The 68,965-nt window shown below is 39.6% G+C and overlaps 5 protein-coding genes and 1 pseudogene across 5 annotated transcripts; all 6 read right to left on the bottom strand.

The window, feature by feature from the left end:
- Positions 1-14,031: 14,031 nt before the first annotated feature.
- Positions 14,032-18,906, bottom strand: LOC141009057 (solute carrier family 22 member 7-like). The gene is made up of 10 exons (XM_073481466.1): positions 18,526-18,906; positions 18,210-18,313; positions 17,798-17,952; positions 17,191-17,359; positions 16,196-16,319; positions 15,728-15,837; positions 15,393-15,607; positions 15,107-15,215; positions 14,764-14,970; positions 14,032-14,113 (listed from the first exon to the last, which is right to left on the bottom strand). Exons 1-10 carry the CDS (start codon positions 18,904-18,906, stop codon positions 14,032-14,034), a joined length of 1,656 nt encoding a protein of 551 aa, XP_073337567.1.
- A 5,154-nt stretch (positions 18,907-24,060) lies between these two features.
- LOC141009056 (uncharacterized) lies at positions 24,061-25,410 on the bottom strand. Its single transcript, XM_073481465.1, has 3 exons — positions 25,288-25,410; positions 24,656-24,843; positions 24,061-24,568 (listed from the first exon to the last, which is right to left on the bottom strand). The coding sequence occupies exons 1-3, from the start codon at positions 25,408-25,410 to the stop codon at positions 24,061-24,063; spliced, it is 819 nt and encodes a 272-aa protein (XP_073337566.1).
- Positions 25,411-28,320: 2,910 nt separating this feature from the next.
- Positions 28,321-31,467, bottom strand: LOC141009055 (G-protein coupled receptor 4-like). Its single transcript, XM_073481464.1, has 3 exons — positions 31,390-31,467; positions 28,955-29,142; positions 28,321-28,849 (listed from the first exon to the last, which is right to left on the bottom strand). The coding sequence occupies exons 1-3, from the start codon at positions 31,465-31,467 to the stop codon at positions 28,321-28,323; spliced, it is 795 nt and encodes a 264-aa protein (XP_073337565.1).
- A 2,587-nt stretch (positions 31,468-34,054) lies between these two features.
- Positions 34,055-36,752, bottom strand: LOC141009054 (uncharacterized). Its single transcript, XM_073481463.1, has 4 exons — positions 36,540-36,752; positions 36,090-36,274; positions 35,463-35,979; positions 34,055-34,201 (listed from the first exon to the last, which is right to left on the bottom strand). Exons 1-4 carry the CDS (start codon positions 36,750-36,752, stop codon positions 34,055-34,057), a joined length of 1,062 nt encoding a protein of 353 aa, XP_073337564.1.
- Positions 36,753-42,594: 5,842 nt separating this feature from the next.
- On the bottom strand, positions 42,595-44,025 carry LOC141009796 (P2Y purinoceptor 8-like). Its single transcript, XM_073482502.1, has 3 exons — positions 43,984-44,025; positions 43,377-43,558; positions 42,595-43,301 (listed from the first exon to the last, which is right to left on the bottom strand). The coding sequence occupies exons 1-3, from the start codon at positions 44,008-44,010 to the stop codon at positions 42,773-42,775; spliced, it is 738 nt and encodes a 245-aa protein (XP_073338603.1). The 5' UTR covers positions 44,011-44,025; the 3' UTR covers positions 42,595-42,772.
- A 4,456-nt stretch (positions 44,026-48,481) lies between these two features.
- Positions 48,482-55,657, bottom strand: LOC141009835 (uncharacterized; annotated as a pseudogene).
- Positions 55,658-68,965: the final 13,308 nt, after the last annotated feature.

Below are 68,965 nucleotides of genomic sequence, written 5' to 3'. Positions count from 1 at the left end.
TCCAGCCATAGTCATGTAATATGTTCACATTTCTGTCAGGGCCACAGCCAGGATTGTAAGAATACAATGCATTTCCTTTTCAATGATGCCATGTTTTGGTGCATTTATGGTATTAAAGAAAAGCCTACAATAAATAGAAATACAGTAGCAATACAGAACTATATATGCCGGCCTACTTAAAGAATAAAAACGAAAATAAAAAGTAGCCTCTTTTGAATCAGAATCAGTTTTATTGGCCAAGTATGTGAACACAAACAAGGAGTTGGACTCCGGTTAAGTTTGCTCTCAGTGTACAGGGAATCGTTCATTAACATTAATCTAAAAACAAAATAATAATTGAAAAATTAAGACTAATATGTACAGGATGGTGCACTTGTAAGGAGAGCAGTATTTACATAAAAAAAACAGTAAAAGTCCACTTCAGTGTGAGTTACTTCTTCTTTTTATCCTCAGCCACATACAGCAATCATTCCTCTGGCCCGAGCATAAAAACACGATATTAGCTCAGGAACTTTATTCATTTCCATGTAAAATGTCAAAGCCACAGGGAGCCAATGCAGAGGGACATAAAGAGCCACAGGTTGCTTCCCCCTGCTTTATACAGTAGAGTTCTCATTTCTAGTGGCAGGGTCCACCATTCCCAAGCTGGATTCAATTTGGCTGCCAGAGGCATTGAGGGATTCACAGGAAGTATGCAATACAGCTTTACTGTTTTTCATTAAATCTCATTGATGTCAGCCTCTGATGTCACACGACATTTCTTACTGCAGCGGTTTCACATAAAATTGCATTCGACTTGTGAAGTGGGTGGTGGTTTGGGGGGAGGTATGTGGGTGGGTGCATCAGAGGTCACAGTGTGGGGCAAATAGTGGAAAAGAAAATGTAACTTATACAAGGCTATGTTTGGTGCGCTATATATATATATAAATAAAGTTAAATTTATATATTACGTTACAATATTACTCTCTGCATAGAGTAATAAATCACCTATTACACTACTCTTTAGTTACTTTCAACAATTAAATAGCCTGGTTGTTTTTTTAAATAAAGGAAATGTCCTTAGACACACAGGGATGAGCAGGCAGGGTCACAGTCTGATAGGAGATAGGAATAAATACTTTTTATGTAGGCTCAGTCATATGAAACACAATAGACTTATACCTTCTATGATGTAGCCTATAATGACATCACATGACAAGGATATAATACGGCTTTACAGTGTATTATATCCTAAAGGGCTTAAGAGACAAGCATATAAGCTCCTGTAGAGGCTGTGACCAGCTCCTATCACGGCTGCCACTTTGATACTTCCGGGTCATTTCACTCAGTTAGGAACGGCATCCTAAAGCAAAACAGATTATTTGACCGCAGCACAAGGTCAGAGCTGAAATATGACCCCGGCTCCCTGCACACCACCGCCCCCGTTATCAGGTGACCAAACTTCTAAGATGTCACACGAGGACAATCGAGCAGCTTCCGTCCACTAATGAGGTGCAGTCGAGAGCTTCAGGGGGGAAAAAAGAAAAGGTAGGTAAGACTTTTTTTGTTATTTATTTTTTGTCAGAGCAATAAAACTAGATTAGATCTGTAACTGGGGCTACCGTAGACTCATACACTGTAACTATATAAAGAAAAACTCCCACCCAGGTTACATAAGAAGAAGAAAAGTTAAACTCACAAACCACAAGTAAATAAAAAAGGAAAAACTCCAAGGGATTTTGAGGTGAGACTGAGCATGACTAAAATACAGGGCCATGAGGTTAATACATGAATGGAGTGGGAAGAAAAAGGGAGAAAAATAAGAGCCAGTCCTTTTGTCCGATGATGCTGCCAACCCATTTTTAGGCATTCGTGGCCCCTATTTAACAACTTAAAGTAACATGACCTCCATAAGTTCTGAAATCCCGGCTGTGTTCCTGGTTATAAATCTTACAAACCTGCCCACATTCATCTCTGTCCAATGAAAACCATGAAGTCACATGCTCTTTCATGTGTCAGTAAATTTCTCTCATAAAACCCTTTCATACCCAGACTTATTGGCACCAAACTTAAAGCGAGACTGTTGTAATTCATTTTCAGCACGCAGGTCGACCACCTCAGACTGAGGAGACTGACCCGATCCAAACCCGATCTGAAATGTATTTTCAATCACATCATGAGGGCTGGTGTAAGTCTTTAATATTCAGTCCATAATCAGAACATATTAGTGCCTAATGACCATGTAAAGACTTAATGTGATTGTTTCTCTGTGGTTGGAAATAAACATATTATTCCTGGGCGTATTCGCCTCCTGTGAGAATTAAACAGTCTTGGATTCAGAAATCAGGATGTGAGAGGAGGGGAGATGCTCTTCGCCTTAGGTTTGGGGAGATGTCAGGATTAGAGCAGGTCAAGTATTCATATGAGGGGCGAATCTCTTTGTCTGAGGTATTAACAAAAAGTTGGATAGGCGGAGAGTTATTGTCCAGTAAAACAACAAACGGTCATTTTCCTGGAGAAGGCACGGTTAACAACATTCATGAGGTTGTAATAACTTATTCTTTTTCTTCTGTTATATTTCTGGAACCACTTTCTGAATGTAGGCCTACAAAAACAAAAGAAGTTACATCCTGAATAAATGCTTTGAGGCATGTAAATTGTAATCCTGATGATTTTTAGACCTGAACCTCTAAAAAAAACTTTATTTCTGCATATCTTTGACCTGATTTATATTTAGTTCTCCCTCTAAACCATTCTCCAAATTCACTCCACAAATTGAAGCACACATACCCTTCAGAGTGGAATAAACACAAACTTCTTTTTATATTATTTTATTGAATTTCCTCTTAAGTTTTTAACCCCCCGAACTCTGTCCGAGAACATTTTTAGTACGTTGCCAGGAAGTGAATTATTTATAGCTTTGTGCAGTCTTTAAAAATTCAGATCCATGAACTTCAAAACCTGATTTTGCAAACAGCATGTTAGTGTTTTCTCAGTACTGTGTTTACTGTCCTCCAGGCTCTAATTTTGCAGTATGAGCGTATGGTGCTTGTGTACTTACACAGTAATTAAGATATGGTTATACAAGTGAGCAACAAAAAGTATATAAGACTTTACGTTCCAGACTGCCTTGTTTATTTCCAGAACTGTTGTGCTCCTTGCCAACTTTGCTCGCTGATGTGGAAAAACCTTGCGCTTCTTATACAACTTCACTTTGAAGAGTAGAGGAATAAACTCAAAGCTTCAAGGTTTCCTTATCAGAATATATGAGTTAATTACAAACGCAGATGTTTCAACAGAGAAGATTTTGGTACAGCATGTACACATTGGAACAGCCACACCAAAAAGTAACATTAAATTGGATCAGCTTTATGCAGTATGTCACATGTCGTCACAAGTGTGATTACCTCTTGGTCAATGTTATCTCTTAGCTCATTATTATTTAGGGAGTCCTGGACTGTGTGAAAGACAGTGGGTAACCATATCAAACACAAAATAAAACATTGTTATGAGATAATCAAACATGATCACAAAAAAATTGTCATTAAATTTCCAAACAGTATGAACTTGGTTTTGTTCAGTCTTCAGTCTCATGTGTTTTCCCCAGACGTACGTGGAGGCTCTTGTTTGCAAGCGATACATCATTTTTGAATTAAAAGACAAAGACAAATATTGTGTCTGAGCATCTCATTGATCTTGATCTCACCCTAACAAAGTGTTCTTTGCCACAACACCATGTACAAGGGCTTTTAATTTTGAGGAAGGAGGAAGAAGGAGCCGGGAGAAGGTGAGTTAAAGGGCTTCAATTGAATAAAAAAGCATATATTTATTTTACAAATACTTTGTCAAATGTTCTGTGCATACTATAATAACACTATAATAACACAAGACAAGCTACACATCATTTTGAGAAATTGTGTCATTGATTTTTGTTGTGTCCTCATCACCTTCAGTCGTTTAGCAGAATGCAGCAGCTCTGTTTTGCTGTGAAGCTCCAGAAATGTTTTGCGGACTACGAAACTTCACCTGACTTTCCATCAGCATGAGGGCGAGTAGATAATGAATGATTTGTTATATTTGGGCGAACTGTTCCTTTAATATAAAAACAATATTGGCTAACATAAGACAATGAACACAAGATAAATAAACATTACAGGACACAGAATCTGCAAGACTCATTTAGTCGGCAGGGTTATTCAAACAGCACCACCACCAACATCATGCTGCTTTTCCCATGATGCAAAGCAACATGTCTGGGCTCTTTTTCCAGAGAAACAATAGCTCTGTTCACAGTATCTCTGAGCATCCTGCTGATCACAGGTCAACTGTAACAAGACCTGAACAGATCGTCTGTAAAGACACACTGAAAAGAGCAGAGGGGGGTTCAACGTATCTCCGAGTTCCTGCGGCTCAACAAGTGAACTATAAAGTAGAAGGACAAAGCTTTGATGTGTCTTCACATGTCAGAAGACCTGAATGGTTGGCAGGGTGAGCAGCATCAGATGTCCTCACTTCCCTATCAGAGCAGATTTATTGTTTTGGTTGATTATATTCATTATTCACAAGGACACATGAGACTAATGTTGGGTTTTCATTAAAAATCACATGGCAGAAAGTCAATCCACGTCCACTTGTATTTTTCCTGATTGTGGTTACAGACAACAGAGAGGTCTGGAAATGTTCCTTTGATTATTTAATATATTAAATTATTTTCTATTCATGCCTTAAAAAGAAGCTTCATGTAGACAAAAAAATGTATTGTTTATGACATCAGTCGGGATTCTCAAAAAGATTTTTACTTTGTGCTAAAATGAGGATTGATTGTTTGGTCACTGTCTGAGACAGCGTCTCTCTCAGTATACTTAAACTAGAGCAGGTAGCAGTAGCAACCTTATTAACACACATTATCTAGTCTGTAAGTAATTATTCATGACACTACTGTTTACCCTCTATTGTGTTCTTTTAGAGCTTCTTCTACCAATATGTAGAGCTAACTAATAATTGCCATTCATCATGGCTTCTAACAATAAAGCAAGAAATCTCTGTCTGTCTGTATGTATGATTTTCATATATCTCATGAGCCCCTTATCTGATTCACTGCACACTTGGCTAGTTTGCTGCTGAGGACCCAGTGAACTGCAGCCTTAATTTGGTGCAATTTGGACATACGATACATTAAATATTAATAAATTTTGACTTAACAGCAAACACCGCTCTGTGCAGCAACGGGGGCGTGGCTTCAACACTGCAGACTGAAGCTGGCCTCGCACGTGATCCCTCTCACATGATCTCACGGGGAAGCAGACATAAGCAAAATGGAGATTAGCGTGGAGCAACAACTTGCTGAAGTAATGTGTTACAGTGAGAAAAAGAAGGTAAGAAGGTGAGAAGGTTAAACAAGTCTGGATTAGTGGGGATGTGCGGTCAACGCAGGTTTTCTATTCTTCAGTGTGAACTGGGGCTGAGATTTCAGGTTTCTGTCGGCAGTGGTATATTAGCTATCATTAGCCTTGAGGGCTTCAATATGTACCATATGCTGCTGGACGCCTCTCTCATTGATTGTTGTGGTCCGGCTCGGAAAGTACCAATGTAAACATCTAGATTTTTAATTTGTAAATATCAAACATGTTGGATGTTATCAAAGAAATCTCGATGAGTCTGTGAGCAGTTCAAGAGGCTTCAGACGGGATTTGTAAACCCCTCACATTACCAGATAATCTGTGCCGGACTGCATGTTTTGGTCGGGCACTGCGCTAGTAATGATTAATTGCTGCTTGTATATTTGCAGATACTGTATATAGCCTGCTATGTACACTATGTTTTCCTTCCGCTGTTTATGAGGACGCTCCATGCATGTCAGTGGCCATGAAATGTTCATGTGTCTGAGCGACACTGTCAACAAGACTGACAGCTGTTTATTTATTGTCTGTGGTTGTTAAGATCAGCCTGTGGGGCCGACTATGGCTTCGTCTGTATTATTCAGTGGCTGTGCCACCACAGGAAACAGTGCTCAGTGATCCAGTTGTCAAACACTGAAGCTGACACCTCCAGTACTCAACCAGTGGGTCGCCACACTCAGTTCACTATCACATTCTTCAGATTACAAAGTACTTCAGATTACAAACCATCATCCCAGTGGCACAGACAGTTTGAAATGTTTCCAAGTTTTTTTTTTAATGTTACCATTGGTTCAGGGGCCTCACTCAACCCCCTAGTGGCCATAGATGAAAATGTAGGGATTATCTCTTTTTTTTATAATAACGCAGAACTAAGACTGCATTGTAATGTCTTGCTCTGTAACAATAAATGTATCTTTAAAGGTTTGATGCATCTTAAGAAAAATCATACAAAATAAAAGGTAGAAAGTCGCCCTCCAGTTAAACAAGTGTATTCTTCTTCTTGTTCCCACAGTTGAATGTTTGAGCTTCACTGTGTAAAATGAAGTATAAGCAGAGTTTGACACTATATAGAAGGCCATTTCACATTTATTGCTGAAAGTGTAGATTTTCTCTCTGCTCATTGAAAATCTGATTTTAAGAGTCAGGCCTACCAGCATATTAGACATTACGACTAGTTTGGAAGCCAGTCCTGGTCCAGTATTCAGCATACGCAAGTGTGATGTGGAAACTTGAAGCCTCTAGTGCACACGCACACACACACACACACACACACACACACACTGAGGATGGACTTTACAGTGAAGCTGGAGACATCTTGTGTCCAGCAGTTAAACTTGAGAAATGAAAAAATATTTGAATATGTATATATTCTGAAATTTTTAACGAGGGAGAAGGAGTAGGTGCCATTTTGAGCATTTCAATGTGCTATTTATTTTTCTTCCTGCAGCGACCATGTCTGACACACAGACAGAACATTTTTATGGAGGTATAACACATGTGGAAGGTGCTCTGTGGTGTTTCTGTGAGTGCTGAGGGTTTTTTATCAGACCCAAAATGCACAGACTGGAGACAGATCAGTCCAAAAGGTGATTTATATAAACAGACAAATTGAGAAGTAAGCGAGGAGGGCAGGCAGGCAGGATGGATCGGTCTGGTGGCAACGAGGAACGATTCCAGGTGAACAGACTAAGCTGTGAACCGAGCAGCGCAGGCTCAAACATGACAACACACCCAGGGAAGGAGCAGAGGGAGAAAACAACTGGAAAAATTCACACCGAAACGCAATACGTGTGTCCTCGAGAGTCGACAAAATGCATCGTAATACATGTGAAAAGCTGATTTGAAAATCTTTTGGATTGTGAATTGTTTACATCCATGTTTGCTGGCTTTCAGTTTTATGTAAGTGAGTTTACTTAAATAACACAACACAGCTCAGGCATGACGAACTGTCAAGGCTTGCTCATTTTATTTTGATTGACCTGAATGATGATTGGCCAGCTCCACATCTAAAGGAAACACGTGGACAGCATGACATATATGCCCAGGTGGCAACTAATCACGTTGGCACCTGGAGAGGACACATGGGGGATGGAAAAACACTTTGCACCTGCCTGGGAAGTACCACCACTGAACACTATTGTTCACGTGCACTACCAGTCCATTTTAAAAGATCACATGATTCCCACTTCGCTAAAAAACAGATATAAAAAAAAGAGACATCACCTCCAACAGTTTCATATGATTTCAAACATGCTATCCTTGCTTTAGTAACACATATTGTAACACGTACACAATGGAGAATTTCAGAACTTGATAAATGAAAATGAATAGATGTGCTTGTGTGTGTTTGAGTTAACACAGTAATTCAGAAGGTTAGCATTGCACTTCAATCAAACTGGATCACTCATAAGAGACGGATACATTTAAATGGTCCTGACTTTTACTCAGTAGTAGGCTATAGGTGGAGCTCAAAGACTTCTGGAACCTACACTTCCCATAATGCAACTCAGTCGTGTCTTTTGTCGAGCCTTCTCCCCGTGTCTCTCAGACTCAGCAGTTTGTAACACCTACTTTCTGTTAAAAACTCTCTTTAACAACCATGATGACATCACCATGACATCCTCAGTACCCGCTTTGTGTCGAGCCACACAAACATACAGACAGTTAAGATGAAGGCAGTTGCAATGTATTGACATCAATTGTTCATGCAAATATTCACTCCCTGCATTATCAGCAACACACAGAATGAGCCGTGTAAACCAGCGGAGAATATTCACCACATCCAGGCTTCATTCAAAGCAGCCGGCTGAGCTCAGTGGAGATAAGGAAGGCTCAGCGCTGCAGCAATAAATTGTTTTCCAAGCAGACCTGATGCAAATAAGCACAAACCTGCACTTAAATATTCAGACGGACAAATTATCTCTCAGTCTGTTTGTGGGAACTGAAATATTTGGACAGTATTCTGCACTAATCTTGAACCATTTCATGTTTTTTCTGCGATTAAGTCTTAACTTAGGGATTTTTCATGGATTAAAGTTGACTCAGCATTTATCACAGGTAAGATAATGGTTCAAGATGACGTATTTGGAAATTTGAAACACCACAAAACCTGAGCTAGTTATGCTGAATTTTTACATAATACGTAAATAGAGAAAGGAAGATGGAGTATGTGGCTTTAACTGTAATGTCGATAGGAACATTAAACCTGCATTGATCAGTATTTTTGATATTAATACAAATTTAATGTAGAGCTGAGAATTCTCACCAGCGTGTTTTAACCTCTTTTTGGCTCATAGTTTTGTTGTTATGGCACATTTTATCGTTGCACTTATCTCCATGTTTCCGGCAGCAGCTCGCTCTGATAAATCCACTGGAAGCCGCCGGCCCAGCACCAGACAGCTGACAGACAAGGTGAGAGACTAGCTGGTGAAGAAAGTGAAACCTTTAGCAGCCCAAGAGACAGATATTTTTGTCAAGAAGTGGAGGAGACCAAACCAGAGCTAAAAGGAGAGGAAGTCTTGGAAATTAAGATCTGTGTGTCTATTAGCTTGTTTTGATGTCCCACTGTCCCCTAGTGACAAAACTCTTCAGCTTTAAAGGACCAGTGTGTGGGATTCAGTGGCATCTAGATGTTAGGTTAACAAACCAAATACCGCTCGTCTGACTGTCCTCTATGTTGGGCGTCTGAAACATGAGCAATTTGTGTAATGCGAAAACACTAAAGGTTTTGGGCTGCTGTAGAAACATGGCAGTGCAGTATGACACTGTGATTATGATTCTTACTTTTAGATTATACACTAATGTTAACTCTAACTAATTTATGATAACTATATTCAATTTATGCGAATATTTCCCCCCTAAATTAAATGCACTGGACATTTAACGTGATACTCAAACAAAAATCTTTTATTTTCACTGTGTATAAAATATGGAAACTCACCGACCCCTGCAGAAGAGTTGACTCCTCTGCTGCCTGTCTGCACACAGTATGTTCCACAACTGAAAGTAGTCTAAATCCAATAACATGGATTTTATGTTATTAGATAAAAGAACATTAGTCCTGCTGCCAAACAATGAGGACAGTCCAGAGGTGGCAGATTAAGATCTGAGGCGTAGCGCTCAGTATGGACCGACACATCAATACAAAAGGCTTTGTTGGCATTTTACATTTTTGTTGACAAGGCATGACATTAACAAATACAGTGTAAATAACAATATATGAAATAGATAATGTTGTCTGGCCTCACATATGTGCCTTCAAAACAAAAATACACTCGAACTGTTGCTAAAAACAACTGTTCAGTTCTTAGTTCCTTTCCCTCTGGACGGAGGTTTATACTGTAGTCCCAAGGTGTGGAACAAAGTGGTATAAAAATAGCTTTTTTCCAGGAGCTATCAGTCGGATGAATAAGTCGAAGAGACATCTGCACAGACGCTTTAGAAGAAATGTCTACTTATTTTAATTTGTATAATGGAATAATCATGTTTTATCAAGTTTGTCAGTGTAATTATATATATATAATACAATGTGTGTGGAGACGGAAGCCTTGTATTTCTACTGCAAACTAAGTCTACCTGCAGGTACAAATAATGTAACCTGAGCCTGTACCCTATTATGTTCTTACAAAACACCTTTGTTTTGACTCAAACCAGACTGAGTTGGTGTTCGTCACGACACACTGAATCCACAACAGCAACTGAGCGACACACTCTGAGGATCCCGATGCTAATCTGAACAGCTGAACACATAAATAGCCTCTGTGTGGCCTCTTATGGCTGACAGCAACACAGTGACAACAACTGTCCCCGTCCTCATCAACGTCACTGGCAACCTCACCACGCCCACCGCTGTCCAGGTAGCCAAAGTGGTCAGCTGGTTGACGTTCAGCATTGGGTTGCCCGCCATCGCCCTGGCTATTTACACCCTCAAGAATCTGTCCAAAGGTTCGTACCTGCTCTGCTCTTTTTAATACATTAACGTATACAACTTTACAAACTAAGCCACCAATCGTCCACACACATCCAGGCCAGCTGTTAGGAATTATGGACAGGAAGACAACAGTTTCCAGATGGAGTCTCAAGTGTTTCCAAAGTCAGTGTTACAAACACATCCAGACCACCCTTTGACTTGAATACCCAATATGATTATAAAGCGCACGAGAGGAAGCCTGTTATTTCAAATTAGACTGTGACAGTTATATTCCTCCTTTTTACCTTAAAACAAAACGAGGAGAGAAAAAAAGCTCTGATGATAAGTGAGATTCAAAGTCAAACATTGATTGATCAAATCATGGTTTAACAGATGAAATTATACTTCATCTATCAAAATCTCTGAGGGCTACATCCATCAAAGTGCTGCTCACATTGTGTGCAGAACTTAATTACTATGTGAACATCAACTGCAATGATGATAATAATAACATAGCCAGAGGCCGCTCGTCTCTCGCTCAGCGGACCTGCTTTGAGGATCCTCAGCTCTCACTCAGGTGATATCATGGGAACAGCCTGATCACTTTCTTGCTGACTTTTGGCCAAACAATTTGCTAAATGCAAGCATTTATCAGCGGGTTGGAGTACAGCCTCAAAAGGGCAGTGCGGCAGTATTTTTTAATCTACTTATGCAATATGCTAACGGTACTTAAAGGTTAAGCTGGCTACAGTTGTATTGTCTGCCTACCTCCTCATTTTTGCCACGTTCAGCCTCGCCTGTCATATCTGCTGCGTCTTCCCACTTTTTCTCGGGGGGGGGGGAGGAGGCAGAATTTTAGACGTTGTCTGCAAAAGCAAAGTGAACAGCTTGTTTTAGTTCGTAATCCTGGCAACCAGGTAACGGTTCAGATAACTTGCTATTTTCAGCATGTAGGTTGCTAAATCTAGGCTGAAATAGGCGACCGATAGAGCCTTTTCACTGCAGACATGTTGACTTGTCCAAGCAGGAAAAGCACAGGGGTGTCCAACAATGATGGCTCCATTCTATTACAGTAAGTATCCAAGGAGGCCATGTCAGTGAGCGAGCAAGCACAATACCAGAGCCCTGGAACCAGCTCAGCTAAATGGAATGCAGCCATCATTAATGTAATCAATTCTGCCTGTGCGTTTCCTGCCTCAAGTCAAAATGGCTGCTGTGAAAAGGATCTATAGCAGGCTATTACTCACAGTCAGCATCTGGTGAGTCAGACTAGACTGTGCTCAGTCAGTTTGGCTTCACATTAGTGGCACACGTGTGTTCTGCACATCTGACTCAGCGGAAGTGTTTTGACCAAACTGTTATACAATAACAGCAGGGGGTGGGGGTTGGGGCATCAGATGACACGTTGAAATGTGTTTTGACTTTAACAATAGATGTATTCATCAAGTAAATACACTGAAGTAATATAGGTCAGGAAGCTGTGTTGTACTTGATCGAATTTAAGGGTCAATTATAGATTTGCATCTTTACCCTTCATACATCTGAGAATCAACTAAAGTGGGATTAGGAGGTGTCAGGGGCATTGCATATCATTTTATTATTTTAGATAATCGTTGTAAATACACTGCTCCTTTACCATGACAGATTAAAAAAAACAAAATGTGTGGTGGGTGTGTGGGTCCCAGAGAATACTAGGGTATTATCATTTGTACCAGCAATGGCATCAAGTCAAAGTATCCGCTTCAGTAGTATTGATATTATTGATATGATATTGATCATTTCTCTTCTCTGTCCAGGTGAGAACAAAATTCCCATGCACGTCATGTTCATCCTTGTCTCTGACATCATCAGTTTCTTTGGTCGTCCCAGTGTGGACCAGGACATGGACAGTGGTACCGTCTCCCCCGCCAACGCCACTGACTTCATCTTCTATTTTGGTGTCATCTCAAACGTCACCCTTATGCTGTTCATAGCTCAGGAGCGCCATCTCCTGGTGGCCTACCCAAAGTGTCTTGGCTGCTGCAGCAGTATCCGGCACTCTCCTGCGGTCACCTTGCTGGCATGGGCTGCCCCATTTGCCGTCCTGGCCCTGGCTGTGCTGCAGTACAACTTCTGGTTCGCCGTGTCTCTGCTTGCTCCTTTCCCCTTCCTCCTCTTCTTTGCTGTGGACTCGTGGAGGGCCCTGATCTGCTCCCGATCTAACCCCTCGACCCCTGAGAGGAGGAGAGCTGTGTGGGGGATTGGTGCGATATGGGCCAACTACACCCTCCTCTACGTTCCCTTCATCCTCAGCGTCCTCCTGGAGGCTCTGTCCTTCAAGGAGACGGTGACATACCTAGGGCTGGTGTCTCACCTGCTGCTCTTCCTCAGCCCTCTGGTGGACCCTTTCCTCTACATATTCATGACCAAAGGGCTCAAAGAGGTGCTGCAGGCACTACCCTTCTGTCAAAGCCGTAGTCAGAAAGAGAGCATGAGACCCACTGTGGAGACTGTGGCTGAGACAGTGGAGACAAGACTTTGAGGAAGACATAAATAAAAAACACACACATGATCACAGCACATGTGCAGAAGGTTGGTTAGCGTGGTGGAGACAGCTTTGGCAGTGAACAGCACGCCATGAGGACAATGCAAGTGTCAGGTTCCACTCTCATAAATATGATTGATTGAGCATGAATGACCCAGTGCTCAGCCTGAACGAAAGCTATAATTATGTCATTTCTGAACAACAACAACAGCAACATAACTGTCCCTCCAGAATCTCACAATCTGGTTTGTGTTCCTTGCAAACCACAGTACATGAACTTGCAGCAAGTTTTCCCTTAAAATTGTAACAAACTTTGCAATCTTTCTTCTTTTTTCCCCACAACAAACGAAAGTTAAGCATTTAAAAACTGCATCGATCACCACGATATGCACTATGATCCAATAAAAAGCATTTCTTAAGATCTCAGGGAAACACCCTGCATGTTCATTCTTATAACTGCTAGTTTGTCAAGTAAAAATGTGCATCTCTAACTTTTCTTTGCATTGAATCAGTACTAAAAGTTTTGCTAAATTGGAGAAGTGACACACTGGGGTAAGGGCTGCCTTTAAAGATATAAACCATTGTCAGATTGAGGCTTCGTTTTTATTATGCCCAGTCCCCAAAGTCCAAAAAGATTAGTATATGTTTTTTCCTAATATCTTGTTTGAACAAGTTATAACCTTGTAAAAATACACTTTTTTTTGAAGGAATACACATTACATTAAAATGATTCCAATTTCATTTAATTGGATTTTAATCTTCAGAGAAAAACTGCTGTGAACGATGTGAAAGTTGTTTATTCCAACCATACACTTCATGCTTCATCAAACATTATATGGAACGTTTAATACAATTAATGGCAGACATTGTTATTATTATTTTTTTTTTAACAGAAAGTGTAAAACAGTAGATGAGTAAAAATATTAGTAGTAAAAGCAGGTTAGTTATCTTAAAACTTTAGCAGCCACCTGTAGATAAACCAGTGACAAGTGTAATTTATGCATTTTGTGCCTATAAATAAATTATCTTCAGCTGTATCGTGACGTTTACGAACACTAGAAGACTTTGACCTGGATTTTCTTACATAGCAGGAAAGACAAAGATGTTCTATACACCATGACAGCACGCGCACACTTCCACTGCTTATATTCGCAAAAGGCAGTGTGGTCATAGTTCTCTATGATGTGTATGAGCATAGATTCCTTGTTTCACTCGTCTCTTCACTGCTTGGTGTCAGCTGTGATCTTTGACTCCAGGCGAACACCTGACAACTCCACGGCGTCAGGGGAGTCGTCGTTTATTCTGAAATGAAACAAAACAATATATTTACACCTTAGAAAAATGCAGTCCAACATCAACTCTTCAAACTGTGGCCTTTAGTCTGAGTCAGATGTGTTGATTCAACTCAAATAAAACAGACAATTAATGTTAAAAGCTTCCCAAGGTAAGGAGTTATTACGTGTTTTCAGCTGTGTTTGATTTCAAAGGTCTTCATGTTATTTTTGTCCATCAGTTATTTAGTCATATCCCGCTGCTCAGTTAACCAAAATATCATCGAAATTGCAATATGGCTGAGTGCAATATCCACGTCACAGAAGCTGCATGTTTTCCAGCATTAAAGTATTTCTTGTTCAGCAAATCTTGTTTTGCAGATGTAAGAAAACAAGTTGTTTGGTAGAGACCACAAAACACAAAAAGAAAGAAAAGAAAATGTGACACAAAAATGATCCTTCCCACTAATCCTGGTTCATATGGCAATATCTGTCAATAAAATCACAACGTTTGTTTAATCATACTGTGCATCCCTAGGTAATGTTGTTTTGTAATTTTTGTAAATGGTGTGCAGCTGTGTCAAGAGAACAAGTCAGTCTCTGAAACTACCACCAGGTGGCTCCACAGTGACTTTTTACAAATTTCACACATCGTGGCTTTCATGTGTTAAATTGACCAACCCTGGCTTTTCAATGTCATCGATAGTCTCTGGCAGCCTGACATTGCGTGTCTCTGGTAGCAGCAGAGCCACCAGGCCAGAGATGATGGCCACAGAACAGATGATGATCTGAGGAAGAAGAATCCACACGTCCTCCAGCAGCAGGATGAGCGGAGCCACAGATACTCCCAGACGACTCATGAAGCTTGTGTAGCCCACACCATTTTGTCTGGTGAGACAAAGGAAACCATAATAACTTACTCCATAAATTAGTCCTCCACAGTCATTCAGCTACTCTCTGTGCCGTGGAGCAGCAAGTCCCCTTTTAATGTGGCAGCTTAATGCATCAGTATGACAGTACTGACCTGACGACTGTGGGGTAAAGCTCCGTCGTGTAGAGGAAGATAGTTGTGAAAGCGGCTTCTGAAAGGCCTTTTCCAAGAATGGCAACGGCAGCACGCACATGCCACAGATCTACGGAGCACAGTATGTAATGTACATAAGGTAAGTGTGTTAAACAATCAATTAAAGATATGTTCATTTATTTTATGACCAAACCATCCGGCTATCATTAGATTGGCTGAGCATATCGGAATATTTATTGTGTCTGTGTATTTTTTGGGAAAAAGTAAAAGAGACATGCACTATAACCTTTAGGCATAAAGATGTTTATGGCAATGCAGATTCCTGTCAGTAACAGCGTCCCAGCTTGGCACTTCCTCCGTCCAATGATGTTGAGGAAGCAGTAGATCATCAGCTTGGCAGGGACTTCAATGGCAGCGTAGATGAAGTGTGTTAGGTAAATGTTCAAACCAAATCCACTGATGTTCAGGCTGATTCCGTAATACGTTGAGGCAACTCCATACCTAAAGAGGACAATGAACAACAAATATTTGCCTACTCGTGTTTCTGTAGCTTCCATGCACTTAAGTATATTTCTATTTACATTCATGTCTTTGTAGGTGTTTTTTGTGAGTGATACCCACCACACAATCCCAGTCAGCAGAGTCAACTGTCTCATCTTCGGGGTCTTGATGAGATCAAGGTAAGTGTAGTTTTTGTCCTGCTTTCCCAGGACTTCAGTGTTGGAGAGTGTCTGCACAGAAGCAGGGAAGTAATGTGAGGATGGGCTCTCATCTCCCAAATCTATCTTCAAGCAACTCTTACATTCCCATATGAACATTTAAAGAGTTACTGGTCACTGTAATCAGTCTTCATGTCCCCAATGAGTAGATTCTAACAGTGATTTTTAGTGTGTAGGTTTAGGGATTTAAAAATGTAGGACTCTGTCGCCCTCCAGTGGTACAATAGTAAAGACCTGACAGATGGACACTGCACCAGTTCTCGTGATGGAGACACAATACATCGAAATTATTTCAAAATTCATATAATCACATAAAAACATACACATATACTTTTTAAACAGAAGTATTTAACATCCAGCTCAAACTTGCCTCTAGTTTAAATTTGGAGGACAGTTTTTCTCTGGTGTTGAACTTTGCACATCTGTCAAGGTAATACTGGGCTCTTTCCACTTTACCGTTGGCTAAAAGCCATCGAGCAGATTCAGGAATCCACCTGAAATCAGATTAAAAATAATTCACAATGAGCAGACACATGAATTAGGACATAATTGAAAACCTGTTAATAAACCTCCCAGCTTCAAAATTCTCTCATAAAGTAAATCCTAAACTTTTTTTTATATATTTCTGAAGTCATTTTAAAAAGACAGGGTATCTTCTGTCTCTGAACATGTTTGTGCAGGTTTACATTAAATATGAATTTATTTTAAAGCACTTGAAGTCAGTGAGCTGTACCTGGGGGAGATGCACATTTTCATTGTTCATTTTGTTCATATTGCACTAAAGCGAAAGCATCACGGTCATCGAATGTGCACTGTGGAACACGGTTTTACTGATGTATTTCCCATAGATCTAAATCCAGCCCAGTCATGAGCCACACAAGCACATACACTGAGCCCACACACAGCAATGAATGATGGTCCAGATCTGGTAGTCAGTGCACGGGCGCCCATGACCTAGACCTGGGTTCAGTCAATTGTGTGACTATAGCTGACCCTATTCTGACCGAAAACCCAGGCATATGTCCAGCGCACCCATGTTCTGGCTGCCATATCCCCCCCCTCTGGACCGTAATTCATTATGCAGGGCCTGGTGTATGTGACTGTGTGACTCGTCACTGAGCCAGACCAACTATTAAAACAAAAGGAAGCAGTCATGTGACTACAGCTCCTGCTCTCCGTGTGACAACAATGAACAACTTTCAAGGTTACTTAGACCTCGTCCTCTTTGCTTCTTGATAAAAAAATCTGAATAAACTGGGCCTGCTCAACCTTTTTATACTTGCCACAGAGCATGACTGGATGTTCATTTCTTCATTGTGCCATGCAGAGTATCTGCGTGAAAGCATCTGCATGTGTTTCACTTACCACCAGGTCAAAACCGCAAGTCCTAGCGGGGCTGTAACAGTCATGATCAATGGCCGCCAGTCAGTTATCAGGAAGGCAAATCCAGCCAGCAGCATGTTACCTACTGACCAGGACAGGCTGCCAATCACACCGATAAACGACCTGTGATCTGTGTCGACCCACTCAATGCCTGCAAGGTGAGGAGAATTACAAACTAAATGAATAATGATAAATAATAAAACATTAAATGACAGTGTCACAAACCGTCACAAACAATAAGTGTTGTCCCTTTTACGTGATCTGAAATGTTGTGTTTTTCTGAAATGTTTGTTACGGAAACGTTGTCGTTTGTTTTTTCTGAAATGCTTTTTTCAGGGAGACTTTGTATTTTGTGAATTGTTGTGTTTTGTTCCTCTGGGCTACCATCATTTTGCCAACTTCTTTCAATTTTGGGGGATTTTAGTTGAACAATTGCTTTCTTATCCAAACATTAAACATTTTTCCAAATCTTAAACTTGCAATTACAGATTTTGTGGCCATTTGGGGGAAGGATAAACAATCTGTCAACACAACACATGACATATCATTATCACCTTTTCAAGTTGATATTGTGAACTTGTTAGCTTACTGATAACTAATGAGTTGATGGAGATTCCTGTCAGTCCAACCCCGGTGAGAAATCTCAACACTGCAAACAGAATGTAGGAGTTTGCAAACGCGCTGGAGAAGCCGAACACTATGGTCATAATATACGAGGCCAAAAGAGTGCTTTTCCTCCCAAACCTGAAATAAAAGAAGCGGAAGTTCATTAGGGAAGTAAAATGAACACGGACATGTAAATATTTGACATCATTTTCCTTTATATCATTAGTTCATTTTGACTGTCTTTTCACTTCAGCACTAGTTGACACCTCTCAGTTTTCTTTTTCATCGATATAATAAGTATTTTAAAATCCAAACATTAAAGTCACCATTTTGTGAGCTGCTGTATTTTCACTTCAATCACAAAAATGTTGGAAGGACACGTTTTCTACACATACTTATCACACAGGTATCCAAAAGCTATGGCCCCGATCATCACTCCGAAAAAGAAGATTGTGCCTGTGGTTTTTGACAGACTTTTTTGATCACAGACCAGGTCCCACTGACAAAGCAGATAACAGAGAAAAAGCAATTACATTATCTAGTTAAGTAGACTGTTTTGTCATATATAGGGTGGCTCTCAGGTGCTTCATACAAAGTAAAGCTGTAATTAACAGTTTATAAATGCAATAAAGTGATTTCTGTCGTGGCTGAAATGCAACAAGACTGTGTCAAAGTCAGGGGAAATTAATATACTATGAAGAAAGTGTGCACCTCTGTTGCCAGGGTGGAAGTGAAGGTGGAGTTGTCATAAACCCATCCACTCTGACACACAACTGTTGGCAGGTCAGCACTGTTGGAGCCGTTGGCTAAGAGCTGAAACTGAGGCTCTGCGAACATCTCGCAGGATCTGGGGCGTCCATCTCCTCGCACAGGCACACTGACGGTCAGCCTCTGCTCCTGGGTTAAAGTCCTGAAGAGTCCTTCATCATCAAGTGTGTTGATATCACAGCGGTGAGGAGGCACACCAGCGATGAAGTTATTCAGCAGGAAGTGACACGGCAGAACTATACGAGGGACGCACAGCAGGATGATGATGGCGATTTGGAAAGGCCCAAAACCGTTGATTTCCTCCAGGATATTCTCAAACTTCATGTTCACCGTGCTCAGGGATCCTAAAGAACAGATTTGCTTTAAAGACAGATGGAAGTAAAACATGAAAATAAATCAACAGTTTGGTCCACTAAATGACTCACCTACTGTGCATAGAAAGCTTGAAAGGCTACTGCTGCATTGTGTTTGGTTTTCTTTCTGTGAGAAACTGAATTTTGGCTCTGCAGCCTTTTCCGTCAAACCCACATGATCATTAACCTCTGCATCACCTTTGGACATCGTAAAGGTGTAAAATATTAGTTACACAAGGTGTTAAAGAGATTACACATTAGGCAACAGGCACACACAACATTAGGCCAACAGGCACACATTTACTTTGGGTTCTAGCAAAAAGAAGCACACGATTATGTCGTCTTTGTTACCTCTTGGACATGTAGGCTAGCACCCTGTTTCAGTTTCCCTTATTTTACACTAACTGGGTTAGAATGCAAAGCTCTGTGTCAAACAAACTCCAAAATCTCAGGTTTATCATGTTGTCACATCCATATCAGCTTAGAACAACAGATGTGGAGGAGCTGTGCAGTCCTTGATGGGAGCGTGGGAACGAGGAAGAAAGTGGACGTAAAGATGGGAAATTACACCTGCACACTGACTAAACACAACCACAACTATACACACGAAGTTGGGTTTGAACTGCCTGCCAAGAAGTTGGAAAGAAACATTGCAGTGTGAATGCATCCAAGATTTTCTGTTTTTTAGTCTTTTATGGAAACAGAAGGGACCCGGAAATACAGTAGATTCTTACAATAAGTGTTTACTTTTTACAAAACAACTGAATAATGTAACAACTACAGTAGATTCTTACAATAAGTGTTTACTTTTTACAAAACAACTGAATAATGTATAACTTGAATGGCAAAAAAGTAGAGTACTCTTGCTTTACTGTAACATCTCACACCCTACACTGGGAGGTATAGAGTTTGTTCGTGCAGTGTTGAAAAAGTTTTGGTTTGTTATTTTTGCACTGTGACACTTTTGGAGCTGTCACCCACGTCATTTTACCCATGATCTAAAACCGCAAGTCGAGTGTAGAGAGGTGACAGAGTTCAGTCCCGGAGCCACTGGTGAGTCAAACCAGGGAGGATTTCAACATGACATTTTTTCCTTTCGCGAGAATGTTGTCATGTTCCGCTGTGGTGATCAAAAAACAAGCCTCTTCCTCTGCTCATCTTGTGAATGGGTTTTTTTTGTTCTTACTACTATCTGCTACATGTCTGATCCACTTTGTTGAGCCATTTTCAGTCTTTGTATTTCATCAATATAATTTTGGGGACCGGTGTGACTCGTAACAACACTGAGCTGTTGTCCTACATGAAAACCTGTGACACCCACTACGAAATCCCTGTATTACAATGAATAACAATGTTAAATAACTTTGACCTTCATAATAAAGATAAGTAAGTCCTTTAATCTGTTTCCATCCCCCCAGCATACTCAGTAGCCCTTTTCACACAGAGACTCCGCATTGTCTCCACAGTGAAGGCTTACCTATTCTCCACCTTTGTTTGTTCACACTAAACCAAGCAGCAACCACCAGTGTGTCAATTCAAACAACACGCCAGTGTTTTCTTCAACGTGTTTCTGCCGACTGTTTAAAACATATGGATGCCGTTATAATGTGTAGTGATTGAGATCCTGACCCACCATGCATCCTGGAAAGTGACACAGTTACGTTTTTCACTCTAAATTACATAATCACCACCAGTAAACAGGACGCTGTCTGACTCAGTTGCGGGGAGGCTTATCCATTCACACAGACGCCGGCTCGTCTCTGCTGCAGCTCTGATACTACCTCCGGTGGTGGTTCAGAGCCGCAGCGAAACTGTCCCCCCTCTCCACATCTGAAACTTTCACACAGAGGACGATGCGGAGAATTGGCACAAGATTCCCGCACTGAAAGGGCAGTGTGAATGGGGCTAGTGCTGTACTGTAATCTGTAATCATTAAGGCCACTTGTCAAATTCAGTACACTATGGGCATTCTGAGCAGACGTATAAAAGAGAGGTTTTTGACTTTCTGTCCTTTGAACCCTTCAGATTCATCTTTATGTTCATGGTTAAGCATAGAACAGATATTTAGCCAGCAGTAAGTGAGGTGAACTCTTTTCAACTCAAAACAGGTGGGCTATAAGTGGAAGTAAGTCCAAAAAACAAAAACAAATAAACATAATACAAACATAATGATAATTCATGTAAATTGATTGCCACATCAATGTGGTCATTATTTCAAAGAAAGAGGAAGTGTCAGCAGGGCCTCTGTGTTTCCCATCCCCACAAAGAGTGACAGTTTGTGTCATTGTTCTATCAAACTGCAACATCTTCCACCACCAGCAGCCTTCCAGCTGCCGCCATGCCACCCAAAATCAACCAAACAGTGCCTCTAGAGACAGAGGGCCATCTGTGGTAGTCACTGCACCACCAAGGTATCATGGGTGATATAAGCAAGAATTCTACCCAAGAAGAGTGAAAAAAGGATCCAACCTCTTAACCACTGTCTGTGTTTTATGTTGTGAAACCTTTCAGACTGATGCAAGACAGACAGTGCAGACAGTTTAAATGAATAATAAAGAACTGAATGAGGGATTTCCAAATCTAGGCAAAAATAAATAAATTAAAAAAAAAAGTAATTTCAAAGTCTGATTGAACATAAAAAACTCAAAAAGAAAATTATTAACATGTAAAAATAGTATATACGCCTCTAACACTGACATTCTGAAAGAAAGTTACATACTTCACAGGCTCCACTATCTACACAGACATTGTGACAAATGCATGTAGATGACAAACTGCGTAACAAAAATAAAGCGAGCGTAAACAGTTTTACTCCTCCAGACATTTAAAGAGGCAAAGTAATCAGAAAAAAAAAAGGAGAAAAGATTTTGATAATGATGATCTTCCTGTAACAGGATACAAGTACACTGTGTTGCTACATGGAAGGGTTTGGGTCACCAAAAAGAGCACGAATGATCTTATGAGATCATGAATATCACCATTATAGAAATGATCTCACCTTGTTATTTCCGTTCACTCTAAGACTCTGTCATCAAGTTCCCTGTCAGTGCTGTGGCAATCAAAAAAACCTGATGCTGTTTGGTGAGATGATGGTAATGAGAGAGTTGAAAACAATATCTTTTGTCCGTAGTTCCTCGGACTAACAAAACAGGCGGTTTAAATATTAAGCCTTCTTATACTGTGACGCAAGTAAGTCACAAGCAATCATACATTTCATCTCTCTTGAGATCACCCTACCTGTTCCACTTAATGAGACAACAAGCTCTGCTTTGTGTGTCTTTACTTATCATAGATTTAACACAGTTGTTGACATATTCCTCGTGGATGATATTTCACTCCTCCTCTGACCTTTGTGTAGCAGGACAGCACATGACTCCTGCCACCAAGATGCAGACAAAGCAGAGACGTTTTGTCTCTCCAGACAGCAATTACACACTTATGATAAACATCAATCACAGTTTATATCTCAATGCACAATACAGAAAACAAGCACATAAACATTTTGAAATACCATTTTCCATTATATCATCCCCTTTTGTTTATTTTATAATTACATCACTTTGGTGTAAAAATTTGGGTTCACAGTCTCATTAGTTTGTGTAATCAGACCGCTGAGCTGAAGGTATCATTCTCATCTCATCGGGATATTAGTTCTTGTCCTCCTGCTACGCCTCCCATCCATCTGTACGCAGAACATATACATAACAAATACTGAGTTTATCATTCAACATTTATTAAATCTCTGTCCTGCTGAATTTGAGGAGTTGCGCTTGTAATGTGATCATTATATTAAGTCATTATTATCACTATTATAAGTTTCGTGGTCCACAAAGCATTTCTGCAACCTCACAGTAAAACAATTTTGCAGCATTCTCATAAATATCTGAAGTAGCTGGGGACAAAAAAACAGTCGACAAAAGACAAAATGGCTCCATACAACTCGTCTCCAGTTAAAACAACCCATTGATCATTATTGTTATTATCTGTCACGGGTATGGTGTGGACCCAAAAGCAGCACAGGCAGACAGGATATCAGTCGGTAATGACTTTTATTTATCACTGGAGTCTTAAACAGTTTATACAGTGATGGGGAGGAAAGTCTTGGCTCGCAGTGATCTGCGAGATCAGAGAAGGAGTGAGCCTGGCGTCGCTGACTGAAGGCAAAGCCGGCAACAGGTGGATTACCTAGCAGGCAGACAGGTCCAGTGGTGAGCTGTGTAGCCACAAGCCGAGCAGGTGTGTAACCAGGAGGGAATAGGTGAAACTCGAGGTTGAAGACAGAAGGCTGAGGTAATATCCAGGGCAGAGACGAGGTCGGCAACAGGTGATCAGTCCGGGGAAAAACGCTGGAAAGTCAGGCATGATACGAGAACAATCTGGCACTGAAGCAGAGACAGGAGCAGGCTTAAATGCAGCCAGGGCTGTCACAGGTGTGGAGAGTTGGCCTGATGAGGAGGTGTGGCTGACTGGCAGAGTGGAGCAGAGACAGGTGAGTGGAATAATACCAGCAGACTTATTTAAACACTTTTATTTCTGCAAATGTGTCAGGGTCTACATAATATACAGATATAAATCATGATACCTCCATTTGTATGGGTCTGACTATCAACAATTCATACTGTGTTCATCATTAATAGTAATACTTAGTAGTTAGCAAACAATAAAATACTTCTTAAACCATTTATAAGGCAATTGTAAAGAGTCATACATGTCTGTTGCAACTTTTTATGGGCCATCACAGTAATGTTTATAGATGAATTGCGCAATAATTATGAACAATTTACAACCAATTAAGTATTTTAAATATCAACGCAAACAACAGTCAAAATTAAGGTAAAGGAATAAGACAGTGTGGCAACTATAATGAGCTCAGTTAAACAATATCTGTTTTGCTTCCGTTATTATAAAGGATAATAATGACACATGTTAATTTGTTGGAGCCATCACAAAGTTCACCAAAACATTTCCCAGCAGCCAGTTCTCCCACAGCAGAGTTACAGCATCTCATTGGAAATCATATCAGTAGATGACAGTATCTGTCTCATCTCTATCCTTTCTATTTGCCTACTTTTCTCCTTCTATTTTCTGTCCTTTCTCTGTGTTAATGTGTAAATGTTGTCATCATTCACACTGTTGAACTGGTGATATCATTGCTGTCCATTCTGCTGCTGTCATTGCTGTCCATTCTGCAGCAACACACAGAAGCCAGAAGCTTGTCTATGGTCCCTTTCCTGATGAAAACATACAGAAGTAAGTCTGCAAGAGGACTCAGTCTAAGAAATGTGAAAGACAGTGTGGTGAGGGTTTGGTAGTAAGTGGCATACCAAATGATGCTGGGCGTAAACAGCAGTGTGTAAATAAGCAGCACCAGGACCAAAATTCCCACAATTCGTCGTTTTTCATCAGAAGGGACACGGCTGGCGGACAAGGATTTGATGGTCCCACCCAGGAAGAATATGAACAGTGGTAGGGGAAGGAAGAAGAAAATAGCAGAGATGATCTCTGTATAATTCACATATTTGAATGTGAGGAGATAGACAAGAGTTAGGATCCAGACCACGACGCAGACCACCACAGAGATCTTGATGGTTCGTCGGAAGCGGTACCACAATGGGCAGGCGATGACCAGATACCTGTAAAACAAGATGGACACACTTTGTTTGAGGAGCTTCACAAGACACAGAAGTAGCTACACACATACTGCACAGACAGATAGTTACCTTTCCAGGGCGATGCACACCATGAAGCCAACACTGGCAATCACAGCAAAGTAGTAGATAATGAAGGTGATGTTATATATCTTCCAATCTTCAAGAGGTGCCACATCAACAATCATGCAGCAGAGCTGAATGACGTCAGAGATGAGAAGGTTGATGATGTAGATCGGAGCAACGTGATCATTTCGCACCTGTAGGGAAACATAACATGTTCTGAACTTTCATTTGTGCTGCCAGAAATACCAAATATGACAAACTGACTGATCATTGCGACTATGGAGACTATGGACCAGATTTACTTTACCCAATTGCCAGAATAAATACTGGCACCCGTGTTTTCTGCAAACTGCCCATATGTTGAAGTGTTACATTTCTATACGTTTGAACAGACATTTCTTTTGTTTCAGTTTTTACTCTGGTTAGGTTTAAGAACAAAAAACACTTGGTTAGGGTTCGGAGAACATCATGTTTTGGCTTTAAATACTTCTTTTGGTCAGCTTTGGGTAAACTTCAATTACAGAGTAAGTTATTCCTGTGACTTTATAGCAAAAGATCAAGATCTGTTACAGTGACACAAACTGTAAAACAGACAACGGGTAAAATGACACAATAACGCTCAGTCACAGTGTACATACCAGAGAATAAACCGCATAGATGGCCACGAGGGTCAAAGGAAGGCCGATAGTGATGATTATGCATGTCAACACATACACTGGGCTTTCGTCCTGTGGTGAGCCGTTAATATTGAAAACTGCCATTCTTCAGAGTGAAATCTGTTGTTTGGGAGATCAGATCATAGGCAGAAATAAAAAAGTGTGCTCCCTTTCTAACATTGTTCAGTGAAAAACAAAGTGCACGTTAAGACCAATAGCTAACGACTTAAGTATACCCACAGTCATATCAAATCCCAAATGGCTGTGTCTTTTCAGTTTTATACATTCATATAATATTTATATATATTCATTTTCGTGACTCTTTGCAGTTCTTAATAGCTGTAGAAAAAAATATAATAATTCTGCAACATTAATCTCTGAAAGCTCTCAAAGATCCTACCTGATGTTTTGTCCTCTGCATCAGTCTACGGTCTGTATGTTAAGTGAAAGCATGTACGTCCTCCTCTTCTAAGGAAGTGAAATAAAAGTGGTGATGCATCAATGTGCACTGAGTAATAGAAGCCTGAGCTGATTTTTTTTTACAGCCATTTGAAGAGAGCAGGTACCTGTTCAATCAGATGTCTCTAGCGGGAGCGATGCCTAGAATTAAGCCACAACTATGTACTGCAGATCAGGTTAAATTTTGGGAATCTAGCACCGAACATAAAGAAATTAAAATGGTGGTAGTAACCCCATGTGTGATAAGTCATCATGTTTAAGATATTTTTCCTTGTCGGTTTTGCAGTTTTGACAAGTCAGCCTCAGCTGAGCTTGTTGCAGGTCTAAATACCCACGATAAGATGGATATCTGATCTTATCTTGCTCTCATATTATTTCCATTTAAGTTTCAGATATAACCATGGTTTTCTGCCTTTTTTTCCACCGTATTCACACAGTGACACTCAGGGCTGCGTGTTAATCTACATCCTCCTCTTCTGAACAGATAAGGTATCAGATGCATTTCCTGCTAGAAAGATGTTGTTGTTGATATTTTGCTGCATCATGTTTTCCATCTGATATTTGCGCTGAAAATGCACGGAACATTTGCAGCCTTAATTTTATCAGAAAGGAAAATAATAACTCAATAATACCCAGAATACAACATAAAACACTTGACACACACTGGATAGACAGCCATTTACAAAGTGTATACATGCAGAGCACAGAGAGCAGCCAGACAGGAGGGTAGGGCCCTCTGGTGGATCTGGATGATAGCACAGTGGTTAGTACCAGCAGGAATAGAGAAGACTATCTACGAGTGAGACAGTTTGCAATGTGACCTGGTTTCAGAGCAAAACATTAAAATGTCCATTGACAAGGTTGAAAAGACCTTTTTCTTTTCCGTCTTTTTGCTGCGCTGTCACTTGTTAATTTACTGTTAGTGCAGTCTGATATACAGAATTAAGCTGCTCTGACTGTATTTATACAACAAGAAATGTCAGTACCGTCAGGATAATCCACATAAAACACATAAAGATATATAATTTGTGTTTCAGGTATAAAATCAGAATCTGAAATAGAAAACAATTGATTCACCATCATTCGGTCAATAGCCTTTCCTCAGCACGTGGCAGTGGTGTAAATGTAGACAGTGCAGGCTGTGCGGTTGCACTGGAGCCCGTGGGGTGTGGAGAAAGAAGGCCCTGTAACAATGTGTTGGGTGGAGAAGGGGCACTTGCAAGAAATTAAGTTTGCCACCTTGCAAATATGCCTGTGTTCGAAGAATAACTCGCAATTTTAAATTAAATGCCCTCCAAAAAACATCTCCACCATGGTTTTAAAATAAGAATTTCTTATATTCTTTAATATTTTAGTCATATACACATTATGATTGTTGTGCAATATGTATTGATGTTGTATCACTTCGACCACCGCGTCTACCGTGTGCCACTGGCACATGATGGAAGACATAAATGCATAAACTTCAATGCATGTTCCATAAAGTATAAAAACATGCTGAAAACAGTTTAAAGCCTCCCACTTATTTGATGACATCTTAAAAGTGCTGTAGGTTTGCTAAACTGTAAGATGTTGTCAATGATGCCCTGCAGAGAGCTTCCTGGGTTTCTGCATCTGCTTCTTACAGTATGTGCTCAAAGTATTGAATTAATATGTAAAGCAAGCAGGGTTAAACTCTCTGTTCAGCTGGCACTTTAAAAAAAAATGTCTGCCAGAGAAATAAATATAAATCAGAATAAACTGGTACAGACACAAGTCTTATCACTTATCATGTCGGCTTATCGCCAAAGTATTTAAAGACACACAATCTTTTTTTTATTTTCATAAATATACTTTTTATTGTTGAATTTTAGGTAATTATGAGCTCCAGAAAAGAAACCATTTTTTAAATTGAATGTCCAGAAAAAAATACATATGGGCCTACTATGATATAATATAATATTTTATCCATGATAATAAGCAGATACAGCTGCTCTGACTTAGATCCTTCAAACTAGTATGCCTACCGAAAAAAGAAAAAAAGATATACAACACAAATAGTATATAGTTTTATTTCTTATAAGTTATAAAAAAATGAGAGGGCAAAACAAACAGTTTTGGATTGGCATGCATTAATTGTAACAATGAAAAAAATAAATAAGTTAAAATGTGTATAAGGGACCCCCCCCCCCAAAAAAAAACAAAAAAAAAAAAATATTAATAATAAAAGAAGATATAGCAACTATAATGAGCTCTATTAATTAAGGAATAAATCCCTTTTGCTTTCTGATTAAAGGATAATAATGATATCATCAACTTTCAGCTTAATAATAATTAACAAATAAAATGTTATTCACATTTCTTGAAGCCACCACAGTGAACAGTGAATCGTGAACTCCAACAGTAGAGTTACAGCAATGCTTCCTTTTATCTACAGTTAGGTGTCTTATTGGAAATCAGATTAGTAGATGACAGTATCTGTCTTGGCTCTATCCTTTCTATTTGCGTACATTTCTCGTTCTGTTTTCTCTCCTTTCTCTGCCTACGTGAAGCTGACTGTGTGACTGTTGTCATCATTCACACTGTTCGACTGGTGATATCATTGCTGTCCATTGTGCTGCTGTCATTGCTGTCCATTCTGCAGCAACACACAGAGGCCAAAAGCTTGTCTATGGTCCCTTTCCTGATGAAAACGTACAGAAATACGTCTGCAAGGGGACTCAACTGGAGAAACACAAAAGACAGGTTGAGGAGGGTATAGTCAAAAATGTAACCCTCTGCCAGGTAACAAATGATTCTGGGCATGAACAGCAGCATGTAAATAAGCAGCACCAGGACCAAAATTCCAACAATTCTTCGCTTTTCATCAGAGGGGACACGGCTGGCAGACAGGGCTTTGATGGTCCCACCCAGGAAGAAGATCAACAGTGGGAGAGGAAGGAGGAAGAAGATCCCCAAGACGATTTTCTGACACGTAAAATTAGCCCAGAAATGTAAAATGAGGACACAAGCAAGAGTAAGGACCCAGACCATTATGCAGACCACTGCAGAGATCTTGATGCTCCGTCTGAAGCGGTACCACAGTGGGCAGCTGATGAGCAAATACCTGTAAAACAACATGGACATATATTACTGCAGAATTCTGAAGCTCCTCAAACACCAGAATAGTCAGACATAGAAGTAGCTACACACATACTGGACAGACAGTTACCTTTCCAGGGCGAGACACACCATGAAGCCAACACTCGCCATCAGACCGAAAAAATAAAAAGCATTTACAACGTTCATTATCTTCTCATCTCCCCGTCGTGCCACCCAAGCGATCATGCAGCAGAGCTGAATGAGGTCGGAAATCAGAAGGTTGATGATGTTGATCCGAGCAACATGATTATTTTGCACCTGCAGGAAAACAGATGAAATGAAACAAGCAGTTTTGAGCAACAGGGAGGGTATCGACCGATATTCACCTTGTTAAATGCTATCGGCCTGTTGGAAAAAAAGATTCAGCAATGGCAGTTGGCGATGTTTATCTGTGGTGTCACATCCATTTTACGCTTGTTCATTCATGACTATAAAACTTGGCTTGTGACAGCCCTGTCACTGGTTTGTAAAGATATGTAAGCACAGAAATCATTTAGTAGTTGTGAACAGGCTAAAAGGTTGTTTCACAAGTGTGTATGATCAAACATACAATATGTAATTTCTGCCACTAGGGGGCAGAAAAACAAGAAACATTTGCTCAGCTGCTCAGAGCCAGCTAGAGAGTCAGGGACAACGTAAGACCTGCTGGAAGAATAAAAACCCAGAGTCGCTTCGGATTCTGCTCTGTTCTGGAGCCGTTTACCAGCCGGAGGAGAGCTCGGAGTTTACTTTTTTAACTTTTGGGATTGAAAAGTGGATGCATCTTCACTCTGGTTTATTAACCTGACTGCAGTAGTGATCTGCAAAGGTGTCGGGTCTTTCTGTAATGTTGACTGCTAACTAAGGTTGGAGGGAAATGTACTTTACTTCATGAACGTAACGTTACAGAGAGGAGAGGGGGGAAAAGAAGAGACAGAACCAGATTCCCTGGTGAGTGCTAAGTTTAGTGAGAGGTCGACCTGAATTTGAACACACAAAAACAAACACTCTCCCTGTGCTGTTGTTTGCTCACGTAGCTTATGGAGGATGTACAGTAAGAAAAATCTGGCTGTTTGAGGCGGATAAACGCTACGTGAGTAAGGCCAATAAACACGAATGATGCTGCAGTCAAACTTGTTTTGCTGGTGGAGAACAAACATCTGTTTGACGTGACTTAGATGTTCACAGACGAGGTAATGTTTTATTCATGTTAAGTATTTAACATTCTCCAGGAGGACGCACTGGCGACCAAGTGACATGCACTGTTTGAGTAAACTTGTTGATGGTAAACTGGTAAACTGACAATGTAGGTACACAGCTCCACAAAATATATAACAATGGTCTAGTTGTTTTTTATTCATTTTAATGCAGAATTCCTACATATCATCTTTTAAACAGTTAATTTTTATACAGAATAATTATTTGTTTCCCTGGCACAACTGAGGGAATAAATAACATTAAAACAATAAACAAACAACAATAAGATATAGATATATTGGCATTTGCTATTTTAAACATCTGTATCAGTATCTGCCAAGAATGTCACAATCAGTGCTTCATCTAAACATCCTCCTTCTAAATCATCATCTTGATCTGCCCAACAATTAAAGTGCATTTAGTAACATTTAGTTGTGTGTTTTTTTTTTCTTTAAATCAAACCCTTCTTTGAGCTGCAGAAATGTAATATATGATACACTGGCCAATCACTGCAGTGAGGATGTGAGGAACAGTGGCTTTAGTAAAACACACTTTCTGACAAATATCTTAAAATTGAGTATTAATGAGAACAATATCTGATTATTGTAATGGATTGTATTGTAATGCATTTCTGTGAGGCTGTAAACAGTGGTTCATTCAGCTAAATGCTGATATGCTCATAATGAAAATATCTCGATGTTCAGGAGGTAATGTTCACCACCTTTGCCATCTTTTTAAAAAAAAAAATCATGTTAGCATTCTAAAATCTGCTAATTAGTACTGACCACAAACTAAAGCTGATGCTGATGGGAATGTCTGTAGGTATTTCGTCATAAATGGTCAGTTTCAAATGTTCTCCCTGATGATGGTGCCAAATGAAAAGTCAGGGATCACAAAAGTTATTATTATTATTTAACTTCTGGGCTCCATGAATGTATGTATAGTTTATTGCAGTTAATGCGCTAACAATTAAAAACTTCAACCCCATAGTTATGCTGAAGGAAAATTCAGGGGATGAACATCAGTGAGCTTCACCGTGAATGTCTACAAATGTTCCATGATTGTTTGTATTTTAAGAAATCCAAATAAAGACCACAAATATTGTTGTACAAATTGCTCAACAAACTCGACAACCTAAATGGTACCGTTAACCGTTAACCACTAACAGTTTAACAGAAGGCTGGAATGGAGTCACACACTTTGTGTTTGACTCGTGTAAATTTTAAAAATGATAAGATTGATAAGATCGGATCAAGATCCTTTACAGACAGAACAACAGTCACATGAGGCAGACAGTTAATACACAAATCTCAGTTAAAATGTACGTACCAGAGAACAAACACCATAGATGGCTAGGAGGGTCAAAGGAAGGCCGATGGAAATGGTTATAGATGTCACCACATACATGGGTCCGAAATCAAAGTCAGAGGTGTTGTTGCTGGAATTATAGCTTTTGTCCTGTGAAGTGTTGGTAATGTTGAAATATGCCATTCTTCAGAGTGCAACCTATTGTTTGAGAGATCAGGTTGTAGAAAGGGAGAAGGATTTTTAATATCTACCTGACATTGTTCAGTGATATCACTAAAGTAAAACACAAAGTCAGTATACCTAAAGTCTACCCACAATCATACCAAATAAAAACTGCTTTGTTTGTAGCTCTTGTCATCTCTTTGTAAAAGAAAATGTGATAAAAAAAAGCCACAAAATTTACCTTTCAAATCTGAAAGACTCCACCTCATTGAGTTTCCTACACCAGCGTCTGATGTTTGTACTTCAAACAGTCTGCACACAGTCAGTAACGACATGCAGCAGACTCTTTAATCTACTCCACCTCTTGAGGAGTGCATGAATATGCATCACCCCGCCCCCAAACCCTTTGCAGGCCTTTTTTTATTTTTTTTATATATACAGTTGAACAGTTTCTTTTCCAGTGCTAATGGATACATTATGCTGTTGTGGTTCAAGCAGGAAATTATGATCCATTTAAATGATTAATAGTTTTCTACTCAACTATCCGGACATGGCAGCCACAGAAAATAAACATAATAGCATTTTATTTTCACTCAATTCCAAAACCAATTAGAAAATTGGAACTCAGCATCCAGTTTTCAGAGTGAGGCTGCATGTTATGTGATTTTATGCTGTATATCCAGTATTCTCTTATTAATTAATTAATTAATTAATTAATTAATTAATTAAACCGTTTCTCATTGTCTATTTTTCTCACATTTTTCTTTGTTGTAAAATAAGTTGTTGTGAAAGTATTAAAGCATTATATCTGTCTTCAGTGACCAGAAAAGCTTGAACCCTGCGTTGCAAACATCTGTCCTGATGAGGGAAAAGAAGCAATAGTATTCCCTAGATAGGATGGTTGAGAGGGCTGTTACATTAACAGTGACATCAGCAAGTAAATGGTGTCGACACACGAGACAGAAACCAGTTCTAGTGAAGCTAATGGCTTTTCCTTTTGTGGATTTTCTTCATTCAGTAGCTTCACTTGAAGTGAATTATTCATCTCAGCTAATCAACCACATTCATATCGATCGACATTACAGCCATGCTTATACATCATACATCATGTTAATGTTTTATTGTTGAGCTTAAGGTGGAAGCCTCCAATATTCATTTTTAAATCTGCAAGATCTGGATATGTCAGATGATTTTTCTGCATTATTCCCTGAGAATTTCCGAAAATGTGGAAAAACGTCCTGTCTTGCAATGTAAAAGAGAGGAGAAAAAAATCCTGGATCTGTCCCTTTATCTGAAATGGCACTAAAAGTTAATGGTATCTATTCTGGGCCAAGACCCATCCTCCTTCCAAGTTTTGTAGAGATCCGTTAATTGTTTTTGTGTGATCCTGCTGAAAAATGGAGACGGACCAAAACATAACCTAGGCGTAAATTGTGCCCTTAATCTTAAGCGTTTAACAGAAGGCACAAACGGAGCCACGCGTCAGCCTAGGCGCCAATCAACTTAATGTTAATTCTAATTATGAAGTAATTTAGTCCTATATATTTATAGACAGACAGAAAGACGGCACTGAGGTGATGTTGTAATCAAAGCTTTTGCTTCAGCTATGATTGCTGAAAGATCCCGCCTGAGGTTTTTTGAGTTTGTTACACCAACGTTTGATGTTTTGTCCTCTACAAACAGTCTACAGTAAAACTAGTAATGCATGGATATGCATTAGCATTTTAACAACTTTTCATTCTGTTAAGCTTCCTGATGAAATCTATGGTAAATTTGAGTGATTAACATATATCTGGTTTCCTAATTAATCCTGACATGACTGCCTGCCTTCACCATGGCAAAATAATGGCAGAGAAAATAGCACTGGCTTGAATTTTTGTAATTTTTTTTTAAAGAAAATCTCATTTTGTATCCAGTCCAGCAGGAATCTGGTCGGCACCACCATCAATACACAATTCTGTACTTCAGATCAAGTTAAAATTTGCGACACCAGCATCAGACTGTTGTGAAATAAAATAAAACACCACAAAGTGGGAACCAGCCCACGGGTGTTAACTCAGCATGTTCAAGATCATTTTTTCGTGGTTTTGCAGTTTTGATGAGTCAGCATCAGTGGAGATTGTTGCAGGTTTAAATGCCCTCAATCAGATGGATCTTTGTCCGTTTTGTCAAGTGTATCCACACAGTGACACTCAGTACTGTCTGTTAATCTACATCTTCTTCTGAACAGATATCAGATGAATTTCCTGCCATAAAGATGTAGCTGATATTTGGTTTCATCACGTTCTCAACTTTCTTGTAAATGTGCGTAACATTTTCACACGTAATTTTAATCAGTCAGGGGAACGATGACTGAATAAAGCCCAGAATACATGAAACCCTCATACAAAGGGAGCAGAAAGCCAGTTTCGAAATTAATGCTTTGCATTTAAGAAGTAATTTTCAAATTTAAAGGAATTCTACAAAACAAATGATTTTGAGCATCAAACACTCCAAGTAGACTTAAAATGGCAGCTATAAAATGTCAGTCATTATAGAGAGAGTGAACAGAATGAAGGGTCAGATCGTACTCCCACAGGCTGACGGGCTGATTGAGCAGGGCTGGGTGAGTAGATGATTGCTGCTGCAGCTGCAGAGACTCCAGACAGGCAGGTAGGGCCCTCTGGTGGATCTGGAAGACAGCACAGGGGTTAGTACTGCGAATGGAGATAACAATCTACCAGTGTGACAGTTTGCATTGTGACCTGGTTTCACAGCAAACATTAAAAAGTATCTCTTTTCTTTTCCACCTTTCTGCTGCGCTGTCACTTGTTAATTTACTGTTAGTACAGTCTGATAAACAGCATTAAGCTGCCCTGACTGTATTTATACAACAAGAAATGTCAATACTGTCAGGATAATCCAAAACGGACACAGACGTTGCCTGAAATCTGGTTTTACAGAAATATCAGTTAAGTTTTAGATGTCAAATCAAACTCCACATAATCTTACCTTAATGCATAGATGAAGACATAAATGCTTAAACTTAAGTGTGTCCTTGACGTTGCTGGACCTCAGTTAATAATCAGCTATGGTTAAAAAAGGGAAACACACAATTGACTTTGCTAACTTACACAAGAACTATGCGCCTTATCTGTTGTGTGTGTCCCTGTAACAATTTGTAATTCATAACCAAAATTATTATGCAAAAATACGATCATTTGTACATAAAGCCTCCCTGCTAAGAGTTTGACTTTTTGTCCAGAGATTTGTCAACCAGCAGAGATTTAGTGGAACTTTATTCATCAGGTTTTAATTTAGAGAGCCAGTCAAAAGTAAACACACATTTTTATATAGAAACAGATTTTTAATTGGATATCCAGAAAATGCACAGTTTCATATATTACATGGGCAGTGATATAACAAACAGCTGCTACACAAGCATATACAACAATATAATGAGAAAGGAATAGACATTAGTTATCACAATGACCAAAAAAAGTTCTAAAGACTTGTTAAGATGTTCTCACATGTGTTAACAAACAGTCAAAATAAAAAGATTCAGGAACAAGACGGTCTGGTGAGTATAATGAGCTCAGCTAATCGAATAATCATATCTGATTTACTTTGGTGATTATGGGACAGTAATGATAGACATCAACTTACAACTCAAAAAATTATATTAAAAAAAACAGGTTATTTACATTTGTTGGGGCCATCACAGTAAACCAGAACAAGTTCACCAAAACATTTCCCAGCAGCCAGTACTCCCACAGCAGAGTTACAGCAATGCTTCCTTTTATCTACAGTTAGGTGTCTTATTGGAAATCATATCAGTAGATGACAGTATCTGTCTCGTCTCTGTCCTTTCTATTTGCCTACATTTCTCCTTCTGTTTTCTCTCCTCTCTGCCTACATGACGCTGACTGTGTAAATGTTGTCATCATTCATACTGTTGAACTGGTGATATCATTGCTGTCCATTCTGCTGCTGTCATTGCTGTCCATTCTGCAGCAACACACAGAGGCCAGAAGCTTGTCTATGATCCCTTTCCTCATGAAAACATAAAGAAATAAGTCTGCAAGAGGACTCAACCAGAGAAACACATAAGACACGTATGCGAGGTGGTGATTGTACACATTTCCCATTAACAAAATGATGGCTGGCAGAAACAGCAGTGTGTAAATAAGCAGCACCAGGACCAAAATTCCCAAAATTCTTCGTTTTTCATCAGAGGGGACACGGCTGGCAGACAGGGCTTTGAGAGTCCCACCCAGGAAGAAGATGAACAGTGGGAGAGGAAAGAAGAAGAAAGTCCCTATAACGATTCGTGCGATAGAAACATTCTCCAGCGTCACAAGTGTGAGGGAAGTGACAGGAGAAAGGACCCAGACCACGACACAGAGCACCACAGAGAACTTGATGGTGTGTCTGAAGCGGTACCACAGTGGGCAGGCGATGATCAGATACCTGTAAAACAAGAGGAACATACTGTGTTCAAGAGGCTTCACAGTTAGTATATAGACATATAATTGTAAGACAAAAGTAGCAACACACATACTGGTGAGACAGATAGTTACCTTTCCAGGGCGATGCACAGCATGAAGCAAACACTGACCATCAGACTACTGAAGTAGATATGAACTACAATTAGAGACATCATCCCATCACTTCCTGTCACTGAAGTGATCAGGCAGCAGAACTGAATGAGGTCTGAAATGAGAAGGTTGATGACGTAGACCGGAACAACATGATCCTTTCTCACCTGCAGGGAAACATTATAATCACAAAATACACAAACTTGAAGACTTTTTAAATGTTTTTCTTTGAGTTCTTACTAAATGGTGCCATTAACCTCAACTGTTTAACTGAAGGCTGGAAAGGTGCCACACATGCAAACTGCATGTGTTTACGATCCAATAAACATCATGTTAATTTTAATAATAAAGTAAATTATTCCTGTACATTAAGATCAAAGCAAGATCCGTCACAAACAGTTATTAAATAAATCTCAGTCAAAAGTTACGTACCAGAGAATAAACAGCATAGATGGCCACGAGGGTCAAAGGAAGTCCGATAGCAGTTATTACACATGTCATCACATACAAGATGAGCTTGACTTTTCCATGAAGCTCATCAGGATCCGAATTGATGATGTTGCTGGAATCATTGTAGTTGGAGGTGATGTTGCTGTAGTTAAAGCTTTTGTCCTGTGAGGTGCTGCTGATGTGGAAATCTTCCATTCTTCAGAACATGTGATAGAAAAGGAGCAAGTGATTTAATATCCACCTGACATTGTTCTGTGACATCACAAAAGTAAAACACAATATTAATATACCCACAATCAAATCAAAAACTGCTGTGTCAATTAAGTTTTATATATTAATATAAATATTAATCTAAAATAATTTAATGACTGTTTGCAGTTCTTCTCATCCCTATGAGAAAAAAAAAAGTAAAGTTATAAAATCTACCTTTTCTTGCTGAAAGACTCCACCTGAATGAGTTCCCTGCACAAATGTCTGTGTTGTCCTCAGCATACAGTCTGCAGTCAGTATGTCAAGAGACAACATGCAGCAGGTTCCTGTTATTCTACTCCTCCTCTTTTAAGGATGGGAGACAATTTGTCAGGCATGATATGCAATATCGTTGTTTCCTACTCAAGTATCCTGACATGTCTGTCTGTAGCGGAGCTGCTCATCATAACTGCCTATGGCAAAATAATGGCACAGAAAATGCAAAATAACATTTTTCTACATTAAAAATATTCCAACACAAGTAAAAAAAAAGATTTTGGATACTTTTCTTGGTGAAAATGCCTAAAATACTACACTAACACCATTATTCATATTTTGTTTGTATTTCCACTTTTATTCTGCATTTTTTTCAATCAGCTGACTTGTGATCACACAAGTTAAAAGTTTCATTGTGGTTATGGCATCAATGCCAGGGAGCCAGAATAAGTCTTTATGAGTGATTCATACCAGTTCTCTCAAATACACCACCACCACCACACTGAAGTCCCTTTCTTCACATTTTTTTTATCAAATAAAACACAAGTAGGTGGGAATCAGCCCACAGGTGTTAAGTCAGTGTGTTCAAGATGAGTCAGCATCAGCTGAGCTTGTTGCAGGTTTTGACACCCTCAGATGGATCACACCGTTTATCCTGCTGTCCCATGGCCAGGCTCACACTGCAGGAGTTTCGGGCTTATTTAAATCACGTTTTGCCTCTCCCGACAATGAGAGGAGAAATCTGGTGTGGGACCTCTGTCTGCACTGATGTTTAACACAGATTATCTGGTTTGGGTTTACAGATCCAGTTCTAAACTTTCCCAACTGCTAATAGACTTTTCTTTTCCTAACAAAAGAAAAGGTTGTACTAAAGTTTATAATGTTCAGTTTTTGCTGGAAAAGGTTGGATATTTGAAAATAAATCAGCCAACAATTTCAAGTGTGTTCAAGTCATTTTCTGTTTAGAAAATCCTGGTTCTCCTCCTCCTCGCCACATTCATGGTGATATTCTGCCACCCTCAACAATCCATCTGCCACAACAACTTCCATCCTTCTGCTCCCACTCGTAGAAAACAGATTGATGGGAATAATCATCCTGTTAAACCTCAAAATGCTCTCAGTGTATAATGAAGATGCATTAAGCCCAAAAACAAGGTGCCGTTCCTGGAACAAGCAAATGCTGGAAATGAAAAGGGAGTGTGTTAACAAAACAAAAAATCATCAGGCAGGGTGCCAGCACCTCACCCTGCATTCTCACAAACAAGCATGCCATCAAACTTTTCCTGTCCTCCTCCTCATCTGTGTCTCTCTCTGCTGTCCATCTCCTACATTAGAAGACTAAAGGTGTATAGAGGAGCTTCTGTTTCAAGAGGTTCAGTTAAGATAAACAAAAGTTGAGCAAACAGAAGTAAACCTTCGGGCGTCAGGCTATTTGAAAGTCACATTTGCACAAATAAGCCTGGTCCTGATGCAGGTGGCCTGTAGTTGAAGGGTGATTAACGCTGGTCACTCAACTGCGTTGTCCAAAGCACAAACAGTTTCCCTCCACTAGAAAGAATTGGGCCGCAAATACATCTCAGTGGGGCCTAAACACAGCAGAGTGTCTGGCTGACAGTCTGGAACAGTTGCAAACATCTGTCCCGGTGAGGGGAAAAGAAGCAAAAGTCGTCCCTACATAGGATGGTTGAGAAGACTGTAGTGAAGTCAGCAAATAAATGATGTCAACACACGGGACAGAAACCAGTTCTAATGAGGCTAATGGCTTTTTCTTTTGTGGATTTTCTTCAGTCAGTAGCTTCACTTGAATTGAATTGTTCATCCCAGTTAATCAACCATATTCATATTGATCCACATTACAGCCATTGCTTGTTCATCAAGCTCAACAATAAAACATCAACATGATTGTTGATGTTTTATTGTTGAGCTTTTAATGAACATTTTATGGGAGGAAAGATGTTACAGCAATGATAATAACTATAATTGCACTCAGTAGAGCCCATACCTCTGCCAAGGCCCAACTGTCTCCTTTAATTCAATCAAGTCTTATCCAAAATGAAGTTACTATAACTAAAATTCAGCTCGACCACTCCACCTGGGCTTGTCTAATTAAACCACCTGTGTCTCTCCGATTCAGTCACCTGTGCAGACCTATATAGGTGAGTCTAACCATTTCTCTCCCGTTCGTCTCAAGTTCTCACAACCCTCCCCCCCAGAGCCTCTCCTTCTCCTCTATCCTCTCTCACAGGATCACTCGGCAGCTCGGCCTTTGACATCGCTGCCTCGCAGCAATAAGATCCTCCAGAATGGGATCGTGGCCATTCCAGCACAGGAACCACAGGGGATGATGAAGCCACACTGATCGAGATGTGCGCCCATAGAGACGTGCCCCCACTCGTCCAGCCACTCTACAACCTGACTTGAACCCCCTTTTCTTCATCCACTGACCTCGACCCCCTTTTCCAATCCTTCCTAAATCTTCTATCAATTTAAATAAAACTACCTTTGATTCTAAACTATGGCGTGGTTTTTGTTTATTTAAATTCTCAAGATCTGGATTGTTGTAGAAACAGATTTTAATTACATTTTCAGAAAATGTACAGTTTCATATCAAATTACATCAAATGTGATATAAGATTTTATCTTTTTTGAAAGAACACAAAAGCTGCTCTGAATCACAGCCTAAAAACTGCCATGCCAAAACACATTAAATAAAGATAAACAAATACTATGTAGTTTTGTTTGTTCTTGCCAAAACAAAACAAAAACACATATTGATAAAAATATATCATAAACAGAGTTTTCAAGAGATGAATGCTAGTTCTAACTCTGACTGAAAAATAAACTAAATCAATATTGTGTATGAGAGAACACAAAAGAAACAAAAGTCCTAAAGGCAAAGACGGTCGCTAAATCAATCTCAGTCAGAACGTACGTACCAGAGAATAAACAGCATTGATGGGCACGAGGGTCAGAGGAAGGCTGATAGCAGTTATTACACATGTCAGCACACACACGATGGAGGAGGTGATGTTGCTGGAATTATAGCGAATGTCCTGTGAGGTGCTGTTGATGTAGAAATCTCCCATTCTTCAGAGTGAAACCTGTTATTTCAATGATCCGTTTTTTAGAAAAGAAGCACGTTTTCTAATATCCACCTTGTTCAGTGATTTCACTAAAGAAAAACACAGTTGTTATTCCTAGTCTACCCACAAAGATATCAAAAACTTATATTTATATACATTTTAATGCAAATTAATTGCAGTTCCATATGCAAATGTCTGATGTTTTGTCCTCTGCAGCCAAACAGCCAATATATGAAGTGACAACATGCAGCAGGCTCCTGTTAATCTACTCCTCCTCTTTTAAGGAAGTGAGAAAAAGAAATTAGTCAGGCATGATTATGCATTACTATTTCAACAGTTCCTGTTAAAGTGCTTCTAGATGCATTATTCTGTTGTGGCCGAAGTTTTAAAACTATGGTAAATGATTAACATACTGTATGTGGTTCTATACTCAAGTAGAGGTGGTTTAGGTTTGGGGCTGGCCAACCAGTTATTATTATTATTATTATTATTATTATTATTATTATTATTATTATTATTATTATTATTATTATTATTATCAACATCACCAGTGAAAAGCTCAGAAAATTTGCAAGCAGACACAGAGTTAAAAACCCGGCAACAGAGCGGTGTATATTAATAGACTGGTAAAAGTAACTGGATAAAACTAGTTTGTGATCAGACACACAGATATATATTTATATTTAGTTTGAAAGAGTTGAGACAACTCTACTAAACCATTTGTGCGGGTAATTGCCGAGTGAGGTTAAAATAATCCATTGTATCTATGAAATCTGTGATAAAAGTCTGAGACGGGCAGCAGACACATATGTTAAACTCTCCTAAAATAAGAATCTTGTTATACTTGTGATAGTAATGAATGGGATAATAACTCTGAGACAGCCAATCAGGGGAGATTGCTTCTATCAGCCTGTGACAATAATAGAGTCTAAATTATTAAATCTGATAAAATCATGACAGTAAAACAATTTGTTTGATATTTAAGTACAATCAAGAGCAGGTGGTAATGATGGTTGCAGAGTAACTTGTTACGATGAGCAGGAGAAGGCTGGGATATGGAGCGTAATGATGGTTTTCATAAAATAAGACATACCTGTCCTGTTAACAATGGTCCTGTTAGGGGAACATTTCTGGTGAGCGGGTTAATGACAGATGAGGCCAGTGGGGGGAGCTCGCTGGGTCAGCAGTGCTCAGGTGAGGTGCCACTGTAGGTGGGGAAGAAGATGTTTTATTTATTAATGAACATAATTAATGGTGTTGATTGCTGTTGACCCCCCCTTTAATGCAGGTGCATGCGTCCCTTGTGTGCAGCAAACTGGAAAGCAAACAGTTTTGTGAGCGCAGTGTAAATGTTGTGTTTTAAAGGCTAAACACCAACAAATACAGATCGAAGCTAAATATTTCATCAGGTAAAATAAAGCACAAGTGCCTCGATCCTGACCGCATCACTGTCCTGTCGCAAACTGTGTTTACGCACACCGTCTCATGTGACATTGCTCAAGAAGAACATCTGTGAGGGCTCATTTTGTGTGTAATGCAACCTGATTTCACAATCGCCCAGTTTTTAAAACTCCTGTAGTAATGATGTTATCAGTGATTTCCTGCAGTAGCTTCCTGTTTTTTCTGTGTGTATGTCTTAAAGTATGTAAAGTGTACCGGCAAATATAGTACCTCATCAGTATTAATAAAGCATTTTAGACAAAGCGTCTGCAAATTAATAAATATAAATGTGACATTTTGTGAAATATAATTGTTATTGGAGGAGTTAATAATAATCAGCTACAGTTTAAAAGGGGAAAACATACATGAGACTTAACTTACACTGAAAAATATTTGTCTTTCCTCTTGTGACTGTATTTGTAACAATTTATAATTTCTGCCGCTTAATGATTATCTAAAAAAAGTAGAACTGTAAGAGCGCTTCCCTGTTAACAGAAGTGTGGGCGTTATTTTCATATAGACAATAGAGATTGGATCTTCATTTATCAGGTTTGAATTCAGTGAGTTAGTAAAGACATCCACGTTTTTGCAGGCCACACAGTTTTAATTTGATTTTCAGAAAATGTACAATTAAATATTAAATCGGATACACTGTAATATAAGATTTTATCTGTATTGAAAACACACAACAGCTGCTCTGAATCATAGCCTAAAAATGCCTTCCACTAAAAACAACAAAAATGAATCTCTTATTGAAAAAAGATACACATAATATGTACATTTGTTTCTTATCTTTACCAGAAATAACAGCAAACAGTTTTGGGTAGACACACATTAGTTACAACTATGAAAATCTAAACAAATTATAGTCTGTATGAGAGAAAAAAAACAAAAAAAAACAAACTTTGAGACTGCGTTAAGCATACAATCGACTTATGGATAAAAGAATAATTAAACAACATACCCTATGTTATTTACATTTGTTGAAGCCATCAGAGTGAACCTGATCAAGTTCACCAAAACATTTCCCAGCAGCCAGTACTCCCCCAACACAGCTCCTTTTACCTGCAGTTAAGTGTCTTATTGGAAATCATATTAGTAGATGACAGTATCTGTCTCATCTCCATCCTTTCTATTTGCCTACATTTCTCCTTCTCTTCTCTCTCCTTTCTCTCTCTCCCTCTTTCTCTGCCCACATGAAGCCGACTGTGAAAAGTTTGTCATCATTCATACTGTTGAACTGCTGATATTATTGCTGTCCATTCTGCCGCTGTCATTGCTGTCCATTCTGCAGCAACACACAGAGGCCAGAAGCTTGTCTATGGTCCCTTTCTTCATGAAAACGTACAGAAAAGAGTCTGCAAGGGGACAAAACCGGACAAACACAGAAGACAGGTCCGAGAGGGTATACTTAGACATTTTTCTCTTTGCCAGGTGGAAAATGATGTTGGGCATGAACAGCAGTGTGTAAATAAGCAGCACCAGGACCAAAATTCCCACAATTCTTCGTTTTTCATCAGAGGGGACACGGCTGGCGGACAAGGCTTTGAGGGTCCCTACCAGGGAGAAGATGATAAGTGGGAAGGGAAGAAGGAACAAGATGCCATAGATAGTTTTCGAGACGATAATATTAACCGCTAAATCTACACTGAGGAGACAGACAAGACTAAGGACCCAGACCATGACACAGACAAACAAAGAGATCTTGATGTTTCGTCTGAAGCGGTACCACAGTGGGCAGGCGATGACCAAATACCTGTAAAACAAGATGCACAACAAGATGCTCAGACATAGAAGTAGCTACACATGTGCTGGAAAGACGGATAGTTACCTTTCCAGGGCGACACACACCATGAAGCCAGCACTGACCGTCAGACTTAGAGTATAAGGAAACAGGCCAATTTTAGGTATCCCATTATTTTGAGCCACCCAAACGATCATGCAGCAGAGCTGAATCAGGTCGGAAATGAGAAGGTTGATGATGTAGATAGGAGCAACATGATTATTTCGCACCTGCAGGAAAACAGGGAGGGACTGAGATGACAGTGGCTGATGTTTATCCGTTGTGTCACATCAATTTTGCGATGCCACATTCATGAGTTACGAGCTCGTATCACGATATGTAAGTACTGAAAAATTCTTATTGAGTAGGTAGCTGCATAGCAGGTTTTTAAAGCAGTTACTTAAAAACAATCACTTTTTTGCAAACATGTCATCTTTCTCTGCCCAACAATTACAGTTAGAGACATTTACACTTTTTTAATCAAACTCTCCTTTGTGCTGTCAGAAACATCAGCTCTGACACTCTGCTTCGATCGCTGCATGAACGAGACCAGATTTACTGCAAGATCACATCATCATCGATCCATCATCGTCAAGATCCTTTACAGACTCTTGACACATGATGGTGGTTAATATACAAATCTTAATGTACATACCAGAGAAAAAAGATAATAGATGGCCATGAGGATCAGAGGAAAGGCGACAGAAATGATAATGCATGTCACCACATACGTGATGAACCAGAGTTTTCTGTATTCCTCAGAGTCCAAGGGATCGAAGTCACAGGTGTTGTTGCTGTTATTATAACTGTTGTTCTGTGTTGTGGTGTTGGTAATGTTGCAATCTTCCATCCTTGGGAGTGAAACCTGTTGTTTGACAGATGAGGTGATAGAAAGGCAGCAAGTTTTGTATTATCTTCCTGAAATTGTTCAATGATATCCCTAAAGTAACCTAGTAGTAGCAGTAATAGTCCCAGTATCATATCAAATCAAACACTGCTGTGCAATTTCAGATAGATATTCATGCAAACTCTCTCTATGTACATTTACCTTTTTAAAGCTGAAATACTCCACCTGTATCAGTTCTCAACAGCAGTGTCTGATGTTTTGACCTCTGCAGTCAATATATCAAGTTGCAAAATGCAGTTGTTGCAGCTTCCTGTTGATCAACTCTCCCTCTTCTAAGTAAGTGAGAAAAAAAATAGCCAGGCATGAATCTGCATTATCACCCCCCCCAACCCTTCACTGTCCGCACTTTTGAACCAGCTGACATGATCACACAAGTAAAAAAACAAGTGTTCGAGTGTTGCGCACCAATAAGCAACAGTTATGTACTGCAGATTAGCTGGTTTCATTTAGTGACACCAGAAGGATGGTAGGTCGGTACGGTCACCACCCCAAAGCCCCAGTTTTTGATGAGTTCGTATTGAGACAAAAATCTACTTTTCTTACAAATGGGACCTTTAACTATACTTGTCTGCTGTTTTGTCCACCGTATCCACACGGTGACACTCATTGCTGCCTGTTAATCTACATCCTCTTCTTCTGAATAGATAAGGTATCAGGTGCAGTTCCTTGGTTTCAACATCTTCCTCTGATATCTCTGCTGAAAATACACATGACATTTTCAGCCTTAATTTTATCAGAGCGGACAATAATGACTCAATAATACCCAGAATACAACATAAAACACTTGACACACACTGGATAGACAGCCATTTACAAAGTGTATGCATAGAGAGCACAGAGAGCAGCCAGACAGGCAGGTAGGGCCCTCTGGTGGATCTGGATGATAGCACAGTGGTTAGTACCAGCAGGAATAGAGAAGACTATCTACCAGCGAGACAGTTTGCAATGTGACCTGGTTTCACAGCAAAACATTAAAATGTCCATTGACAAGGCTCAAAAGGCCTTTTTTTTCCATCTTGCTGCTGCATTGTCATTAAAGGCATTAATTTACTGTTAGTGCAGTCTGATAAACATCATTGAGCTGCTCTGACGGTATTTATACAACTAGAAATATAAATAGTATATACATACAGACATATAATACATTTTTTACATGGTTCAAGAAATAAAATGCATAAACTTTAATGTATAATGTAATGTTTTAATTAAAGAGGAAAAAAAAATATATGTGAAACTAAAGGGGGAGTTTCTTTGTAAGGATCATTTTTCTCAGTATTAGTTTTTCTAACAATAATCATAATCATGTTACATCATTTTTTTTGGTTATAATGGGTACTACCACTTGTGTTTTCTTATGCTTTATGTTCATTATAACACCAACAATAGTAGTTACCAGGGGGCTCCAGCAGGGGCAGCGTACACGTGTTGAGCTGTGTTGCAGGAAACATGGCTTTATATTTTCAGTCATTAAACACATGACCTGAGGAGAGTTTGTGTCGCTGCATCTTTCATGCAAACACTCTCTTTTCCATGAGAGTTACTCATGATAATTAAGAGTAAGAGTACTGCGAGTGGGTTTTGGACACTTGGGAAGGGAATAGGATAATTTTGTACATGTATTGATAGTTATACACAACACAAGCTCCCCGTCAGACTTTATAATTTCAAACCCAAATTATTATTTGTAATTTGTATTTGGGATATACATATGTGCAGCAGGTTTGGGCTTTATGGTCATATATTCATCTAGACAATAGAGATTTGTCAACGAGCAGAGATTTAGTTAAACCTTCATTTACCATGTGTTAACTGAATAAGTCAAAAGCAGAAATTCAAATTTTATTTCTCTAACACAATTTTAATTCAATTTCCCGAAAGTTTATAATTTCATATCAAATTAAATATACTGCGATCTATGATTTTATCTATATTTCCAAGCACAAAACAGCTGCTCTCAGTAACAACGTATCCCAAAGTCCCCCAAAATAAACCTTTTATGAAATAAAAGAGGTTTGTTGTTTTATTTCTTATCCGTACAATAAATAGGGAAAAAGTGAAATAAATAGTTTTAGATCGTCACACATGAGTTGTAACTATTAAAAACTAAACATTTTGGAAATTCCAAAACAGAGAAGTCCTAACGACTCGTTATGTTCACCCTGTGTTAAACATACAAATAAGAGCTGAAATAATCAGGAATAAGACAGCATGGTGGCTATAACAAGCTCAGAAAAAAAAGTGTGTTTTCTTTGTGATTATAAACATATAATACATGATTTGGATTATATTATTATAGACAGTGGCAGTTAATAAACAAATCTCAGCTATAATACATACATACCATAGAATAAAGAGAATAGATGGCTATGAGGGTCAGAAAAAGTCCGATAGAAATGATTACACCTGTCACCACATTTATGATGAACTCAACTTTTCTGGAATATTCAGAGTCAAAGTTTCTGTCATCAGAGTAGCTGTGGGAGGTGTGGTAATCGTAGCTGTTGTCCTGTGAGGTGTTGTTAATGTAGAAATCTGCCATTCTTCAGAGTGAAACCTGTTGTTTGAGAGATCAGGTCGTAGAAAGGGAGCACAAGTTTTAATATCTACCTGACATTGTTCAGTTATGACTGAGAAAACACAAATGTATTAAACCTATTTACACAAAATAAAATCAAAAAGTTAGTATTTCCAGTTTTGTATAGTCATTCATGTAGATTAACTTCCATGAAGCTCTCATCATCTCTACAATTATGTAAACAGTAATGACACATGGTTTACCTTGGAAAGCTGAAGGACTTCATCGGAAAGACTTCCCTCTAGCAGCGTCTGATGTTTTTTTCCTCTGCATTCAAACAGTCTACAGACAATAAGCAGGTTAAGCAGGTTAACACATGCAGCAGGTTCCTGCATGAAAGTGAAATGAAATCAGTCAGAACAAATATGTGCCCCTACCCCCGCACTGTGCTGGCCAGAGATTTGAAATGATCTTCTTTTCCTCTTTTTTTTTTTGTCAGTTCCTAATCAAGTGCTTATGGATGCATTAATCTGTTGTAGTTTAAGGAGGGAAATTATGGTAAATTTAAATGACTAAGATACTGTTTATATGATTTTCTACTTGGGTATCCTGACATGACTGTCTGCCTTCACCTCAGCTAAAAATGTAGAGGAGCTGCTCAACATACAGTAACTGGGGATAGAAAAATAATGGCACAGACAAAAAGGAATATATTCCTTTTTTTCGTCATTTAAAATATTCCAAAACCAAGTTGAAAAAGTTTCTGTAGGAAAATGATTTCAACTAATAATCTTACCTTAATGCATAGATGAAGACATAAATGCTTAAACTGAAGTGTGTCCTTGACGTTACTGGACCTCAGTTAATAATCAGCTATGGTTAAAAAAGGTGAACATACAATTGACTTTGCTAACTTACACAAGAACTATGCACCTTATCTGATGTGACTGTCCCTGTAACAATTTGTAATTCATAACCAAAATTATTATGCAAAAATACGATCATTTGTACATAAAGCCTCCCTGCTAAGAGTTTGACTTTTTGTCCAGAGATTTGTCAACCAGCAGAGATTTAGTGGAACTTTATTCATCAGGTTTTAATTTAGAGAGCCAGTCAAAAGTAAACACACATTTTTGTATAGAAACAGATTTTTAATTGGATATCCAGAAAATGTACAGTTTCATATATTACATGGGCAGTGATATAAGATGTCATCTTTTTTGACAGCACAAAAACAGCTGCTAGACAAGCATATACAACAATATAATGAGAAAGGAATAGACATTTGTTATCACAAAGACCAAAAAAAGTTCTAAAGACTTGTTAAGATGTTCTCACTGTGTTAACAAACAGTCAAAATAAAAAGATTCAGGAACAAGACGGTGTTGCCAGTATAATGAGCTCAGCTAATCGAATAATCATATCTGATTTACTTTAGTGATTATGGGACAGTAATGATAGACATCAACTTACAACTCAAAAAAATTATATAAAAAAACAGGTTATTTACATTAGTTGGGGCCATCACAGTGAACCAGAACAAGTTCACCAAAACATTTCCCAGCAGCCAGTACTCCCACAGCAGAGTTACAGCAATGCTTCCTTTTATCTACAGTTAGGCATCTTATTGGAAATCATATCAGTAGATGACAGTATCTGTCTCGTCTCTGTCCTTTCTATTTGCCTACATTTCTCCTCTTTCTCTGCCTACGTGAAGCTGACTGTGTGAATGTTGTTATCATTCACACTGTTGGACCGCTGATATCATTGCTGTCCATTCTGCAGCAACACACAGAGGCCAGAAACTTGTCTATGGTCCCTTTCCTCATGAAAACATACAGAAATAAGTCTGCAAGAGGACTCAACTGGAGAAACACACGACGCAGGTATTTGATCTGTTGATTGTACATCCCTGCCATGAACCAAATGATGGCTGGCAGAAACAGCAGTGTGTAAATAAGCAGCACCAGGACCAAAATTCCCACAATTCTTCGTTTTTCATCAGAAGGGACACGGCTGGCAGACAGGGCTTCGAGAGTCCCACCTAGGAAGAAGGTGAACAGTGGGAGAGGAAAGAGGAGGAAAGTCCCGAAGATGATGATGTGTTGCCTAAAAAGTGTGAGGAAAGTGACAGGTATAAGGACCCAGACCACGACACAGACCGCCACAGAGAACTTGATGGTGTGTCTGAAGCGGTACCACGGTGGGCAGGCGATGACCAGATACCTGTAAAACAAGAGGAACATACTGTGTTCAAGAGGCTTCACATTTATATAGAAATATAATTGTAAGACAAAAGTAGCAACACACATACTGGTGAGACAGATAGTTACCTTTCCAGGGCGATGCACAGCATGAAACAAACACTGGCCATCAGACTACTCCAGTAGATATGAAATACAATTACAGACATCTCATCACTTCCTGTCACCGGAGTGATCAGGCAGCAGAGCTGAATGAGGTCTGAAATGAGAAGGTTGATGACGTAGATCGGAACAACATGATCCTTTCTCACCTGCAGGGAGACATTATGATTACAAAATACGCAAACTTGAAGACTTTTTAAAACACTTGTTTTACTAAATGGTGCCATTAACCTCAATAATGTGGCGCCATGCATGCAAACTGCATGTGTGTACAATCCAATAAACATCATGTTAATTTTAATAATGAAGTAAATTATTCCTGTACATTAAGATCAGAGCAAGATCCATCACAAACAGACAGACTGCACAACAGACACATGACACAGACAGTTATTAAATAAATCTCAGTCAAAAGTTACGTACCAGAGAATAAACAGCATAAATGGCCACGAGGGTCAAAAGAAGGCAGATAGAAGTTATTATGTATGTCACCACATCCAGGAGGTGCTCGACTTCTCCATGAGGCTCATCAGGATCCGAATTGTTGATGTTGAAATCTGCCATTCTTCAGACTGAAACCTGTTGTTTGAGAGATCAGGTCGTAGAAAGGGAGCACAAGTTTTAATATCTACCTGACATTGTTCAGTTATGACTGAGAAAACACAAATGTATTAAATCCATTTACACAAAATGAAATCAAAAAGTTAGTATTTTCATATTCAGAATATTTATGTACTCATATAAATATTCATAGATTAACTTTCATGAAGCTCTCGTCATCTCTACAATTAAGTAAACAGTAATGACACAAGGTTTACCTTTGAAAGCTGAAAGACTTTGTCGGAAATACTTCCCTCCAGCAGCGTCTGATGTTTTTGTCCTCTGCATTCAAACAGTCTACAGACAATAAGCAGGTTAACACATGCAGCAGGTTCCTGCATGAAAGTGAAATAAAAACAGTCAGAACAAATATGTGCCCCCACCCCGCACTGTGCTGGCCAGAGATTGGAAATGATCTTCTTTTTTTTGTTTGTCAGTTCCTAATCAAGTGCTTATGGATGCATTATTCTGTTGAAGTTTAAGGAGGGAAATTATGGTAAATTTAAATGACTAAGATACTGTTTATATGATCTTAGATCTTATATGAGTCTATGCAGCAACACACAGAGGTCAGAAGCTTGTCTATGGTCCCTTTCCTCATGAAAACATACAGAAATAAGTCTGCAAGAGGACTCAATTGGACAAACACAGAAGACAGGTTGGCACAGGGAAGGTCTGAGTAAAACTTGAGAGAGAACGACCTTGAGGGCAGATTCATGAAGTTATAGTGACATCTGCTGGTCAAGGTGGGCATTTCATAAGAATGCAGATCTTGTGTTACCAACACCTACTGCAAAAGAGAAAAGCAGATTTTATATGTGCACAGGGGATTATCAAATTTGTTCTAGAAATACCAACATAAAGGTCGAGTCAAATGTAGGTTGTCTTTGATTTGCAGTGTAACATTTAACAATCTGGCATGAAGGTTGTCATTCTGTAGTTTATTGGAACATTTATGGAGAGAGATATAACGATGCTCACACACAGCGCACCATAAGTGACAGTCGGCATGAAGAAATATTAACAGAGCTGACATATGATATGTATTATATCATTTATGATTAACATGCAAGTCTGCGGTTTATTGAGGCTGATATAGCTGCACAGAGGACAGATCACATGCAGTAAATCAAGGCTGCTGCTCCTTCTTCTCCTCCCCTAAGCGAGCAGGTCACAGGGTATTAAAGCAAATTAGAAATTTGAGTGATATTTAAACTTTCCGCTACATTAATTGTTATACATCTAAGTTGTGTTTGTAAGTCAGTCTGTGAAAAGGAAAGACAGCCACTTTGGGAGAAGCCCTGTTAGTCTGGGGGTTAACACTGCACAGTCTTGGCAAAGTCTGATAAATTATAATTTGTCCTGGGAGAGGGATCCCTCGAGGGTCTATCGTCTGGTCTGATTGAGGATATCTGGCATTTTTTTGTTTTTGTATATTTGAGTCTAAAAAGTGTCCTGCCCCTTAAATATCCAGCATGTCTGAAATGTGTGTAATCGTTGACGGTAAACTCCCACAGGCCTCTAAACTCACATGAATATTTCCAAGGACAAGACCTTCAGCTACAGAGCTGCTTTCATTATTTCTTTGCAGGCTCGAATTATAAGAAGAGGAAAAACAACATTTTCACTTCTTTGCTGGAGCCAAATGTAACTTTGACTTTTCCCTGCAGTGTTTTTGTATTATCATCCATCTCCAAAATGAGTCAGATATATATGTACGCCGGGCTTCCATATCTTTCTACGCTTCTTGAATGAAAACCAAACGCCTACAGCACTTGTTAATGTCAAGTGCAGAGACAGTCAGAGTGGAAAATCTCATTCAGGTGGTTTCATATTGTCTCGAGTGATCTGAGCACTTCCTGTGCAAAAGGGTTCCTGCTGATTTTTCTGCTTTATCTCTCATGCTTCCCTCTCTGTCTGTTTTAAAGTCTTCGAGTCAATACCACAGCAGACAGTATGAGTCTGTGTAGTGTTGATATATGCTGTGTGTGACTGTGGGAGTTGTAGTCCTGTCAGATGAGAGTTTAAAGCCCTGATTACCTTGTAGATAAAAACTAATCCACGAAGCGAGAGATGGCCAGAGACAGAGGGAGCTGTGATAATCCTCTGACCCCTGCTGTCTGCCAAAGGAAACCCCATCACACACACACACACGCTCTGGTAACACTGTGATTATCGCTGGTTGTAATTGCTGCATGAGCATTATAATTACTTTATTGATCCTGCGGTGGGGAATTCCCTCAGAGCTGGAACACAGCAATTGATACAACACACACAGTGATCGATACCAGCTGTTTGCATGCAACATACTCATTTCTCTGGAGCTAAGCAGCCACTACATACAGTATCTGATATAACTGATATTCTGTGGGATGTTAATTGGGTTTAGATTTGTCTCATGGATTTAATGGGTATTGTATTCAGATTAGGATATAAGGCGGCAGCGCCCACATGGGAAACATTATTATCAGGTCTGCTTTTGCATGTTAGCCACAGTTCTAGATATACAGTATAGGCTAAGCAAGGACTGGAAAAAAAATCAATCAATTAAATAAATGTCTAGGTAGGCCTAATATCATCATCATCCTATCTGTCTTTTTACAGTATGTTTAATTACCAGTTTTTAGGTGTTGTTCGCATACACAAAAACTCACTTGATTAGGGGTAGGAAAATATACTGTTTTGGTCGCCACAAGCACAGCTGCAGATGGCCCAGGCTTCCCATCAAAAATATCAATTTTTTTGTCACCACAAACACGGCACATGTCCCGAGGTCTACTTAAAAATATCCAGTTTCACACTTACAGACTCAAACCACCTCCAGAAATGAAAGTCAGGTAGTAAACGTGATGTGAACATGGTATGACATTTCTTAAAATATATTTTTCTGTCAGTTTTCATGGGTTTATTAGATCAGATATTAGATATTAGAACAGCTTGAGTGACAGGAAACAGAATGAGAGAGAGACATGCAATGAAGAGCCACAAGTCAGATTCAAACCCTGGGCCGCTGTGGCGAGGACACGACCTCACAGCGATCTACGAACTGAGCTACTGGGGCAGCCCGAGTGCTAACATTTCATCCTGACTGGCCCGGGTTGTGTGAATGTATTCACTTTGTAATGTACTGACTTGTCCCAACTGGGATTCGGCCCAAGATTTCACATGTTCCTTCAATGTTTTCATGTCTTTGTGTAGCACTCCTCTGTGGGAAGATCAGACTGAAGGAGGAATCTGCAGAAAGAAGAAAACTTTCACCTTCATGAATATCGAGAAAAGTCAAAAAGTTTCAGGTACATGCAGCAGTTCTAATCGTGAGTCTGAAACACATTCAGGCTGGAGAAGTGAAGTAAAAATTTTAGAGACCGACTTCATGTGCTGATGGATATTCTCATACAGCTGTCACGACGGCTTCTTCAGTCAGTCTGCTCCTCTGTCACTGCCTCCAGCCACTTCTCACATCCCACAATGCATTTCTGAGACCCAGACTTGCCATTCTCCACCTTTCCTCCAGCTGTCCTTGGATGCTAATGGTCCCCTGACTCCCTCATCCACCTCTTCACCTGTTCACATTCGCAAATCAGCTTCCACTTGCTGACACACCGGCTGTCTGTTTATAACCTAACTGCCATCATGGATTTATTTGCTTGTTTGTAAGCCTGTTAATTTGAACATTGATTCAGTAAGGCCTTGTTCTTCGACCTATTGTGCCGGAGTGTTTGGGTCCTCAATCCTGTTGCCTTGAACACACACATCAGTGACATGAACTTCATCTCTGCTCTGCGAGAACACGCTGATTAAGAAGCGGGTAAAGAAAAGACTTCAGGATGATCGGAATGGAAGCTTTGTCATATCAGCCTGTAGGTAATACTCACAGGCTGATATTTATTAAAAGGTCAGTACTATCAAACAATATATCCGTTGCATATCCACTTGTTGAAGTAAATTGAAACATCCCATATAAAACCTTTGTTTAATTTCTCAAACAAGCTGATGTGAGCCAACATCCGATTCTGTACACCAGATGTCCCACTACAGACAGTTCCTGTCTCTGTTTCCGATGTGTTTCATATTCATCACAACAATCAGACTCTCTCTCTCCATGTAAGTGATGTTCTGGGGCCAAGTGGGTCTGAACTATCTCTTCTATCTTCAGTAAACTCAACATGGGTTTGAGAGGGAGGGTTTTTCACATACATATCATTCAAGTATTCTCCTGGTTTGTTCAGGAAGAGTCCTCCTCTCCTTTTCCAGTGGTAATGTCACCTCAACTAAATCGGCAGAATAAATGTTTGCAGAGTATCTTCATTTGTTTCTCTTGTCACAATGCTGTACTTATGCTCTGGTTGCTTAATTAACCTGTAATGTGAACATGAAAGACACATTTTGTACCAGTCTCAATAGGGTACGTAGCCTAATACACGTACAAATTTGAGAGTATGTGTGGTTTGTAGAAAAGTTAACCGCTAACATTGTATCCTGGTGACTGGGCTGTGTCTCCTCCATTCGCAATGCAGTCGTCCATTTACACACTATCAAGGACACAAATTCATGAATCAATAATCAGTAAATCAAACTACAAGAGAGGAAGAACTGAATGAGTCCTATGTTCACAAACATAATGCCAATAAGAAAATGTCACAAAGGAAACTCAAACTGTCTAAACTGAGGTGTTGTTGGTGATTAATAAAGGCTTGTGGGTTTTTTAAATTAATGAACACTCTAAACCTCTAATAAACAATGACTCCAGAGAGAGGTGCACCGTGGAGGCATGAACCTGTCGTGACTCACATTCAGTGACTACAGATTACACCCAATAACTGCACTGACTCTTCTGATAAGCCTTTGTTTATCCTGCCGTTGTGCTCTTTTGATCAGTTCTTTTGGCAGAATGTGGGGACACAGTCATGGACACTAATCCCCAAAAATCTCAAGATCCTTGCCACAAATATTAAGGCTTAAGCTTCTTAACATTTCCTAAATTTTTCTTTTCATCGATACTCTTGTTCCTCGCAGCCTGGGATTTGATGGGTTAAACCCACCTGAACTCTGTTTAAATTTCGGTAACAGAGTTTCTGAATCACTGTCAATGATTCAGACATAAATATGTGCTACATCCCAGTATGTGGTGTCAAACTAATTAATGTTTTGTGAGGGTTAGATTCTCTATACAGGCAGTAAAAGCAAGCGATATTGTGTGTCTGATTACTTCTGACTGGGTTTCATGACTGCAGGTTTCATTTTCCAGCACATAACTATTTATCACACATCAGCCATGATTTTCTTTTTGTACACTTCTAACTATTTCTGTGCTGTGGATACAGCGATGTTCCCAGCATCAGATGGCGCAACATGAGCCACTGTAATCCAAGGATGAAGAATAAGGTTAGTTCTAAGTTATTTCATTTTCACCTGTTGTGTAGCTGTGACTGCAGTCAGTCAAGGCAAAACTGCGTTCAGTATTTTGTGTTTGTCGTGCGTTCTGCCTCAGTTTGGTGTGCTCTGCTTGCTATTGCAAAAGTATTAAAACTTTCGAAGTAGGACTGATATTATGACATTTTAAGATTTTATAGAGATAGGATAAAATACTCAACTCTCCACCCAAACCTTCTTTCAGTGATTCATTAGTAAGGCCACTTCATTATCAGAGGGCTCAAAGAGGGCTTCCCCTCGTTCAGACAGTTCATTTGGGGGACCACGTAGAGCCGTCCATTTATCCAAAGACAGTGGCTGCTCCTCTCGGTGGCTTCAGAGAGGGACATGATGGCTTCTGCTTCCTTTATCATCATTTTATATCAGAAAGTTATATAAAGAAATGTTGCTTGTAGTCTCTTTATGCTACCATTCAAGATGTATGTCACGTTTATGTAACATGTTCATGTCTGACCCACGAGCACTGAGTATTCATCACTACATCATTTCATGAGTAATCAGTGTTCATGTGCAGGACCGCACCTAAATCCTTTAATTCTTGCAATGTTTTTAAGGTGGCAGGAGGCTGATTTTGTAATTGTCTGGCTTTCTGCTGTACCTCTCAGTATTGTTGCAATTCATGCTAACCACCACTAGATGTCAGTAAAGCAGTATATGACTTTTATTAAAGAATCGTGCTCAGAGCATTTTAAGACCTCTCCCTGCTGCATCTGGAGTCTCTGCATGATCCTCCTGCTTCCTCCATCATGTCTCGCTGTTAGCTGAAATCATATTTTGATTTATAAAATAAATAGAGCTGATGCAGCCGCTGACTGTGTATCAGAAGCAGCCACTGGTGTGTGTTCTTGAATGAACATCATGGGGATTTGCTGTCCTCACAAGGAGGAAAATGTAAGAGTCATTATAAGTCAGTTGCCATTTGTAGGTATTGGGTTGTCGGCTCATCTTTGAATGTAGCTCATGTTAGGTAGAGGCTAAGGGTTGGTGATTAAATGTCAGAATAAATGTCATGCAGATATGTCAGGGAATAAATTCAAGGCCATGAAATGCAAGACAACAAAGTTAAAATCTTGCCTTTGTGCCATTTTGTTCCTGCTCCTCTTCAACAAATGTGCACACACAGTCATTTTTCTTTTTTTCTTTTTCTTTTTTGACTCTCTTGCAGGAACATAACCACAACATCAAAGTCAGCAGCTGCTTCACGGGGGGAATGCTGAACCGAAATGATCTGCCATCTCTACAGGAAGACTGCGTGTCCACTCCAGAGACCTGTCCTTATGGCAGCAGCTCCTTATTCTGCTGCTTTGTAATGGAAAGGACACTGTGCTGACATCACACAGAGCTGAGCATCTTTTGAGTCCTGAAATGTAGACAAAATAAATTACAACATCAGCAAGGGATACACTTCAGTGTAAAAAACACAGCAGGGAGGTTTCTAGAACAGAAGTTGTTTGAACATGACTGAGGCTGTAGGAAAACACCACCACCCAGTGGACAAAGGAAGACATTACTAAAAATGTACTGCAGCTCTGAACTCCCCAAAAAAGTTTACTTTAGGAGATATTGCGTATGAAGGATAATGATCTAGGGACAGCAGTGCAGCGCCACCAAGACTGACGGACGCCAGTTAAAATGCAGGGATGGACACAAAGCACTCTGTCTTTCAGATCTGGTTTGAGAAATAAATTGAATTTACCTGCAGTCTGAACATAGACAAAGGAGCTGACAATACTGATGCACACAGGTTCAGTACAGAACATTTGATGTATATATATATATATATATATATATATATATATATAATATATATATATATATATATATATATATATATATATATATATATATATATATATATATAATCTGTTGTTTTAATTAAGTGTTACTGGATATAAGTAAATAACATGTCAACTGACATCGTCACATCTATTGTGACAGGGCCCGATTCTGCTGTTTCACACCTGCACCACATCATTATCACACATCACTTCTGGTACATATTCTTTCAAAAAGGAGCGTATGTTTTCAAAGAGGTGACATGACGCCTGGAGGAGGAATCTAAGAAAAGAAGCTTAATTCAAGCATGAGTGTGACAAAAGAAGAATAAGAGTAATGTGTCAAAATAAATGAAAAATGATTAGCAGTGAAAGGATAAAGACCTCTTTCTTATTCACTTTATTCTGTCTGTAGGGCTCTTTATTGTAATGTTGTCAGACACTTATAACAACTTCAGCCTGTCATTGGCAAAAGCGAGCACTTGTAATGGGCGTAACTTTGACCGTCGCAGCCACTGCAGCAGACACTTCAGGCCGACCACTGGACTGATCCCAAAACTCTTGTTAAGTATGAATTATTTACACACCAAAACATGTAAATACAGTATAAGGCCCATGTTTAAAAATAACAGAATTCCCCTTTAATGGATCAGTAATCATTGTCTAATGGGATAATATACATCAGTAAAATACATATTTTCATATTACTACATTTTTCATGAGATACAACAAAGGCCAATCCTGGTTGATTATTCATCATACACAAGTGTGAAGTGGAAACTTGAAGCCTCCAGTGCACATACACTGATAATTAACTTTACAGTAAAGTAGGTTAACAGTTACAAATGTTGCAGGTGAAAAATATTTGGATATTCATACTGTATATTCTGGGATTTTGAATGAGGCAGGAGTGATGTCATTTCAACAAGATAATTTAACTTTATTTTGTGGAAAAGCCATGTCAAAAAATATTTATTTTATTGTCTTTGCATCTTAAAGCAATTATAAAGAACAAAGCAATTAATATTGATACGTATTAAAATGGAACTGGCGGTATGAATACTGATTATAGAGCAGTTTTCCCCCCAAAACCGTGACTGCTGCATCCACGATGTGCACACATTTGATATCTCTAAATTAAAACAATCTACCCATTTATAAATCCTTGGGAAATAAGCACTTGGCCTACTCTGATGCCTGAGGCAAAATTCAGAGAACCCTTGGGATTCTGAAGAGTAAAAAAAACTCATGTTAATTTGAGATGAAGAAAGGGTCATTAAGGACTAAAAAATCTCCATTACAACATCCTTTGAATATGCCCTGTGATATCAGGACTCTTTTTCAACTCCCTTGATGTTTGCTGCTGTGGCGGTACAATTAAATACATTTGCTTTCAGCTGAAAAATTGCACCAGCATGTAATTGCTCTTTTCAAGGAAGTCGGTTTACAGATACAGAAGCACTGCTGCTGCGGTCATCATGTCAATAACATCACAGCAAATTCTGCAGTGATAATAAGTTTTGATTCTTCAGGAACTGATTATTCGGTGTTGACAAGTGCTGATTATACAGTTGTTTGTTCCCTCAAATAGCTGATATCCCTCTGGGGCGGCTAAATTAACTTCAATAGGATGAACCTATAAACACTGGCCCTGTTTTTTTCTTCCTTACACTTCAATGAGCACTGATGATTTTGCTGTGCTGGAAATCATTGTGGCAGAGCTCTGACAGTCGTGCCTGGTAAAATCCTGCAGTTTGAGGGAGATTATGCTGAGTTGCTTGCCGTGGAGCATGTCTCAGCAACGCAACATGTAGCTGACATCTCCTGCTGTCAGGAAACATCCTTGGAGCCACAGTGTCCTCATGGAAAACATCAGCATGTGTTGCATGGTATTATGTTTTAAATATTGTAGTTGAACATCTAAACGTTTCTGTCCTCACACTGAGATCTGTCTTGCATCTTTTTTGATGCAAGACTTAGAGCAGCGGAAAAGGAGACTGTAACATGACAACTGAAATATAAAAAAGAAAAATTTTAATGCTAATCAAGGAAAGTGCTCATCCAACTGACCAGTGACGGTTGCATCTGGATGTCACAGCTGGAGGTACCTGAAAAGGGAACAGTGAGCAGGAGGCTGGGCTCTGCTCATTTTTCTATGTTGTACCTCCATAGATTTTAAATAGAACTAGATAGTGAACCCGGAGGTGGCGCCTGGCACATATGCTAAAACAGTTTTTAAGCTTCTGGGTTCATTAACGTCCCACTGACAAGGCAGAGTAGAGTTTCTCCTGTTCGCCCCACCTGCCAGTTCATGCTCGGGCCACAGACTTTACATTGTGGGATCAAAAATTCATGATATATTCATCATTGACCTTGTTTGCAGTTCGAGGCATCTCACAGGCGTTTCCTTTATAATAGGGACTTATGGGGAAAGTGCTCTTCAGTCTCCTCTCTCTTCCTTCCCCCTTCCTGTTACCTGGAAATCGATCTAGTGAAGGATGTCTCCATTCCTAGAATGCATCTCAAGTAGAGGGGAGTGAGCAGAGAGGAGGCTTGTTGGAGGAGCTGAGCCAGGATGCACAGGTGTCTCCTTTGTGGGAGTTTTTTGTTGACACTCGTGAAGTCGAGGCCTGCCTGCATCCTCGACTTCTGTCTCTCTGTCTTCTTCCAGGGCTTTTCGTTTTAAATGTTAACAGCATTGAAAATACCTTGGAGGCATGTCTGTATGTGAATAACAGACTGAGCGGTAGGCAGAGTGCTTTGCTGTGTTATCAACATCATAAGTCGAGCAGTAAAGAGCAGCCTCTCTGTTCCAGAGGGGCCATTGTTGTACAAGACACTGAGCAGGTGGAGGCTTTTTGAGGGGAAAGAAGAGGAGCTGAGACATGAGGAGAGGAGTCAAGGGAAGGAAGTAAGGATGTATAGTCTGATAAATGAGAAGTGGGGGTTGAGACCAAGAAAATGATGCACACAAACACCAGAGCCCACTGATTGGCAGGGAATAATGCGTTCAGGACATCAACTTTTCCAGCAGCACTCTAGTGAGACATATCCAGTATAGTTAATTCCCAGTTTACGTGCAATCTGACAGGTTTCACTGTTCATTTAGTCTCTGGATGCACTTAAACAAAAAATGAGGCAGCACTAATCTAAAATAATGGTTAAAGTAGCAAGATTGTAGGAAAAATGCATTTAGTCAATATTATTTTCTTAAAGCATATCTCATTACAGAGCTGGGTTATATGCTGAAGCACACTCTAATGGCTTCTGGGATTTATTTGAGTGTCCACTGGTCCCACATGAGCCATGCATCCTTGGTAACAAGGTGGAGGCAGCTCTGTATGAACGACGTTCTGTGTCCCCACTGAAGTCTGGGGTTGTAAAAACACATCTGTAACTGGTATCAGTATATTTAAAAGGTACAGTGTGTAGGATGTAGGAGGATCTATTGGCAGAAATGTAATATAATAATCATTATTATTATCGCTATTATGTTTTCATTAGTTTATAATCCCCTTAAACTATGTTTTGTTACCTTAGAATGAGCCCTTTATATCTACAAGGTCATCGACATTTCTAAACATGACACAAGTAACGTTATGATGTATTGTTATTTCCTTGGTATCTGAGGCAGCATGTTGCAGGCTGCACCCCCAAATGTGGCTGAATTCTATTGTAAATTCAAAAAGTCAGGCAGTGTCTCATTTTTAAGATGATGGGCAGAAAATTACCTGTTTCAGACACCTCTGCTATTTATTTAGGTTACTATTTCCTCTCGGAGAAGCCAAATGATAGAAAGAGAAGATGAGTAAGTGTCTGTCATGCACTTAGTCGAGATGTGCCGGGCTGCTTTTATACACAGCGCCCATTAACCTGCAGCTCTGACACACAGGCGCCGTCTCTCCTGGAAAGTAGAATCTCTCTGAGAAGGTGCAGGCTTCCTTTTAAAAAAGGGATTTATTGCATTTCTCCCGTGAGGTTTTTCAGCTTGAAGTCTTCGAAGAACTTTCCGACATGTCTTTGTATTTGAAAGACTCATGCGGTGCCCGTTCAAACATGCGGTCCTGCACAGATTATCTGGTTATGTGAGGAGTATACAAATGCAGTCTTAAGCCTTCTGAACTGCTCCCAGAGTCATCTGGTCGCCAAACATGTTTGATATATATCAAAATATGTATGAGTAAATCTGTATTTTCTAAATTGGACTACAAAAAACAATGAGAGAAGTGTCCTGGAGTGGCTGCCAGTGCTGCAAAGCAACAGTAAAAATTAAATAACAATAATAATAGCATATGCAGCAGAAGAAATAACTTAAACGCTAGTCTCCATGTTGTTTACGTGTGCTTCCCCCATGAGATGATGTGAGAGGGATCATGTGAGGTGGTGCATAGCTCCTTCTGGGAGATTTTAAAATCTTTAAGTGTGTGCATGTTTAAGATTAGAGAGAAGAAAATCTGTGGTGTTTCTCCTGTGTGACACGACCCGATTTCAGGTTCTGTAGAGTGAGCCCAGCTTCAGTCTGCAGAGCCACAGAGCCTCAGCGCTGAAGCCACGCCCCCTCTGCTGCGAGATATGTGCTATGGCCACAACAAAATACAAAGCTGAGAGTCTGGAGGCCTGGCAAAAATGAACAAAAGGATGGGGGAAGTCTGGGCCGGCCACGCAGTGGGCCGTAGGACCCAGAACTACCCTCCCTACTCTAAGAGAAACTAACAGACAGAGCTGCAAAAACAGGACTACCAGACCGCCATCCTCAAAAGAAATAAAAACACCAACTGAGGAAAAAGACAGAAACACTCTCAAATGAGAGCTGCTTCTCCTCAGCCTCCCTCAAGTATGGGTCAGGGCCTAATCACCTAATCAGGAGCACCTGAGAAAGAAGAGAGTAAAGAATAGGATGAGAGAGTGACACAAAAGGGGCAGCGCTTAACAATATGTGAATAACATACATAGAGATACAGACAAAGATTCCTTGCTTTGTAGTCAGAGAATAGCATGTGTGATATATAACATTATGATGAGTTTACTGTGGCTCCAGTGGGGCTCCGTGATTTTATTTATTTCGGTCTGGATGCAAATTCTTCTAGGAATTAGGTCACTCATATTGAAGTCTTCAGACCATTGTCAGCTCAAGAACCCTCTGTGGAGAAGGCCAACACCCATCCAACTGGGGAGAGACTGTCGGCTCTCATTACAATGTAAGTAGGTCAATGACAATCAAGGAGCGTTAGTGAGAGATACTGCTGACAGCTGATGACCTCTCCTGTGGGCCTCTCATATACAAATGAGAAAATGAACTTGTTTGTCTTATATTTATAGAACGGTGTGCTATAGTGATCTATAATCAACTTACACACTCACTCTACCACTCTCACCATCCACCCGACACACCCACTGTGACTCAGACATATGTTTGTCACCACAACGTGATTGGAAAAACAAGGGGTACCGCTGTCAGTGTCCGAATAGGTTCGTTGACTCAGGCGTCAGGGAGGGTTTGGAGGAGGCCATGACCGACAAAACTAATCTGCCAGTTACTGCAGAAGTGAATACAGTTTGACTGAAAGTGAATGGTGAGTTGCAGTGATTTGAGAATAAGTAATCGAAAGAGTGATTTTGGACAAAGCATTTTCACCTTTTAAGGGACCTTGAAATTTAAATGATCTCCAGCGGAGATAAAATAAAAATAAATAATGACTCCAAAGATGACCCCAGACTCCAGAGGGTAAACCTAACCTTTGTAGATTATGGAGGCTGCTTACTGGAAACATTAAATGTGGTGTATCTGTGCATGAACCATTACTGATAATTACAGATCCAGATACACCAGTAAGGTGTTGTGATGTACGTGCATGTAATTGCTACAATAGTGGGAGTATAGGAGGAGAGGGGGGAGGGAGCGACCATAACTCTCTAAAGTTATTAGTCATCAGGATCTTAGGATCAGGCTCAGGGTGACACCTCCAGCAGCTCGCAGAGTTTGAGGACTCGTCCTTGGCTGTAGGTGAGTTAGGCTCAGTGTGCTGGTTTATTCATCCCTCCCACTGGTGTGATGAAGAGCCTTGACATGAATTATTCTCATTTTCATTTCTTGACATTGAGACCATCCCGTGTGGACCTTCGGCTAGTACTTTTAGTGAAACTGTTGTAGCGACGGGGATGACACTGTGTCATCAATAATGTTGAGAATTATTCAAAGTCAAAGTCAAGTACATCCTGAACGAAACTTCCACATTTTTTTAAAAAACTGTCTAGTTACTGTTTCAGGATTTGGGAAACTTTTAATAAATAATGTATCCAGCTGCTCATGATACGGCGTTCAAAAATGTGACTGTTGTGTTATTCTCTTAATTACTTGTCAACAAGCTACTTTTTAGTAAGCTAAAAGAAAATGCCCAACTAATAATCCATGCTGTTTACAAATTAAATCTTCCATTAAAAGGCTAATTGAAAAATGCTCGTTAGTGTCACTAAATGCTTTTTTCCAACATAATAAAATTGTAGCTTTAGGGAATATTTTGTCACATACAATATGTCCACAACCTGCATCGCTCTATTAATAAGCCCACTCTACTAATTATGAAACAAATGCAGTGTTGTCACAATGTAAGTGACTCCTGAGATAATACCCTCGAGATAATTATCCCAGTGGAATCAGGAGGGGTGAGAGTAATTTCAGTGTTTCATCTACAGCCGTGGCTTTGCAGTGTTTTAAAATGGCATAAGGCGATGTATAGCTGTTGCCAAGGGAAGAAGTATTGGATAGAAGAGGAAGTATCAGCATTTTGTTTAATATTCTCACTGAAACACATCGAAAAGTGTAAACATTTTATGGAATATAAAAATTAATTAGCAGGAAAACAAAAGTTTGGATGCAACACGATGTTTTGGGGACACAAGACAGGACACAGGACACGAGATCCCAACAAGTACTAACATAAAAGTTACCAATATAAATGTTAATTGACTATTTTTGTCAGACAGGTTTCGATGCCTGACTGTTTTGTTATATTATCAAAGCAGAAACTCTTCAAAGATGAACATTATAGGGTTTTGCACTGCTGAGGTGCCCTTGAGCAAGGCAGCCTCCTCACTCCGACGTCGCTCCATGTATCAATGCATGTGTATAGGTGCATGTGTGTGTAAAAGTAACATCTGCGGTGGACCTTCTGACTGCTGGGAGAGAGAGGTTTTCAGGCCTGGGGTTAGCTGGTTAGCGTGCTAATCTCCATAGATATCTCTAGAACACAACAGACATTTTTGACGTAATGTCAAAACTGTTATTGCTTCACATTTGGTTGATAATTGTTGTTCATTTCAGAATTATTGCACCTTCACATCAAGTAGCTCAGACATTTGTTTACCTCATACATATGTTTGCATGTGATAACCAAAGACATGTAAACATTATTCAACCAAATTCTTGACCTCAAAAAAGAGAAACAGTTACCTGCTATGAAGTATTTGTTGTTTATCGCAGGCACTCATATTTTGCCTCATCCTTTTACCGCCCACTGTCAGACCTGCTGCACACTGACCTGTTTTCACCTGTAAGACTTACTGCGCTTAAACCAAAGGTCTGATACATTTAGCTGCTGCTTTTTGTAGATCTGTCTTCAATAACATTGCTTAACCAGAACCAGTTTGTGAGTTGCTAAACCTCCCGCTCACTCCCTCAGAAATGTTCATGTTACACATGGGGACAGCCAGATATAAAGCCTCTCAACACAGCGTGATATTCAGACTGCATCTGGAAAATTAATTTCACTAGATTGTTTATATATTCCAGCAGAGAGGACAGATGATGACTAAGTGAACCACCAGGATGAATCGTCCTTTTAATTAGCAAGAGGTGGAGGCAGAGAGGTGTGTCGGAGGCTCACACACACACACACATTAATCCACACTTGCATACCTACACACTGTACATGTAGCTTTAGCTTGTCATTTGCACACCCAGCTGGCCTACACACCGCTCAGATGCCAGCAGGCTCACATGTCTGAAAGGCACGCTGCTAACAAAGCCTGAGTCACACTGTGCAATGAGCCCTGGGCCCACTCAAACATACAAGTCATCATCACACCTAAGTGCACACACACTTACACACAAACACACACACACACAAACACACACACACACACACGAACTCACACAGCAAATATCTCCGAGAAATGTCATGGCGGCTCAGCAGGCTAAAGCAGATAGTAGGTACTCACAATGCCAGGGGATGATGGGATGAATTCGGCTCACAACCCTTCTTGCATGTCATCCCTGCACTCTCTCTCATCTGTCATTCCTCCCTGTATGCAATAAATCTGAACTAGCATGAAAAAATTCACTCTCTCAAAAACCTGTTCTTCCTCACACACGAGAAAGCTTAGATTAGAAAATATTCACTGCTCTGAGGTGAGCGTTTTCAAGTTATTTTTACCCTTTTGTGGAGCGATATGACAAGAAACCAAATTGAGTTGCTGGTATGTCTTCGTGTTTGCACTGACAGTTTCTCTAAGTATTTTACATTAAAGTTAAACTTGCAAATTCTTGAGCTATAAAAACTATTTCAGTGCCTAAGGAACAGGTACTCAAGCCATGTTTAGTTCTGCTTTAGGCAACGCGTCCTCATATAAAGAGATTTAGTCGAAGACAGCACCATCGTCTACTTGCTGCTCATTCGTCCTTGTTTTCCGAGGGATATCGTTCTTATCTCAGGCTTGCACACTGTGGACGTTGCACATCTTGGTTTATGTTGTAATGTATGTGTGTCTGTGAGTGTGTGTGTGTGTGACTTTATACTTAATGGGGCAATAACTGCCTGCTGACTGTCTTAACCAAGGCTTCCTCACAGTACGGTGAACATCTGCAGACCCTCAGACACTCACACTTCCAGCAGAGTGATTGATTAAGTGTCAAGGGTGTGAGTGAATACACATCTCTATACTCTGCACGGTGTCAGTGTGTGTGTGGGTGTGTGAAAGAGACTCGTAATAGTTTATAGCCTTTTGTGATTTTTTTCTTTCTCTTCATATCCCCTACACCCGGATGCCATTTTTGAAAAAAATAAAAAATAAAAAATACTATTACTGGCCTCAAAGTGATTTCAAGCTGCACGCTTATCATTTTAAAGCCTTTAGGGTCAGTACCACCCTTAGTGAGCATATGAAAAATCCCTTAACAAGCCAGACATCCAGGTGAAAATCCATTGAAACCTACTGACTTGTTTCATAAATCGTTTAAAAAAGGAGGTAAGAAGAAAATGTTCATCTGTTTTCTTCAGTAATAGGTAAGTCATGAGGGAGAGGAGATTAGTTTTATGTAGTCTGTGTATGTGTGTTGTGACATGTATTACCTACATTATGAGGACTTACATATGACAACGTTGAACAATTAAATGTAAACCATTCAATTTTAGGGTGAATACTTGGTTAGGGTTTTGCAATTAGAAGTTAGGGTTGTTATATTCCCAAAAATTGTGGACAGTCTCACATGACTTCTGTGCGTGTGTGTGTGTGTATGTGTATGTGTATGTGTATGTGTATGTGTATGTGTATGTGTGTGTGTGTGTGTGTGTGTGTTGGTTCTTATATCTTTGGTTTTGCTGGATTATATATTTTTTGACATTATCGCAGAAGGAAACCACCCCAGGGATGACATAAACATTGATAACTGCACATGCTGAGGATACTGTGTGAATAACATCAGAAGCATCCGTGCCTCGGGAGAAATGACATGTTTATATGGAGGCATTTAATGAAGGGTACCATAAGATATGTTTGAGTTTCACGGATGCGTATCTCGATTTCTTCTTTGTATGTCTCGATGTGTGAGAGACATTATAAGAGACCTATTACAGCTTCAGTGCCGGTTACTAGCCATTACACCCAAACAGCTTTCTGTTCCCTTAAATCGGGAATATGCGAAATTACATACCCAGGAGAGAAAACAGATTTTACACAAAATGTTTGCTGTCATTGCAGACACAGAAACATGAAAGGTAATTGGAAGGAAACGGAAACTCCTGGAGGAAACCCTCGGGGAAAACATGGAACCACCACACAGAAACAACTTTACTTATTCAAATACAGTCTCTACTATAAGGAAACATAATGAGAAATCAGCAAACTGTTGTATGTTGTTGTCTCATGGGCAATAAATAAAAAAAAAAAAGCGTACAGCTCTGTCTGCAGCGTGTGCTCAGTTCCAGTTAAACACATTTCAAGCAGCCACTGTTTTTCTAACCCATATGCACCTCAGGAAGCATATTTCAATTTACAGTTACACACATTAACAAGCTACCTTGTCCTGTACTTTTGTTAACTAAGACAGCTTGAATTACATGTAGCTAAACCTTCATGTTTGCTTTCCTGAAATGTGTGTTTTGACATTAAACATATGCACAGTCTGTCTTCTTGCTCTTATTCCGACAGCATGTTGGACCGAAAGCTGCCATTTCAAACAAAATGATGAGCTTCAAGTTTGTTCCTGTTCTCTGAGATTGTGATGGGTCAATGGGGGGGGCATGACAGACACACTGAGAGCTGTGTGTGTGTGTGTGTGTGTGTGTTTGTGTCTGCTTTGCCTGCATGTGAGTACATCTATCAGAGAGTGAGTGTGATGGTGAGAGAAGACAACTCAGAACAGAGACTAGTGTTCTGTCACCCTTATATAAGTCCAACAGAAAGCCACAGGGCACTGTCATTTTGCTACAAATGTTTCGTCTGTGAGTGAGAGAGAGGGAGTTTGTGTTCGTGTTTCAGTCCGCAGAATATCCAAGGCGGTGCTGCATGTTTTCCTACTTAACTGCTTAATAAACACTGAAACACTGTGGTAAACGTTAACGATGTAATATGTAACGTTTCAGCATTACAATGTCAAAAAGGTTTTGTACTTAATGATCCTAAAAATTTCCAACAATGTTTAAACCCAGTCATGGCGAACACGACTGAACATGCCGTGAATAAACATTTCAAACATGACCTCATCCATAAACATTTCTACCTGCGTCACATCAGATAGATCGCTTATCTTGGTTGTTTCATAATGAAGACAACAGCTCCCATGTTCCCAAGTTCCTGTGTCTAAACCTTCTGTCTGAACGTAACAAAATCTACCTATCAGCTCCTCCAAAGCTCACTCTTTGTGACATCCAGTTTGTTTCATCTGTACAGAGACCCAACCATAAAACGGCAGTTTGTATTGGCAATTGGGTTGACCAGGGCAAAGTAAAGGCTGATGGGAATTAGTTTTGCATATAATGGACAAATATACATTTTGACCAGATGGTGGCGGTGGTTATGTCAATCTATCAAATGGTTGTTGATAATTCTTACCCCGAATCAATTATGTCAACCTGCTGGAGGTGGTATATGGACAGTCATGAGATCACCAACATCTGCAAGATTCATCTGAAGCAGACATTGAGTGTCAACACTTTCTTGCTGTTCCATCAAATAGTTTCCAGTATTTTTCACACATATTAACGTGCTTCACAAAAAGATCAGTCTGTCTATCTCTTGTTGGTCAGCTCAGTCAGCTCCTTCCAGCACTGCCTCAGATGATATCTGATTATTTAAGCCCAAGGAGCACATTTTTAATGTATTCCCTGTTTTGTTTTATTCTTTACAGATTCAGAATGAATCTGATATTTTCTTTTATGTGCTCACATCTGTCTCTATCCTTCAAGGTTTCTATCTGCTTCAGACAATCTAATCATCGCTGTCCCATTGCTACTCACCCCTTCCTTCACACAGTGGCCTTGTGTCACGTCTTCTGTAACCTCGAGCAACCTTTTTGCTTCAGCCTTCAGACATCTTTGTACATCACTCAAATCAGGGTCTCTGAGTCTTTCATTTTGCTGCTTCCAATGACACATTCAAATTGTTTTTTTGATGCTGACCATAAAGTTCAATTTTTAACCTTACGACTTCGCTAAGCGGCGCAATTTCAGCTCTCAGATGATAGTACATTTATCCTGTATTTTCTGTGTGAATGTGAAAGATGCCACATTGTTCTGGTGTCACATGGTTTGGAGCCTTTACTGAGA

Source organism: Pagrus major, chromosome 15 (genome assembly GCF_040436345.1).
Source record: "Pagrus major chromosome 15, Pma_NU_1.0".
Taxonomy (NCBI): domain Eukaryota; kingdom Metazoa; phylum Chordata; class Actinopteri; order Spariformes; family Sparidae; genus Pagrus; species Pagrus major.
This window is presented reverse-complemented; position numbering and strand designations above follow the sequence as displayed.

Bases quoted from the DNA above. Each gene is read 5' to 3' on its own strand.
- LOC141009057 (XM_073481466.1), bottom strand. From the start codon at position 18,906: ATGAAGTTTGAGAATATCCTGGAGGAAATCAACGGTTTTGGGCCTTTC. The intron at 18,314-18,525 runs GTGCACACTTTC...CTGCTTTGTCAG, and splicing joins CTTCCACCCTGGCAACAGAG to TGGGACCTGGTCTGTGATCA. The intron at 16,320-17,190 runs GTAAGTGAAACA...ATCTGATTTCAG, and splicing joins CTTGCGGTTTTGACCTGGTG to GTGGATTCCTGAATCTGCTC.
- LOC141009796 (XM_073482502.1), bottom strand. From the start codon at position 44,010: ATGGCCATCTATTATCTTTTTTCTCTG. The intron at 43,559-43,983 runs GTATGTACATTA...GTTTTCCTGCAG, and splicing joins TCTATTATCTTTTTTCTCTG to GTGCGAAATAATCATGTTGC. The intron at 43,302-43,376 runs GTAACTATCCGT...CTTGTTTTACAG, and splicing joins GTGTGTGTCGCCCTGGAAAG to GTATTTGGTCATCGCCTGCC.
- LOC141009054 (XM_073481463.1), bottom strand. From the start codon at position 36,752: ATGGAAGATTTCCACATCAGCAGCACCTCACAGGACAAAAGCTTTAAC. The intron at 35,980-36,089 runs GTAACTATCTGT...CTTGTTTTACAG, and splicing joins CTGTGCATCGCCCTGGAAAG to GTATCTGATCATCGCCTGCC. The intron at 34,202-35,462 runs GTATGAATGATG...GCTGTCTTCCAG, and splicing joins ATGATATCACCAGTTCAACA to ATCCACCAGAGGGCCCTACC.
- LOC141009055 (XM_073481464.1), bottom strand. From the start codon at position 31,467: ATGTATGTGGTGACATCTATAACCATTTCCATCGGCCTTCCTTTGACC. The intron at 29,143-31,389 runs GTACGTACATTT...GTTTTCCTGCAG, and splicing joins TCTATGGTGTTTGTTCTCTG to GTGCAAAATAATCATGTTGC. The intron at 28,850-28,954 runs GTAACTGTCTGT...GTTGTTTTACAG, and splicing joins GTGTGTCTCGCCCTGGAAAG to GTATTTGCTCATCAGCTGCC.
- LOC141009056 (XM_073481465.1), bottom strand. From the start codon at position 25,410: ATGGCAGTTTTCAATATTAACGGCTCACCACAGGACGAAAGCCCAGTG. The intron at 24,844-25,287 runs GTATGTACACTG...GTTTCCCTACAG, and splicing joins TCTATGCGGTTTATTCTCTG to GTGCGAAATGATCACGTTGC. The intron at 24,569-24,655 runs GTAACTATCTGT...CTTGTTTTACAG, and splicing joins GTGTGCATCGCCCTGGAAAG to GTATCTGGTCATCGCCTGCC.